Source organism: Pantherophis guttatus, chromosome 3, assembly GCF_059756535.1.
Source record: "Pantherophis guttatus breed Tessera chromosome 3, ASM5975653v1, whole genome shotgun sequence".
NCBI lineage: Eukaryota > Metazoa > Chordata > Lepidosauria > Squamata > Colubridae > Pantherophis > Pantherophis guttatus.
The window spans coordinates 168,437,251-168,498,198 of NC_142065.1; the positions used below are offsets into that span (position 1 = coordinate 168,437,251).

Here is a 60,948-nt window from a genome sequence, read left to right on the forward strand (position 1 = left end):
GCACATTTTTTTTTAAAAAAAAAATAGAGCTTCAATTGCACTGCTGTGACTGCCATACTGACTATTTTGATCAGACCCTGTGAACATTCCTGCTAATAATGGAATCCAGACATCCTTGTACCATTCCTACAAATGACACTGATGTTGTCATTAAGGATTTTTCATTCATCTATTCCTCTCAAGAATAATCAGTGCAGACAAGATCTTTGTTTTGTAAAGTTAAAGTTATAACTTTAGCTACTAACATTCCAAAAATGATATACTAAGTAAATTTCTTAATGCAGATGATATAATGTACATAAAATTTTAAAAGTGAAGAATCTATAAAACGTCCTATATAAATACAATATTTTCCAATAATAGCTACCCTAAAATGCTCATTTTTATAAAGCTTTCTAAAAGAAAGTATGGAAAAGCACTAGAAGAGATCAACTAGAAGTGAATTTGTGTATATAAGTTACCTTATACAGTGGTACCTTGGAACTTACTGCTTTAAAACTCATCAAATTTGGAACTTGATGCACTTTGATATGAAAATGTCCCAATACTCATCATTTGTTTGGTATTCGATACACTGCAACAGGAATAGGGGGACAGCTGCGGAGAAGAGTCAGCCATGCCAGGAAGGTCACTGCAAAAGGAAGCAAGGGACGACTGCAGACAGTGAACAGGAAGCTGGCCATGCTGGGAAAGTCACTGACATAGGAAAAGGGACAGACAGGAAGTTCTTACTGGCTGAAACAAAGAGTCAGGTGATAGCTACATGGTTATTTTTAGTACTCGTTGAACCCTCAAAACCAATTAACAAGTACAGAGGTACAGCTTAACTTTTACAATACTACATAGGTTACTACTGTATAAATACAATCTGAAGAAGTAAAAATACATTGAGAATAGCAGTATCTTATCCTGTACAGTAGATATAGATAGGAAGGTAGAGATAATAGATGATAAATAGATATAGATAGTCAAGCAGGATCTTCTAAATGATTTGGAATTTGAAGGTAAACACTGTCTCCTAAAATCTAATCTATGACAAAGACAATCATGCAAACTATGGAGTTGGTTAGGGTATGTTAGATGGCAGACATACACACACTGGCTTCCCTGTGAACAGAAATCCAAAAGCCTGGAATATGATATTAGATGTGCTACACTAGACTTGAGATTTATTGACACAACTCATATGTCTGTAATATTCTGAGTCCAAATAGTCTTCAAAGGTAGTGCCATATGGAGCATGTAATCTAGATGGCTGGGGAGGATTTCAGAAATAGAAATTTGTTCTTATGTGATTAAGATGTTAACCTTTGTTAGAATTTGCACCATAAAAATAGACAGACTTTCATGAATGTTTCCCATATATGCAAATAAAATATTCAGAACACAGGAAACTTTTTCAGTCTTTACAATAAATACACTTTGCCATTTGAAATCCATTGCATGCCACCATCTGAAATACGTTTTTTCAACCACAACAGTTTTTGGGAATCCTGTTGAAATGGGTTAAGGCACCAAGCTTGCAACCTGGAAACCATGGCTTCTAGTCCCACCTTAGACATGAAAGCCAGCTGGGTGACTGTGGGCCAGTTAGTCTCTCAGCCCAATCCACATAATAGGGTTGTTGTTGTGGGGAAAATAGAAAGAGGAAAGAGTATTTGATATGCTTGCTGTCTTGAGTTATTTATAAAAATAATAAAGGTGAGAAATAAACAAATAAACGTGATCCATTCTAAGTACATTCCAAGAACTTGTGGAATTTCTTGGAATGGTTCAAGCAGAAGGAATGTAACGTGTATAAAACATTCTTTTTTGAAAATGTTAAATGTTTGAGCCTTTTGAAAATCAAATCAGTATGTCTCTTGGAATCAAACCCAAAATCCGCATAGGTTCTTTACCCAAAGCTGCTCTAGTTCCAAAAATTGCATTTTTCCTTAGCTGCAAAGCCAATGTTTTATATTAATGATAAAAATGAACAAAAATACAGCATTTTTGGGGCAGATTCTGTGTTTGGTACTGTACAGAATGGCCATAATATCCATTCAAATTCTCATAAAAACAGATATTCTTCCTAAAATTTCTAGATTAGGTCTAGAGCAGTGAGGGAGAACCTTTTTGGCACTGAGTGCTGAAAAGGTCGTGGGGAAATGTTGCTCACATGCACGCTCGTCAAGGCCGCACTACAGAAAAACCGAACTTCTGGGTTCTAGTGCACATGCGTGCCCAGCGATCAGCTGGCCGGCACGCATGCGCAGGCCGGTTTTTGTCCCTGCTGTGTGTGTGAAGGACAGCTGAATGTTGCACACGCATGCACGCCAGAACCTCGGAAGACAAACAGGCAAGACTGCATGTGTTGGGTGACATGGCTTCGTGTGCCACTTTGGGCATGCATGCCATAGGTTCGCCATCATGGGTCTATAGCAGTGATGGCTAATCGTTTTGCTATCATGTGCCAAAAGCAGGGGGAGCGCGGGAGTGTGTCGCACACACGCGTGCCCACACCCATAATTCTATGAGTACCAGCCCCTGTGCATGCGCACGTGACCCCACCCCATTCGACCCCCACTTTTGGCACACAATGGCACGCTGGGCCCGGTGGGCCTGGTAGGCCCATTTTTTGTTTTCCCAGAGCTTCTGTAGGAACCAGGGGAGGGCGTAAACAGCCTTCCCCACCTCCCCGAAGGCCCTCGGGAGGCCGGAAATGGCCCGTTTGCTGACTTCTGGTGGGACCAGAAGGCCCATTTTTTGCTCTCCCACCACTTTTTGGTCCCACCATAAGTTGGCAAACGGGCCATTTCCAGCCTCCGGAGGCCTCCGGGGGGCTGGGGAAGGCTGTTTTTTCCCTCCTCAGGCTCCTAGAGAGGCTCTGGAGCCTAGGGAGAGCAAAAAAACAGGCCTTCTGGTCCCACCGGAAGTCAGCAAATGGGCCATTTCCAGCCTCCAGAGGGTGTCCAGGGGGGTGGGGAAGGCCTTTTCGCCCTCCCCAGGCTCCTAGAAAGGCTCTGGAGCCTGAGGAGAGTGAAAAACAGGCCTTCCCAACCCCCCAACCCCGGCCCTCCAGAAGCAGGAAACAGCCTGTTTTCCTACTTCCAGTGGGCCCAGAAGGGAGCTGAGCTTGCGTGCCCACCGATATGGCTCCACGTGCCATCTGTGGTACGCGTGCCATAGGTTCGCCATCACGGGTCTAGAGTCTTGAGAGAAAACAGAACATTTTGTTGAAGTAACAGTGGGAAAAATCATATATTCAGTTCAAAGCTTAATGTTATCCTCACTTTTTTTTCCAGCTCTACTTCATAGATTATTATAGGGATGTAATCTTCTTAGTGATCCATAAAATGCACTAGCAGCTTTATAGGCAATCATGTAATTATGGGTGGATTTCAGGGGCAGCCTCAAGACTGGAGTATTCCCAAATAACCAGAGAACAGCAGATAACTAACCATCAACAAATCAAACCTTGACATCAAACCTTGAAGCTAGCATGTTGCTGTTAGGGTTAAGAAGACCGATGCTTATTACAGCAATACTCTGTCTTCTTATTGTTCAAAGAATTTTATAGTCAAGGATAGGCTGCTTGGTCATATACATGGTTACAGATGGTCAATGTGAATATGTATTATGTCAACTATTTGATACTTTCCTAAATGTTTACTTCCAAGGAAAATGTGCTTATGCATACATTAGAAATATTCCAATTTGCAATGGCAGTGTTACTCAGTTGTCTAAAGCAATTGCACCCAGAGTTTAAAACAATCAAGCTACACCTTCTTTACAAGGATTCAGACAAAATGTTGCATGTCTGCTGTGTTTGAATTTTCTTAAGTTTCTTTATTTTTCTAGTTATTTCTCCATTGCTGGAGTAGAAATGAAATCACTACTCTGGCACAATTCATCTTCCTACTGTGGGGTTTAGAATTCAGAAATGCCAAAAAAAAAAAAAAACCCACAAATGATAATAAAAGTGTGTGTCATACCAATTTTTTCTTTGTGACTTAAAAAGTGTCCCTTCTTCTGTATTTATGGCTTATAAAGATTTCCTCTGTAGTATCCTCGTCTCTAAAATTGCTAAAAACAAGCCAAAATAGTAATTCTTATTAACTGCAGTGACACCTGCACTGATACAGTCAAATCTGGCCAACAGCAGGTCCCCCTGCTGTTTTACTCAGCTGGCAGTCTGCTCCATCTGTGGCAGATGCTTCAGGTGAGTAATTCTTCCAGTCAGACAAGCTCTTTATGGACTTTTTAAAATTCTATTGAAGAAACAGCACCCTTCTGTCTAACAAGGGCCATTACACTGGATAAAGAAATGAAACTACCATGCAAGCTAACCAAATGACAAAAAAGAAAAGAAAGATGTTTTAAAAGTTTCCTTCTTTTCCTCAAGATCAACTGTTTGCCTCTAAAATTTAAAGGGCAGGACATTGGACAAAAGCAATGGGACAGGGGAGAGCCATTGTGTGATACTTCTTTGCAGCAAAGTTTTGTAGGTTTTGCCTTTCCTCTTATATATTAAAGTCACCGGGTTATGATCTGAAAAAGATACTTTGGTAATACCTCTACTTTATAAATACATGTAGTAAGTTTGTTAGAAATCCAAAACGATCTATTCTTGAGAAAGATCTGTGCCATTCAGAAAAAAATGTATGTATTCTTTAGAATCACCAACCATTTATATATTTCTGTATATCTATAAGCTCAAGGTTGTTCATAATTTGAAAAAAAAAATTGCAATGGTGTTGATTTAATTATTGTCACAGAGATTCTATTTTTTTGGTCAGCAAACTACACCATTCCAATCGCACCCTCCCCCCCACCAAAAAAAAATTCAAATGACAATTCAATCAATTTTTTCCATTAGAACCTTAAAATATGTTCCTTGTTATCATTTGGCACATATAATACCAATATCATAATTTTAGTTTAATTTCAATTGATTTCAACCCCTACATATCTGCCATGGTGATCATTCATTAACAATTTTGGTTGTAACTGTGGGTTTGCAATATAAAACAACTCAATTTTTCTTCTAGTTGATTCTGCCAAATATACATTTTTTCCCCAAAGTTTCATAAATAATTTTTAATTTATTTTCTTATAGGTTTTTCTTATAGGCAAATTACATCTAGTTATCTTTTTTTAAAAAAATAATGAAATACCTTATTTCTTTTCTGAGGGACAATTGTACTATTTATCAGTAGTGGGTTTCAATTTCGGTCGCTACTGGTTTGTTTCTGGGCGCGCATACACTCACATACACATACACATACACATACACACACATAACACTTCTGCGCATGCACAGAGACATCCGGGTGGGTGGGCGGAGCCTCCTACCACTGCTGCTACCAGTTTGTCTGATCCGGGGCGAACCGGTAGCAACCCACCCCTGCTTTTTATATTCCACATTAGATATCAGTCTCGAAATCCTAAATGACAGTGAAATTGTATTTATTTGTATTTCACATTTCTGAACCACCCGTTTCCCTCAAATCAAAATATAAAGGTACTAGAAGAAATTCAGTATGATACATTACAGGGATCCTCGACTTATGACTATAATTAAGCCCAAAATTTCCATTGCTAAGCAAGTCATTTGGTAAGTGAATTTTGCCCAATTTCTAACCTTTCTTTCTACAGTTGTTAAATGAATCCTTGCAGTTGTTAAGTTACTAACATACTGGTAGTTGTCAAGTGAATCTGGCTTCCCCATTGACTTTGCTTGTCAAAAGGTCACAAAAGGTGATCACACAAAACCCAGGACACTGCAACCATCATAAATATGAGCGATTGCCAAGCAGTTAATTTTGATCATGTAACCATGGGGATGCTGCAATGGTTGTGTGAAAAATGGGCACGTCACTTTTTTGAATGCCTTTGTAACTTCAAACAGTCACTAACTGAATTGTTGTAAGTCGAGGATTACCTATATATGCCACAAACATGCTTTTTGGGGTGCAAACTTATATTTGTACAATCCACAGGAAAAGCTACTGTGTCGTTTTACAGTAATTAGATGCAATTACAATTCTTTGTTAGAGATGGCTAGGAAGCCATTTTTAATAACTGAGGCCACATCTTTTTTAGCACTAGTTTGTTTTATATAGCAGCATCTAAAGGGTGTGTCAGGTTCCAAGTAATGCACCCATCACAAATCGGACTCCGAGGCATTTCGTTTCCTCAGAGAACAAATTTATTTAGATACATCATCTTGGCACAACTGGTGGAAAGCCAGTACTGAAAGTTTCCGCGCTTTCCACCCCAATATAAGTAATAGTTTCTCAATTTTCCAAAACAATCTGTCACATTGTCCAATAAAGATGAGAGCTGGTTGCTTGGCGAATTCTCTCCTCCTCCTCTGGCCAGCCAGCTGTTGGAATGTACTTAACTCATCAGCTAGCTATGTTGCTTTGGCTGAAGACTCTATCATCCTCGGCTCTCCCCTCTTTAGCTCCAAACTGTGTCAAACTGAATTCATGTCAGAGTACCCAAGGATATAAACAATTCCACATCCCAATCAAATTCAGGCTTGACAGGGTGATCATATCACCACACAGATGAAGCAGGTTATTTTATTTTATATCTTGTTTGAGGAAGTTTTTGACATGAAGCTTTTTAGTTGCACTATAGTCCTTATTTTTAAGATTCCCATTGGAAAATGACAAGAAATCAATTTATATTTAACAATTAGGCACTGAATGTCAGCAACATGAGCCAAGAAATTTTGGGACTACTGAAAAGGAGTTCAGAGCCCCATGCAAACTAGTGCATTTTTCTCAACTTGGCAGCTTTAAGATGGGTAGACTTCAACTCCCATATTTCCCCAGCCAGGAAAGTTGCAGAAGGTACAGAATGCACATCCCTCATGCATGCAGAGCAAGATACTATCAGTACAATAATTCACAGTGCAACAATTGATTGCATTGATGGATTTCTGATTTGAAGCCAAGATATACTACAAACATCCGAATAAATCCACACAAAGATGAAGATGCTATTGAACTCGAGTTAGAGTCTAGAATTTGGCTGTAAATTAGAGCAAAGAGCATATCATCTTTTCTGCTGCCAAACTAAGCACATTAATGCTTCATCTCAAATAATTAGAAGTAATTTAGTAAAGAACATGAAATTTGTTATTAAAGAAAAGAGGCAGGAGAGATAGATCATTCACTACATTGTAAAATCACTCTGTGAGAGAGTGATAAAATGATAATATGCTTCCACACCCACATTTTAGATGTGTCTTCTTGTGTATTATAAGGCAGAACCATGTACAAAACAAAATCAAACACAAAGCCAACACAATGCTGGAAACATGAGAATATTGTGCGTCTTATACTCCGAATGTAGCTTTTTTGAAGCTTTTTTTCAGCCCTAACGAGTTAATGAGGCACTAGCAAGCGATCTTCCCAGTTTTGCCTGCTCCAACTCTCCGCTGTGCTTTAACGAGGTGCTAGCCAGTTAAGTGATCTCCATGCTTTGTTCCTACTCTCGGCTGTTCTTTAGAAGCCTTTTTCAGCCCTAACTAGGCACTAGCCGAGTGAAGCGATTCCCCCCCCCCCATGCTTTGCCTGCTTTTCTCATTGCTGCTTCCTCTCAGCTGTGCCTTAGAAGCCATTTTTTATCTCCAAGCAGGGGATAAAAAAAACCAGCAAACTAATGTGCTGAAGCTGACTAGACTAAGGACGCTAGCCAGATGAATACCTGGTAGGCAGATTTTTTTTTTCCTATTTTCCTCCCCCAAAACTAAGCTGTGTCTTATACTCCGGTGCGTCTTATACTCCGAAAAATACAGTATATTAAATTTCAAAGGTAACGTCTGTAGAAAAACAAAAACAAAGTGCCTGCTTGGAATGCACAGAATCAGTTCCATATCAGCAAAAACTCAAAAGGGAAGCCAGATCTTAATTGTAAATATGTTGTTGCTAATTATGTGCAAGAAACAGAAGAAAGTGTATGTTATATACTCTTGCTTTCTAAAAAAAACAAATACTACCCAGATGGCTTGTATGTGGTTAGCATTCTATGGATTGATAGATACTATGTATGTAACCAAGGAAACTGTTAGAAAAAGCTTTCAACTACTGGTTTCACACCTTGAGCTAAGTTGTTTGTCTATTTGTTGAATAATGAACTTGCTATGCTTCTATAACATACTGAACCAAAATCAAAACCAAACCTTATGGCCTAGTGAGTTGTAGTCATTAAAAACTACTAGTCATTGATTTACTAATAACTACCATACAATAATATAATATAATATAATATAATATAATATAATATAATATAATATAATATAATATAATATAATATAATATAATAATATAATATAATATAATATAATATAATATAATATAATATAATATAATATAATATAATATAATATAATATAATATAATATAATATAATATAATATAATATAATATAATATAATATAATACATATTTCATGATAATGTACTATATTGCAATCATAATATAATAATGGTAAAAATAATAGTTTCTCTTCAATTGTGTAAATCTGTCAGGCACGAAAGATCAGGTCCACATGTGAAGCTCTAATGAAACTGATTTACTGCTACTCGTCTATGCGCATGAATATTCTTAACTAATAGTTAGAACCTCCCAGGAGTTACATAAGGGGGTTGGACTTAGTGTGCTGTGGCTATATAGAGATTCTAAGCTGATTGTTTTTTAACTCCACCCCCAGTTCTGCCACTCCTTCCCTTACAAATCTTTTGCTTTTCACTAAAGTTTGTTTCAGTCATGGACTGAAGACAAGATAAGGTGTTCTGCCATATGGAGACATGGCAGAAAAATAGATGTTCCATATCATATCATATTTATGCTGTGATTAAATCTAAGTAGGCACATAGTTTACAAATGTGGAGGACATCAGATTGAAGATAAGGCTTTAAGGCTACTTCAGTATTGTCCATCATCATTTTTTGCAGTAATGCATTTCTTGATTATGTTTCATTTTATGTGGCTATAAAGGCTGCTTCAAGCAGTCAGTTGTATGCAGAACTAAGTATCTCCTCTATGTGGAATTAATTGGGTCCAGTTCAGGGGTGAAATGCTACCGGTTCGGACCAGTAGTAATAAAAGCTATCTGTTCAAGCGAACCAGTAGTAAAAAAATGCTACAAGTTCAGACGAACCGGTATTTCCAACGATCAGCTGTGCTGCGCAATGTATATTCTGCTTTCTAGTGAATCTAAATTGTGCGGCACAACTGTTCCCACCCCCTCGCTGTTCTACTTACCTTGGAAAAGGCTTCTTAAGACTTCTTTTACAGTGCTGTGCGGTAGTGCCTGTGATGCACATGCAGGCAAAGCGCGCGTTTGTCACGCACCATGCATGTGCGTGCAGCGAACCAGTAGCAGACCTCAGAGGATTTCACCACTGGTCCAGTTCGACATCTATTTCAACACCACTCATTGCATGAAATCCAGAATTAAAGCATCTCCAACAAACAGCTCTCCAATTGCTCGTGCCTCCAGTGAGCATGTATCCATCAATTGTGCAAGTGCTCATATTGTTGAGAAATTTCTTGGAATGAGTAATTAAAATTTCAAGCTCCTGAATGGGAACAACTAGTAAAAAGAGGGGATTCTTGTACTCAAAGTGTCTTATATTTTTAGCCTGATCCAGCAACTCTTTAAAAATGTTTTTCTACAGATATTCTGTTGAAAATGTACATATTATTTTGCTTTCTTTAACTTTCTGCAAAGGCTAATATAACAAAAGGCACCTGCCTTCCTGTTTTAACATTAGCATTTCAAATAACTATTAGTTGTTTAGAGAGCTGCTGTACAATGATTACAAAAAGTGTTTCAAGAACCTATATGTAGTACATCTGTCAACCTGTATCAATAATCTAAATATGTCTCTTAAGATCACTTTATACACCCTGACATTTTCCTCCTCTCTTATCTGCCACTTAAAAGCAAAGAAACAAATATTACCTGCTTTGAGCATAAAATATGAAAGGGAATCTCATATTAAACTAATGGAGCTGTTTGACTTCCAGAAAGTTTCCATGTCTCCAACTCTTGTCTAGTCTTTTTTGTTCCCTGTCCTTCTCTTTCCAAAAAGCAATTTGTTCCTTTGACCAGTGTCTGCCTGCCCTTGACTTATGCTGTCAGTTTCTGTCTGATTTCACTCACAGCCAGACTTCCCTAGTCTTCGAAAATTTGGCAGAGATTTCATGGGGCAGCCTCAAAAATAGCAGAAGTCTTGGAACAAGGAGCAAAGGGGCAGTATGGGTGACTGAAGCAGAAGAGAAAAACTGTGTGCTCTCTGAATCTTACATTTATTTTTAGCTGAATTGCTAACCACAGACAATTCTCAGGTCCCTTTGAGGGAATGTAGATGTCTCCTTTTAATATTCGCATTGTGACATATGCTTTGATATGAAACATTTTGTCATTAAGAAGTGGAGAGCTTCATGTTTTAGCAGTAAATTAGAGTTATCTTACTCCATTTTATATTTATACATGTACACATAAAGAAATAATGATTATAAACAGTACAGGAATAATTGAACAATTTAAATGCTTCAGCCGAACTATCTTAGGTGCTTTGACTATGATTTATTATGACTTAATTACTTGACAAGTATGATAAATACACCGCCCTTTAAAATACATGTTACTTAGCTTTAGTAGACAATTGATTCTGTACTTCTATTGTTTTTCCACAATTGCATTAAAAACACTTCCTTGAATATCAGTTACACAATGAATTCAACTGATTCTGTGTGAGTTTCAATTATTCAACTCCATCAGCCAACCAGAATTACCCTAGGGTAAGATGGGCGACCAATAAATATAATAATAAAAAAATTAAAAAACTCCAAAACATCTTAATCCATAATCTAGGGGTATCCTGGATTTAGAACAGCTGTTGGTTTAGCAAGTGGAAGCTGTGCCCAGGAGAGGTTTTGTCCTCTTTCAACCTGTGTATCAATTATGGCCATTATAGAACAGGAAGGTGGTCATGCCATCATCATCTGGACTGCAGTAATTTATGAGCTCATCACCTGGAAATTGTATAACCCTTGAAGAACACTCAGAAACTTCAGCTCTGCACAAAATGCAGCTGCCTGTGTATTGTGGGGCATGTCTCAACACTAACACATCAAACCTGTACTGAGAGTGCTGCTTTTGTTGCCATTTGGTTTCCATGAACAAGTCATGGGACTGGTGATCATCTATACCAGTGATGGCTAATCTTTTTGCCATCATGTGTTAGGAGAAGGTGGGGTGGGGCAGGGTCACGCGCACATGCCCACGTGCATGCGCATGCAAACACCACCATCCCGCTCCTGGCACATGATGGCCTGGTAGGCCCGTTTTTCTTTCTTACCTGGTTCCAGATCCTCTCTATTTATCTGGGAAGGGTGAAAACAGCCTTTCCCTCTCCCTTGGAGGCCCTACGGAGGCTGAAAGGGCCCATTTCCCAACTCCCGGTGGGACAGGAAGTGACATTTTTTGCTGTCCCCCTCCAGAACCTCTCTAGGAGTCTCTAGGAACCTCTGGAGGCTGGGGACAGCAAAAAATGTCACTTCCTGTCCCATCGGGAGTCAGCAAATGGGCCCTTTCAGCCTCCGTAGGGCCTCCAAGGGAGTGGGAAACACTGTTTTCGCCCTTCCCAGATAAATAGAGAGGATCTGGAGCCAGGTAAGAAAGACAAACAGGCCTTCCCCCCACACACCCAGGCCCTCCAGAGGCAGGAAACAGCCTGTTTTCCTACTTCTGGTGGGCCCAGAAAGCCCAAAAATCAGCTGGCCAGTGTGCGCATGCACCCCAGAGCTGAGCTGGCATGCCCACTAATATGGCTCCACGTGCCACCTGTGGCACGTGTGCCATAGGTTCGCCATCACGGATCTATACAATCCTTACTCCAACTAGAATCTGCCCATCCAAGGATGCATGTAGAAAGTACATATTTAAAGTCTACATTCCCATGAGATGCAGCAAAAGGGGACTTGAAAGTGAGCATTAGCTATCTTGTGGAAGTATTTCCTTTGGAAATATAATCAGCATCCTTTCTGTTAATATTCAGAAAGTGTACCAAAATCTGGCTATTTAAGTAACTATCTGGGGACTGAAAAAGTGTTTTTCACTTAACTTATAAGACTTTAAAGAGTTTTGCTGATATTTCATCAGCTCTAGCAGTTTTGTTGTTAGCAATATTATCTAGGGCCTGCTTCTCTTCATTTTTCAGAATGTCTAGTGCAGTGATCAAACCTTCATATATAATCTATAGGTGATAGAAGACAGAATAGGCAATGATCACTCCCTTAATTTCTGTAATTTTCTTAACTAAATCCTTTGACCTTGTCATTTGAGCATTATCCTCATCTTCTTAACTCATCTATAATGAAACAGTGCATATCTGTATTGGTTAATCTTTAGTAGTTTGCCCCTTTTTCTTGAGAAATCTGCTCTGTATGAGTCTTGAATATTTGCTACTGATTTAATTCCTGTTCTTACTCTTATTATATACATCCTCCTAATAAAAGAACATATCTGCATATATAATGTCTATGTGCAATCACATATTCATTGTGATATATCCTATCTATAGTTGGGAATATCAATTATCTTGGGATCTTCTTAGGATCTAGTTCACTTATTTGTTTAAAACATGTCTCTCCTAGTTATCCTCTATAGTGTAGATGGTGCCTTGATTGTGTTAAACTGTTCTCAAATAGACTACATTGAAAGGCACTGCTTTATGGATGAGGCATTTAAAGTCTTTGCCAATACTGTAGATCAAGAGTGGTCATTTTTTGCATGTCTGTAGATTAGGAGTGGACAGGGAAACTATAATATTTTTAAAATTAGCTTGCAAAGGCCAATTTTATTGGAGGACACATTTAGGAAACCAAATTAAGTCCTTCTTTTCAGAAAATGATCATGCTACCAAAACCTGCACTAGATTTTAAAAAGAAGTCTGAGAGGCACAACAAAGGACATGTGGCTTGCATGTTGCATGCATTTTGTAGACTGGATACCTTATATGCTGGTAAACAAAAAAAAAATCTGCTCTCCCTCTGTAGGACTCACCAACTTTTCAATTCTATTATTTTCTACAATGGCTAGAGATTAGAAAAAAGGAAAAGAATCCTATCTTTCATTTAGTCTATGTGAAATGGCCCATGTTTGAAAAATAACAGTTTATTTTGGCTCCACCTTTGCTATCTATTATTATCAACCTACTCTGGAGGCCAGCTGTATCAGAAATAAGCAATTCTATGCCCTCCAGATGTTTTTAATTACAACTCCCACAATTCCTGATTATTGAACATGCTATCTTAGACAGAATTTTAGTCCAAAACATTTGAGGGAGGTACCAGGTTGCTTACCCCTGACTTACCCTTTGATTTTCAACACTATCTATTCACCAAAAGAAACTGTAGATAAGTTTCTTTTAGGCTAACATTGTATGTCGGGAGACACTTCTCTTTTACAAACTTCTTATGAAAACAAAACAATAAAAGAGAAGCCAAGATGGGTGATAGTCCCAAGTGACTTTTTGCTTCCAGCATTAGTCTACTAGGGAGTATTTGCTAAACTATTACAAGAGCAAAAAAAAAAAAAAAAGGAAAAAAATCCTTCAGCTGCATTTCTAAAAAACCACTTGGCTCTGGAGAGCTGTTGGAGTAATCCTATGAGATGACTATTGAGTAAGTAATTTGAAGATTTTGGCCCATGTTATACCAAGAGAGAGGGAGAACACACCAAGACCATTAAGCCATTTTCAAAATATAGTCTTCATTAAACCTTATACAACAATTTCATCCATTCAAAGAAGCCAGAGTTTTGTCTGAGGCATTTGGGCTCAATTCCAAAATATGTTTCACTGCAATATTTCAGCCCAGAAAAAAGTGAAAGACTTAGCTGGCTAAGGGTTTTTTTTTTTTTTTTAACTTCACTGGAAAATCAACAGGGGCTAAAGTCAGGTTCAGAGCTGATTTTATGATAAATGATATTCCAGGTGCAGAATACTCTCAGTCATGACATTTTTTGCAACCTTAATTTTATTAAATTTGTAATGAATTCCAATTTGTATCTTATAACTATTGAAAAATAATATAAGTGAACTCCAATTTTTATTATATTACTACTCAGGAATTCAAAATGAATACAAAGCACTCTTTCTCCCAATTCCCTCCCCACCCACACAAAAAATTCTGTGACAGGGTTGACAGTAAATAAAAAGTCACCTGGTAAATTTCCCTGCCTGAGAATGGATTAGAATCTGAGACTTCTTAGTTAACAGTGAATCTATCAGAAGCTGAAGCACTGATCATAGCCAATAAAACTGCCAGAATATCAGTTCAATATTACTCCTTTGAGGGTGCCCAGCATCATTTTCTCTATATGCATATTACAAACAGAACTAATCAAATCACTGAAACGGGAAGTTTTGGAAGAACTTTGTTGTTTGTAAAAGTATAATGATTTAGGCGGGAAATTCTTAAGAAGATGCTAATGGGGAAAACCTCCCTAACAATGCAAGAAATGATCATTTTTAAGTGGCGTGGTTTCTGATGGTTGTTGGAGATGGAATGGAATCAAAATTAAAAGTTTGATGTCTGCAGTCTCAAACACAGACTACTCTGCACTGCAAAATTTGTTACAAGTGCCTGTTACACTTGTTACACTTGCTTCCAATTCTTCCTCTAAGATTTTTTTTCTAGTAGTTTTAAAAACTAAATCTCTACTAGCCTAAAATTGTTTAAAAGTTGTTGAATTATTTGCCTGAGCCTTGGGATTCCCTTCTAATAATCCCTGTGTCTTTCCTTTGCTACTTCAGATATTTCCACACATGGTTTTCCACACTACTTCCTTTGACATTAACAGAGGCCTTTCTTTTTCTTTTTTCTCCACTGTCATCATTAAACAGTTTGTTTCTTTTTCATTATTCTTCTATAGGTCTATGGAAATTTTATAGCAAGAAAGTATTGATAATTCAACTTCATAGAAACAAAGCAATGTTCCTAGTTGCAACTTAAAAGATATTTTAAAAAATCAAGAGAAGGGAAGTGGAAATTTATAGTATTAAGGGAAAAGGAGTATCTAGGATTGAAGATTAGTCATTGACTTAATAGGCCATATTCTTAGAAACAATTAAAATTGTTTCTAAGAAACAGCAACTTCCAATTAGTAGAGATTATAGCAGTTTGGCAGTCCAGGACAAAATGAGTGCCCCAGGTAGCACCTGACTGCTGGAGGGGAGAGCCCATGACAGGCACTGCAGCCAATCAGAGCTGTGGTTGTTACCAGAATGGAACAACGCATTGAAGAACATCTGCCCTAAAGGGATCAGGTTGGAAACCAGCAGTTTTGAATCAAAGTTGGAAAACACAGACATGCAGAGCCTTTGTGATAGTCTGGGAAGAGAAGGAAGCTGATGCCCAAAAAGCAGTGGATGGTTTATATTGGTGATGGTCCAAGCTGAAACTTTGGATTTGCTCTATATTCCTAAAAATCCTTTCTTAATATAATGTTGACACTCCATGTTTAATATTATTCTGCACCTACAGAGCAATATACAGTTAAAGATAAAGACAGACACCAGTAAATGAATATTATACTCTTTACATTGACACATTTTCTAACTTTGTTCCCGATATAAATGCACATGTTTGCCTGCACACCTGTGACTCCTACTCTTTTGACAGTCTTGGACAAAAGATTATTAAAGAACTATGTCTACTGATGCCTAGGAAACAGTTTCTATAGCAACAGAAACAACTTTAAATAGGTACTTTTTCTCCTCTTCCAGGGGAGAAAAACATTATAAATGGGAATTGGAATAACTTTATTTGTAGTTATTGTTACAGAAGGTTACTCTGGCTGGAATCAAGTCTCTGTCTTCTAATGGCATCATCTTGTTATATAACCTGCAACAAGCAATCTTTTCAAGATTTTTAGCAAATTGTATTTTTAATTGTCTTCTATGAGACAGCTTTTCTGTTCCTCCAAGCTTCTTTTGCTCTTCCAGTCACAACTGTCTACTAATGCTACCTTCCAGTGCAGTTCTCACATTACATCTTATACTCTACTGCCGAGATCTTCAAACTTGGCAGTTTTAAGACTTGTGGACTTCAACTCCCAGAATTCTCCAGCCAGCATAGCTCTGCTCTACTGAAAGTGGTCTTTCAGTAGACCTCTGCTCTACTGAAAGACCTGTACTCTCATGGCTGGCTTTTTCAGAAAAGCCCAGGAGGCTGGATTACAGAGAGAAAAAGCAAGCCAAGTCCCATTCCTATTTCTTTGGATCTAAGCCATAAAGTTTGGGTTGAATTATGTACTGGCAAATCCTACAGTATTATTAAAAAGAATATTCTTAAATAATGTTGGTTGAATCAAGGGTTGCACACAAAGGATTTGCAACAGTGCCATGAAATTCTAAACCAGTTTTTCCAATCTGGCACTTTCCCTTCAAATGTGTTTGGGCTACAATTTTCAGAATTCATCCAGTACATCTGGGAAGTATATGCATGTGTGTGTGTGTGTGTGTGTGTGTGTACACATATACTTATACAGGTAGGTAGGTAGGTAGGTAGGTAGGTAGGTAGGTAGGTAGGTAGGTAGATAGATATATAGATAGATACATAGATAGATAGATAGATAGATAGATAGATAGATAGATAGACAGACATTTCATTTAATTAGATAAACAATATGCATGATATACACTGAAGATGGCATTTAATTTAGTTGTACGAGGTGCAATGACAATAAAGTAAACTAAAAAAACTTAACTAATGCTTTTTCATAACATTTAAAAAATCAAAACCACCCTTTGGGGTTTCCAGTCCAAAATCATTATTCAGTTCTTATTTGAATAATAAAAATTAAAATATTAACAGTATACTGGCTCAATGGAAGTCATCGTCCTTTTATTACTAGTGCTCTGTTTATGGGTTAGACCTGACTATATGGAACCCTTTTCTGGAACTGTTGCATTAATAAACAAGAATAGACATTGCATTACTAAACAAGAATAGACATTGCATTATGTAATGCTTCTGACAGTACCCCCCTCCACACACACAGAAAAGTATACCTACAAATAAGCATGTTGTCAATATCATATAATATCATACAACACCCCCATACAAAGTTGCATAACTCCAACAATACTTACTGTACTTGCTCAATATCTGACACATTAAGTAAAAAACAAAATAAAGGCAAAAATGATATCTTATTATGCAGCATCCTCTGTTCTTTCTAAATCTTGCAGATGTTTGGGTCCCAGTGTTACATCTTAGCGGATGGAGTTAGCAACTGCTATAATTAAGCAATACAGTACCATTAAGTCACTTGAGAGGGAATTAAGATCTAAACTACAGCTCTGTGCCAAGGAAAGAAAGACATTGAACTGAGATCTTTATTCAGCATATGAAAGGTAGGAAAAGTTTTATTTTAAGTTCATAATTTTAGTAACATGGCATTTTAATCTGAAATAAATACGAGCAGAAGCAACATTGCCTTGTTTAATCTGTTTGCTATGCATCTAAATACAGACAACAGTGAAAATGGGCAACAGAGATACGTGTTTTGCAACTACTTCCACTCTGCAATAGCCCATAAGTATCAATAATCTGTCTTCCCAGAGTGACAAAAGAGAGAAAGGAGAAAAGGAATAAAATTATATAGTGTGCCTCAACATTTTTTTAAAAATGGTCATATATATGGCTGAAATGTGGTCAGGTCCTGCCAAAAACCAAACTTAGGTAGAAGGCTTCTCTTCTGTCTATTTTTTACATAGTAAAAAGGCTACTAGTGGCAGAAGGAGACTGCCTTCTGCCACCAGTAGCCTCTCACTGACCAGTACGCTTCCACAGAGAGGGGCTCCTCAGGGTGCCGTCACTCAAACAGTGTCGACTGGCAGCCCCCAGGGGGAGAGCCTTCTCTGTGGGGGCACCTGCCATCTGGAACGAGCTCCCCCCAGAGATACGGAGGATCCCAGATTTGCGCACTTTCAAAACATTTTTATTCCAGCAGCCTGGTCTGGCCTAACTTCCCTTTTAATTGCTGTTTTTAAATTTGTCTTATAAATTGGGGTGTTTAAAATTTGTTTTGGGCCAAAGTATTTAATGTATTTTATCTTTTGGCTGTTCACCGCCCTGAGTCCTTCAGGAGTAGGGCAGTATATAAATTTAATTAAATAAATAAAGAAAAAATAAAACATAGATGCTAAGCATCTCTCTGAGGAACATTATGCTGAGACAACTTTCTGTAGCCATACATACATTTTAAGACCTAGACATTTAGATACACCTAAATATATAGATTGGGATAGATCACCATGGAGAAAATATATCTATGTGGTCACTAAGAGTTGACAAGAACTTGATGCCATGTAATATTTCATATAGATTATTTTGCTATATATTTATTTTTTTTACAAAATTTTATATGCCATCCATTTCCATAAAACTCAAGACAGTTTACAGAAATAGAAAATACAAAAAATAAAAATTGGGACACCCAACACACGCAGTCTAACATGCAAGCTACACATCATTAGGTATATTTGGCAGAACAGCCAGTTTATAAGCAATTTTTGAAAAGCAAAAATGTGGCATAAAACAGTAAAAAAAACCATCCCAAATTTGCTCCACCAAATTTTGTAGCTACAACAATTTTGCCATTTCCAATGTTAAAATATAGTCCTTAAAATATAGTTTATAAATTTCAGTAGTCAGATTCACACAATGCACTAAGTTGTAAACAGGCAAACCACATTATAATATAGTGTGATATATAAACCTGGTCTTCTTTGATTATGTGGGAGAAATAGGTATGGCATTTCAGTTAAATTATTTTCCCATGGAATTTTCCAGATGCTGCTAAAACACAATTCTCAACATCTTTTACCATCCTTGGTCCTGGTAGTTGGTAGCTCTAAGTATCATCTTAATTGTCATCTCAGGACTCATCTGATATACACAGAGAAGGAAATATTTGACACTTCCCATTATGGAGGAACAGTTGGGGAAGTGGACAGATCTTGCTGAGATGGATAAATTAACTTCTTTGATTAGACAAAATATACTACATTTATTGGTGACTGGAAACCTCTAATGGACTTTTTGCATTAAAATGGGAAAAAATGGATTTATAGCTTTGATGTTTAAAAAGGATAAATGATAGTGAGAAGAATATTATGATGTAATTTTAGAAAGAGAGATTAAAATATAATTGTACTTATAGCTGTTGTAAAGGCTATCAGAAGCCAATTCTTTTTTCTTTCTTTTCTATTTTTCTTCAACTTTTTTCATTCGTGCACCTTTTGCTCTTTTTCTCTTTCTTTTTTTCTTCTTTCTCACTCTATATTAGTTTTTATCTTCTTTTTTAAAACTTCCAATAAAGACTATATTTTTTTAAAAAAGGATTTAAGTATCATCTCCAGTCCACCCACCTGACTGATAATTTGAGTTAATGACTAGGTCTCAGCATAACGTTTCTCAAAGGAATGCTTGAAGGTAAAGGGTGAAGTGAAGAATTATATATGCTACTTTGACTTTTTGTTGTTGTTGCTGTTGAAAATGTAGTGTTTAAGTGCAATAATTAAAATAAGTAAGCAATGGAAATGTTTCTAAAATCCAATCTTATAATGAGTTTTCAATGCCATTGTGCAAAAGGGACAAGAATATTCTACTCTCTTCTTAAGATATGCTAAATGAGTTGACACTCACTGCATTAAATGATTTTTGGTGCCCAAAGTGATAGCTAATTGCTACACATTTTGCCAGCATGAGCAGAAACCAAGGGAATCATCATTATACTATATTGCTGCTCTGAGGGAACTAATCGTTACATGTGAATTTGGAAATATGGCAGATGAGATGATTAGAGATCAGTGTATTGAGAAAACACAATGACTCACATAAGACAGCTCATGTCTCTAGAATCACCCGAAAAAGTCAAAGCCAAACTGAGTCAGCTAGAAATAAAAAATTCTGAACTAAGGTACAAAATGTAGTAATTCTAGAGCTGCTGCAGAAACTTCAATATGAGACAAATAGTTGCAAATGAAAATCACATACCCAGCAAACCTAAAGTACATGATTTTCAACAAGAAAATAAGACACTGTATCTCTTCAAAATAGTTCAGATCTATCACTGAACACTAGAAGACTGGGTGCAGAGTTAAACTATAAGCATCAATGTTCACAACATAAAAGTGCATGGAATTACAGAGAAGGATGTATTCACATAAGTACAGAAAAAAATAGTCCTACATATATTGGGTGGTGAACTGTTCATGTATTTAGACAGATTCAAGTAAGAGATTATTAATGTCAGCAACCAGTTTATTTTTCTATAGCACAGTTTTACTAACTGTAGTGATTTCACTATCCAGTACCTATTATATTAACAAATTATATGTATATATATGTATATATGTACCCTATGACTATCATTAAGTGTTGTACCTTATGATTCTTGATAAATGTATCTTTTCTTTTATGTACACTGAGAGCATATGCACCAAGACAAATTCTTCATGTGTCCAATCGTACTTGGCCAATAAAGAATTCTATTCTATTCTATTCTGTTCTGTTCTGTTCTGTTCTGTTCTGTTCTATTCTTGGGGAAAGAATCCTGTATATTTGTCTGCATATGAATAAGGATTTTGGAAATAAACCTCTGTATTAATCGTTGGTTTTCAAGTGGATATCTTCTGTCTATCTGTTTCAGACAAACAGAATATTGTGGCATCTCATGGGCTAGTGGTTTCACTATGGTATACATTCTTCACATATCTGAAATGTTTTAATTTATCCATCAAGATATTTCTGTATTGGTCAGAAATATGTTTCATTGAATGGAACCTAGATCTTTTCTAGTTAAGTAGCATTGTTATACAAGCCAAGTCTCAGGACTTTTTTAGAATAAAATATATATTTATGCATAGGGGATTTACCCACAGTGTTTAAAAACAAGGCAATGTAACCCTTTAGAATGAAATCACATCACATCACTCAGCATTAGGAAGGAAAGAGGCATATAACAGAAGACCTTAAGAATGTATTTTTAAAAAACCATTACTGAAACGACTAGTTTACCTAGTCTACACTACATTTTGTCTACACTAATGATCTTTAAAAATATTGGGTGCTTTGCATTCACAATAGAGAAATGAATTCAGCCCCACTGTGGCTAACAGACATTCAGTTTCATTTATAGAAATCTTTGCTTTATTTTACAAATAAAGGAAACATTTTCTTCTGCTGATTCTGAGGTAATGAGTATTACCAGGATATACCACATGAATATAAGAGATTTCATAGCATTTAATGCACAAGATTATTTCTCTTATTTTAACCAGGTTCCACATCAACTTCCATTTGGATCAAAGGCCTTTCAAAGAATGATGTTTCTAATCCTTAAAATCAGGCTGAAGCTTATTATTATTTGGATAACATCATCAAGATTTTTAAAAGCTTCTGAGTCTACTATCTGGCAGAGAAGGCAAGGACAGACTAACTGTCCATCCAACTTTTCCCCTGATCTGCTTCTTTTAGCCAGCTTCTCCAAAAAACAGATTTCATTTAATTCAAAAGAAGTTAAAGGTTTCAAAATATTGCATGTTTGTAAGAACAGAAAAAATAATCCTCATCAGACATTCTACATCTTGTGTTAGTATAATACAACATTTGCAGCATTGCAAAATATGCTCTAGTCATGGTTATACTCTAAACAAGAATTGTCTTAAACATATATACAATATATGTGTCATTTGGCTGTCACGTTTACCTCAGTGTTACTGTATGTAACACTTCATTCCATTGGATTTCAGGACATTCTTCAATATTAGTAAGAATAAAAGGCAGAATTTAGTGAACTAGTATTAAATGATTAAATGGCTAAATGTAGCAGTAAAAATACTGATGTTCTAGAGTCCACCTTTAGCCATGAAAATTCTCTGGGTGAATTTCTGTCTGCCAACTGTATCCCAATAAACTGTTGTGGGCATAAGATGAAGGAAGACTGCCCTGAGCTTCTCCAGAAGAGGCAAGATATAAATCATTATAATAATTACAAGCAGAACATATAAAATATTTAACATGTCCAAGTAGATTTTAAGAATCAAAGCAAAGTTTTTACAAGACTTTTACAGGAACAACGTAAATCCTGAATCTACACTTACACCTTTGACCTCTATCCTATCATAGTGTTGCTGCCAAGGGCACTTAAAGTAGATGTGGATGTTATCAAATCAGAAATACAACATCAGTTTTTGCAAGGTCAGATCTTCCCTGCTAGCTCAGCTGAATATGGAGTCTAGGCTTTTGTTGGCTTGGGTCATCCCTCAGGTTTTGTCAATATATTTCTTATATGTAAATCTATTTGGTAAATCTGTTCTATGGTTTAATCATGGCTCATCAAACAATCCCAATTCATTTTGTTTACATAACACACTAAACCATAAACATTGGTTTGCAAATCATCCCAAAAGCCTTAAGCCTAACCAAACAATTTATATTAGGGTTTAATACATTATGTGAAAAAAAGTCATTGTAGTTCATAAAACATAATTCATGGCTAAATAAGAATCCAGCCACTTATGGCTTCTAAGCAACTGTACCTAAAGAAACAGTGGTTTAGCATTTGTCCCTACCATTATTATGCTCAGCAATTGTTATTCCATGCCATGTATTCTTTTGAAATGGAAATAATTAAGTTTAGCTTTTAGGATTATACATATCCTTTGAAAGAGGTGTTTCTTAATTTATTAAAAATGCAAAGCAAAGTCACTGCAGATGCACGTAAGAAGTCAGGTGGAAATATGTACCAAAGTAGCTATGAGAGCCTGTAAAAAGATGCAGCAGGTTCAGTGATTCAGACAGAAGTGTCTTGTTTATGTTTCCATACATTCCACAACTTTTAAAGGATTTGCACAACCCTACTTCGTTCTTACAAGCAAAATATAAATTTTAGGGCTCTGCAGAGCTTCTGATGGATTTTTTAGTTTGATGAAGCTTTGATTGAATTGTTGGAAGCAGACACATTCTTTCTCTCTGTGTGAACATTCCTGAGAATGTGAACAATGATTAATAAAGCCAATTTTATTACTATAATGGGATATTTATTTAAAATATTGCCTACTTCTACAGTATAGAAGTCTAGAATCTAACTAACTACATCCTACCATGAATACAGTCAAACAGCATGGGCTTTATCTGGACACTTTGAAACAAAGGCAGAAGGAAATGACCTGAAAAATGTAATGTTTTAGACAAAAAAGCAGATAGAAGGGACATAGATTAAATCCTTAACTCTCTCTGCACCTCACTGCACCCTTGTGGCTTGTATTTCATGAAATGCTGAATAGTCAATGCCACTAAATTCACACCTTCAGCAATTACCTCACTGAGGTAGATTTATACATCAAAATAGAGGCATGCCTTAAAACAATTAAACAGCTCCAAGCATTTCACATCCTTCCAAAGTATTTTGGTTTTGGAATACTTACAGATTATAGAAATATTGCAACTTTGGTTCTTTATGTGAAAAATTCTGTTTCTGTGAGGGTAGGTTGAGTGGCTTGATGTGTTTTCTGATATTGACTTCAGCCAAGTAGTGAATGAAAATTTTCACCTGAATAAACTCTGCTTATCCAAGCTTTTGGGAATTGGCAAGAGTAACATTGTTTTTTTTTTTAAAAAAAAAAATTGATTTATATGCCGCCCTTCTCCAGAGACTCCAGGCGGCTTACAATGCATTAAGCAATAGCCTAGATTCTCTGTTTGAGAATCAATTCATTTTTAGTTCTCAAATTAATTAATCTGCCCACTCATAAACCCCAATTTTGCTAAGTCTCATATCAATATATATATTTCTATGATGCTCCTGTTAACACAACTGGATTTCAATGCAACTCTCTACTTTAAATATGGGTTCAAAGTTGCTCTTACTTTAAAATTCTGTAGGTTTGAGGCACATTTAAGCCTTTGGAAATGAGTGGAAAGCAGGTACTGGCTCAAATTTTTACTACTTTAAAAATATGGATGCGGAGTAAAATTCTCCATAGATTTCCTATCTCCATGACATTGTATCTCACTGTGCCATTCTGCTTTTGGTCCTTCAATCAGTGCAAATTATAGCCAACAAGTCACATCACTGATCTTAATCAGGGAACAGAGTAGAGGTGTGAACAATTTGTCAATTCAGGAATAGAATATTTTGGAGGACTTCAAAAAGTTCCAACTCCCACCAAATCTTTTTTCAGAGCATGCTGTTCTAGGCATAGCTTGGTTAAGGGAACTAAAGTATCACAATCAGAAATAGTTTGCCATGGAAGACTAATTTCATAAATTCCAGAGCATGGTATGTTCCAGAGAGGAGGGTGGTATACTGCATTTTTTGCCAAGTTATTCCATTGTCAAATCAATGCATTTCACGATATTGCTACCACTAAACCATGCCATCCCTCAAGGGATTCTTTCTACTCATGCTGAGAAGAGTCCAAGCTTAGCCAATGTATTCCTCATAGTTTAGTATCTAAGATGAGGGTTTTCCAGAACAGCTATACCTGCCAACCAGCAATATGACTTCAAGATACTCATGATCAGAGACAGCAAAGTCTACTATTTCATGAAGAGCAATCAAGATTTAATCAATGTCCATACTCAATTTTTCTTTCCAGATTGAATCTTGAAACTCAAAAGGCCTGAATTCAACCAGGTTGCCATCAAATTTTGAATCATAAAATCTGATTTGACTCTGGAACCTCCAATTCAAATTGAGTCAGGGTTGCTTTTATAGCCATATACAGTTAATTAGATTTAAGTTCAAGTAACTTGACTGCTGCTTGTAATTTGGAAAAGTATCTGTTCTTGATGGGCTAGTCATCAGCAGGTATTTGGATTGTGCACGCTCCTGATAAGGAAGAACACATGACCTAAGCAACACTGAGATTTTATTTTATTTTAGTTTAGTTTAGTTTAAAATTTTATTTGCTGTCATCCTTGTGGATCAGGTGATTCTGAATGGCATACATCAAGATAAAACAAACATTCAACACTTATAAATATACAAATAGATTCAGATTGCAAAAATTAAAACAAGCTAAAAAGTGAAGGGAATTGGAGGAGATGGGGTACCTTCTCTGTTAGTACCAACCACCTCCAGCCAGCAGCTTCTCTTTCAGAACCCCATACAGTCAGCATAACCAGGTTTTAATGTTTTTTCTGAAGGCTAAAAGAGAAGGCTGATTTTTTTTCTCTACCAGGTCGGGTATCATTGTTTGAAGCAGTTGAAGAGTTATGGAACATAAGAATGGCTATATAAAACTTTTAAATAAATAAATAAATATTTATCTGGCATTGGGCCTTCTGTCTCAGAACATAGTTGTCACATCTGTAGAACTGCTTAATGTGCTTTGTCCATCAGATCAGTAGCAAAGTGTTGCCAACATTGGCATTGCTTATACAAAAAAAATAAAGGCAGAAACGATGGAACTCAACTCAAATATTATTTTCCTACAAAAATGAAAGAGGGAGGGGGATTAGACAGAGCCCAAGGTTTTAACTGCTTCATTCTGCTCTTCCAAGCTTGAAGATGGTGCCTTAATAGTTATTTCTATGACACTCAGCACAGTAGTAACTGAGCACCTACTGATTTTCAAAGCTTTTCTGGGTTTGCTTTCATTTCTAATCTGAGCTATGGCACTATCTGCTCCCTCTCCTGTGCCTGATCAGCCTAAAAATAAAATATACAGGTTGGATGGGTGGGGGGGATATTTCAACTCTTTAGGTTAATTTTATATATGTAGAAGCTTTTTCTACCTATCAACTGAATATTGTTCAACTCTCATTCTCCATAAAATCTTCCATCAAGAAAATTTTTTAGACCATTTTAAAAATGTTTTTCTTAATGTTGTGTTTGACACCTCACATTAAGGCATCAAAACACCATATTCTTACTTGAAGAGCCTTTAAAATGACTGTCTAGGAAAAGAAAAATATGATTTAGTTTTTACATTACAGGCAAAATTGTCAATTTCTTTTACCCTTTTGAGAATCTTTGAATATGCCATTACTGGATCTGGATCTCAAAAAACAAAACAAAAACCCAGTTCTCTGATCCTTTGGCCACATCCTTAGTATTGACTGATGAATCAATTACATTATAAAGAATCTCTAAACAATTTCTAAATGAGAAGAGCAAAGAAAGAGTAATTCTTTAAATGGAAGTTGTATAGAGCATTGACCATAAAAAAAGATAATGAAACTGACAGAATAATATTATAATAAACAAGTATTTGTATTATCTATTTATCAGTTAAGTAACTTATCAATATGGTTATCAGTTCATTGTCTTTTGCAGGAAAAGATGTCCTAATAATGGATTCTTGAAAATTCTTCATTGATTTTATACATTCTTTTGAAGTCGTATGCTTCACTTTCCGTACAATCCATTTCTATTATTTATTTAACACATGCCAGACATTATGATTAAACATTATAAAGATGCCATGATTACATTTCTCACCTGTCTCAAAAATGTAATATAGTGGTTACAGAGCAAACCTAGGGAGATCTTAGATCAAATTCCCTTCAGCCATGAAATCCCTGGGATGATTTTGGACTAATTACTCTTAGCCTGGACTATCTGTTGGGCTGCTGTGAGAATAAAAATAACCTCTTAAAGAAATACAAATACAATCAATCTAGCCCAAGACAATAAATATCCATTAAAATTGGTTTTAAACGGTAGGGTGAGATAGTTGGAATGGAGGCAGGGAGGGGGTAGTACCGTCTGCAAAACAGGATTTCTGCTTTAAGTTTTTAGATTGTGCACCTATCAGTTTTCCAATGGTAGTTTCATGTAGAAACAAACCAAAACTATACGAAATTATTATATGAATATTCTTGAAATATAATTTTGATGGATATTCATTTAATTCTAAAACAAATGCTAATTGTATCAAAATATGAGGGGTTAAAATCTCCCCCACCCATGAAAAAGCATGTACATTACAGTAGTTAGTAGTACAGATTTCTCCACCCATCACTATTTATTAAAGAGAATCTAAATCTGAATACTTGAAGCTAACAACTGCACTAATGCATTTTACATTAGTGGGCTGCATCAAGAAATCCTAACTTTTGGTGCCAAGGGGGTAATTAATATTAGAATATGTTTGCAAAATGATTGTGTTTATGTAGGAGTGAAGACTAAGTACCAGCTTGTATGGATTAAAACAGGCACCTGTTGTGGAGGTGGTGACAAAGGAAATATAGAAAAAATTGTAGATTATGGAAAGATTTTTTATTTCTTTCAAAAGGTAAAGTGTCATGGTACGCTATGAAATTTGGACTTAACTTCAGTGCTTTTCATTAAAATGTATTTTAAAGAATCCACTTAAGGTTTCAGCTGTACTTTTTTTTTCTCAACAAAATCTGCAAAAAATGTCTATCTGCACATTGAAAAGCTTTTAGCAATATAAAGATACTGTTTTACTTTGTAAGTGGAGAAGAGATATAAGCGTTATCAGCATGTTTAGAGCTGGACACATGCACCATAGAAAACTTCTTAAAAATTAATTAAATTTATCAAAATATAAAATACAAATGAAAATGAAAATAGTGGGAAAATGTAAAAGGAAAGTAGATGAGGTTGCAATGTTATTTTATTCTAAAACAACTAAAAAAGTAGGAAGTCAGTGCTTTTCTTTCTTTTTTCCCCTTTGCTATAAAAAACTTATAAGACTTTGTTTCATCAGAAGTGAATCTCATTAAAGAGAGCAATGTCACTATAGCAAGTCCATGTGTACACACACACACACATACTCACACAAGTAAAGATTAAGATAACAGTTTTGGAAAATACAAAATCCAGATGCCCCTTCCTTGCTCTCTATCATTTATCACTGTATCATGTATGTATAAGCATCTGGCATTACTGGATATACAGTAGATCTAAGTACAGATAAATGTGTAAGTGTAGTGATATTACATCTAGGTTAGCTTTGTTTTTTCAAGGCAAACCAGGAAAGCAGGGTGCTTTAAATTATGATTTTGTGAATTACATTGATAGCCTTTGAAATGAGCATTAATTACCTACACTGTCCATATTTGATTTCTGTATTTGGCCCTTTGTTATGCCTTCCCTGCCTTTCATTGTCTCACAGCAGTTAAAATACAGAATGCACGTGTTAGGGCTGCGGATCATTCTTAATACTTTGAAATATTAAGCAGACTGATAGTACAACATAAATAAAACAAAAAGAACTCCATAATCTAATATAGCAGCAATTATTTATCATTATATATAATGCATAAATTGTTTTGTATAGAATACCATACCATTCTCATGTTAGGAAAGAGACACATCCTACCTGAAATTTAGATAGACTTGTTACAGGTTTTCCAACCTCAAATATTCTGAAGCCTGAAAAGTCTAAATTCTGCTGTGGCTTCAAGGAATCCTAACCCTAAAGGCTAAATTCTGACAAAGGTCAAGCTAAAATAACATAAAATAAATTATGAATTAAGATGTTGTATGTCAACTCAGGCATCAAGTTACTGCTTCCATGCTTGCACAGCATATTAAATCCTATTGGAACAATTGAATCCTATTCAATCAGTGTACACCATATCTACTACTTTAAAAGCAAGGAAATTAATGTGACAATAAGCCCTTCTGACATCAAAACATTTATTCTGTTTTTTTTCTTCATCTGTAAGACTTCAACACTGTGGTTGCTAAATTAATTTTATTCTCATTTTAGAAATAGCCCATTCATGATTGAAAGCAGAGCTGCAGTAAAATTGTTCATTGAAATAAAAGCTAGCACTGTGATCCTGCACGAGGCAAATAATGAAAACCAGACAACTATCATTCTTCAGCATGTGAATGGAATGGTGTAAAAGAATTAAGTATACAATAAATCCTATTAAGAGTATACTTATGGTGGCAGGCTCAGTTGATCAGAATACAGAATGCCAGTTGGAACAGATCTTGGGAGTCCAGCCTCTGCCCAAGGAGGAATGCCTACATCATTCCAGACAAACGATTGTCCAAACCCTTCTTAAAAACTCTCTTAATTTTAGGTTGGATCTAGGCTTTCTCCTTAATTGTAGTTTGGATCTTTCTTTGACAAGCTTCTGTTTGTTACTTGTTTTGCCCTCACGTTCTTTGGAGAATAGTTATCCCCCACTTCTTAATGACAGCCTTAAGTATTGGAAGATTGCTATCATGTCATCCCTAGTCTTTCTCATTAGACTAGATATATCCAGTTCCTGCAACCATCCATGAAGTTTCAACCTCCAGCCCTAATCATCTTTGTTGCTATTCTCTTCACTCTTTCCAGTCTTTAATACTTAATCACTGTAGTTTGTGTGCTAATGAAAATGCATCTATCGTATCTCCAGTTGCTTTGGTCCATTTAAAATGGACTATTTCCCCATACAAAAAAATAGCAATAGCACTTAGACTTATATACAGCTTCACAGTGCTTTACAGCCCTCTCTAAACGGTTTACAGAATAAGCACATTGCCCCCAACAATCCTGGTCCTCATTTTACCAACCTCGGAAGGATGAAAGGCTAAGTCAATCTTGAGCCGGTGCAACTCAAACTGCTGGCAGCTGGCAGTCAGCAGAAGTATCCTGCAGTACTGCATTCTAATCACTGCACCATCCCAGCTCAATGCTATTGGTACAAGTGCTTCTATTCATACCCCTTTCCCCCCAAAATAAGACATCTCCTGATAATAAGCCCAATCAGGCTTTTGAGCACATGGCAATAAGGCCAAGCACTTATTTCAGGGTTCAAAAAAATATAAGACAGGGTCTTATTTTGGGGAAAAAACGGTATTAAGAATTTTGTTATGCAAAACACCAGGCTAAGAAATTGTAGAGTGTATCTAGGGAATGAAAAAACCTGACTGGATTAAACATTTGCTATACTGTCTGAGATAGACTGCTGGCTCAAAATGTAATGCACAAAAATGGACACTTCAATATTCTTAAGTGTATTTGGATCTCTGTTCATGAAAATATCATTACATTGTAATTGAAAAAGTAAAAAAAGGCCAAGGGCCATATCAGTTGCATAAATCTTTAGAAACAAATATATTTCCCTCCAATTATTTTTCTTTTCCATTAAATATTAAATGCCTTAATAAGCCTTTTCTTCCAATTTTCACCAAAGTTAATAATAAAAGGATGTTGATTGTCAGAATATCTTTTCTGAACCCAGAACAAAGGAGTAAGTCAAATTATAGACTAAAGAATGTGAATTGTATCTATATCATGAATATGTTGAATTCATAAATTAATTTGTCCTTAAGAATAAAATGTCCATAGCCGAATAATCAAGAAAATGCTGAAAATTGTTTAAAAGAATTTACCAGGAAGTTAGCACAGCAAATTATTAACACAGCAAAGTATTTTGAAGGATCCCTCAGTATTGGTTACTAAAAATATTAATTTCATTCAGAGCAATTTAGATGCTACTTATATTAGCATTTTGTATGATTAATAAAACATGTTTTAAATTGGGATTTGTTAATTTCTTGGTACCAAAACCTGAATTTGTTTGAAATGAACATTATTTATTAATATAGTAATGTACTAATTTCTGGATTAATTCCAAGTAGTTTTGTAATAATGATCAAGTTATTTAAATCTTCAAGAGTATTTGTTTTCTCCAAGAACATACATATGTACATATATACACGGCATTAATTGTTATAATGCCCTGAATCCTAAGCATAGATTTTCCTTTCTTATTCTTAACAAATAAGAACATTTCTTTTTGGTTAGGAAAACAATTAGTCTCTTTCATTTTTTTCTTCTGCAATTTCCTTTTTCTGATTGCATCTAACTAGAATGACTTAATTTAGGTAAGATTTTGATGCTGAATTTCCATTTATGGGGGATAGCCACTTGCATCACATACTTTATATTACACTTTAAAATTAAATTAAAACAGAAAATAAAATGGAACTATCTCTTAAGTTATTTTAACCTAACAGAATAAGGTAATGTTTGTCACCAATTAAACACTTTTATGAAAACAAGACTGTTATAAAACAATTAAATCTTGAAAATGCATTATTCCCTAGGAGAGAAAACCCAGAGGAAATTCTGCTTATTAAAACTGCAATTTTAAAACAAAAGATTGTCTAGAAAGACAAATTATTTCCTAATATCAGTTAAGCATATTCTAAACAAGTCATATCTATAACAGATTGAATTCAACATTTTTCTCAACTCATTTATCTAATTCAGTCACCTTGATTATAGCTTCACAGATTATGATTCTGAAACAATTGTAATAAAACTATTAAAATAAAGATATAATTTAGTTATCCTATACAAAAATAAAAATAAAATAGAAATCCATTATAAATTTAAATAGTAAATTTAAAAGAGCAATTAGGATATTAAATCACAAATAATTTATTCTTCTGTTAAGAGTTGATGCAATACAATTTTAAATAGCAATGAAGTACACAGTGGTGGAAAATTGGCACTGAATCTATAAGCATGTTATTCATATCAATGATCTCCACATTTTCAGTTCAAAACCTGATTTTAATTAACTGACATAAAAATATTCTCTATTTAGGATTATGGAGGAATGTATTTTTATGCCTTAATTCAGGGACTTCCTGCTATTTTCCTATCAAAATATACCAATACACGACTGATTTTATTAGCAAATTTTCAAATATCTGTCTGAATGCATGTATGCTTCTGCAACACAAAATTCAATAATGCGCCTCAAATATAATAGGAGGGTCTTCCCTGCTGAATCTGTTTTTGCTCTCAATAGCAAATTTCTTTAATGTGGGATTGGTCAGAGTTTAAAGTTTATAAGGAAACTGACATTAAAAAAAACACATTAAAATTTACTTTTGGTCTCTTAATAACCAATACAAACATGGACATATACACAATTGTATTCTCTCTTAAAGATATTCACTCTTGAATGAGAAAGTTTAGACAAGTTTTACAAAAGCTGCTATACTATCTTTGTTACATAGTAATTATTGTACTACAAGTTAAATACACTTGTGAAATAAAATACATGTCAACCTATCTATAATTTTTTTATAAATACTTTGTAAATTTAAGTCAGGCTAAATGAACACTTTTTCAAAGTCATTGCTACTGCAATCAAAAAAAGATCACAGCTCTTATTTGAAACTATTACAAGGCCATTAAAAATTTGTATTGTTTTGGGTTATTGGAAGAAAAGGTAAAATGAACCGCCACTGGTACAACCATTTTACAGGTTTCCACCAAGTATTTTAAAATTACTTTATATAGACATGTTATATGTTCCATGATAATTCCATCATTTCAGTAGTTGGGATGCAGTCTTCATATCAGGATCTGTCAAATACATGGTTGGCTTCTCATCCAACACTGAGGCCAGCATACACACCCACAAATTTCTCATATCGCAGTTTGTATTTCTTCTCTACTTGGGTTTCTGACCTTGCCAGTTTGTAGTGTACTATCTTGCATATTCCACATGAAAAAAACATAATATATAAAATATTGCTGCTGTAAAAATTTTTCCCTTACTCTTACAAAAGAATCTCTGGAAAAATACTAAATTCCCTTAACCTTCATAAACATACAGTGATGCTCACATACTTCAGTCTGTAACTCTTTGATATATAGTTCTAAACTCATTGCAAATTGTTTGTGAGTGTATTTTCTGTCCAATATTGCCATCTAGAGTACAGATGTATTTTTTTCCATAAGGACAATTACATTTGTTTATAATTAGCTGAGAAAAGCTAACCTAGATAGGCAATATACTCCAATACAACCATTTATTAACAAGGCAAGGTTGTCATTTTCTTTCTAAAATTAGAAGCAATTGAAGATTTTCTTCAAAAGATGTTGACAATGCCGAAGAGGCGATGAGGCTGCTAACAGGTACTGCTTATTAAAATTAGGTTTTCACTGCTGGTAATTTCCATACTGCCCCTATAAATAAATTGAAAAAGGAGGATAATTAAGTAAAGGGCAAAAAACTAAAAGTAAAACACATACATTCTTAGCACTGATTTCTTTAAAATAGGGTTATTTCTTATTTCAAATGTGAAGACAGACGGTGGAATTATACTTTCAGCAGTATATTGGTATTTGATTTCAGTGGCGACTATTCAAAAATAATTCTATAATTCCATTGTTTAGTTTTTTGGATCCCGGAAATGTTTCTTAAAACATATCTTGCCTTGAATATAAAAAAATGAATATTAAAAATTACAAAAAAAAAAAGAGTTTCCAAAACAGTTTTTTAGAAATCATTGTAAATACAAAATACATTTGTTCTTTGTGTTTGTTTTTTAATTTTAGTATGGAAGTATAACTTTGTTCAAGGATAGATTTTTATCTCTGCCAAATCACATATTTACAAATGTTATGGTAATTTAAAAATAGAAGAAGTTTGGAACTGTCCTCAGTTAAAATAAATAGCATAAACAATATTAGATTATGCCACCATTATATACAGCCCATTATTACCAACACAGTATTCTCTTGGTACAGGAATATTTTTTAGCATCAATCTATATATTACTAATATTCTTACTGTATGTTTGTAACCTTAAATTGGGCAAAACTGGAAGGTACAGAGCAGTATCTATTGAACCAAGGTAATCCAAATGGACAAATTTACAGAAAACTGGGACCATGTTCCTCCTATAAGAATGAAATTTCAAAAAGTTGTGGACACTTCAACATTCCTGTGCTTTCTAACTACACTTCTCAGAAAACTATAGGTTGCATGATGGGAGAAGCTTTCTTTCTTGCCTTCTGCAATAAGCTGGCAACAAGGCCAACATGATTGGTTGCTTTGGAACTCGGATGCTGGCTTGCGAGGTAGACTGGCTGCGGGTGAGTTGATGGCTGAGCCCTTTTTCTCTCTGGAAGGAGGGGGCCTTTGGGGACTTGTCAGGATGGGGAGCAAGATTGCAGTTTTCCCTGCAGTCCAGACTCTTTGTTCCTCCTCCTCTCAGCAAAGTGGCAGGCAGTTCCACGGGTCAGTCAAGGAGGAGTGATTTCTGATGCTCCCTACCAAATTTCCGTAAGTAACATTAATAGGCAGGAAGCTGGAAATCGCTCCCACTCCCACTGGCTTTTTGCCGATTCATGGTAATTTTGTTTCTCTGTTTAGATAAGGAATTATCTCTGAAGGGATAACCCACTGGACTGGGGTACTATTATCTAGAAATGATATGCAGAAAAATAAAACAGCTGAAATCCACCTCTTGTATCTTTTTGCTTTCTGGTCTGAAAAGACTGAAAGACAAAAGGTAAATTTTTGGACACAACATTGGTATTTATTATTTTGTTTTTGTATTACTTTGGTCCTTTAGGAGCCAAGAAGAATGATAAAAAGTATATATGTGTCAGAAATACTTAATATAAACTATTAGATAAAATATTTTTAAAGAAACAGTACCAAACAGGAAAGTACAATTAAAATGTTTTTTTTTAAATATTATGGTGAGTTATAAATATAATTTGATTGTGCTAGTTGGTTGCTCCCTGTCACCCATGCATTTCTCTATGCTGGTTTGTTTAAAGCTTACTTTAGTCCTGCATAAGGGCAGTGTAGTGGCTCAGTGGTTAAGATTCTGGACTTGTTGGCTGGAAAGGTTTGAGACCCAAGATCCACATGATGGAGTGAGCTCCCGTCCTCACCCAGGCACCTGCCAACTTAGCAGTTTGAAGCATGCAAATGCGAGTAGATAGATAAATACCACTTCAGTGGGAAATGATGATCACATGACCGCAGAAATGTCTTCGGACAGTGCTAACTCAATGGCCTTGAAATGGAGATGAACACCATCCCCTATAGTCAGCAACGACTAGCAAAGTAAAATCTGCAGGGATCCTTTACTCCTGCATGCAGCTTTTGCCCACAGCTAACAGTGAGATAAACCAAAAGTAAATTATGAATCATATAAGCCAGGGCTGTCAAATTCGTGGCCTGTGGGATGCGTCATGTGCTAGTCACGGCCACGCCCATTTTAGCAAAGGGGGGAAAAAGTCCCGATAAGTCATGTGATGCCACAGTTTGACACCCCTGATATAAACAGTGATGGAAGCAGATGGCACTATCAACAATCTTTTCTATTACTAATCTTTGCTTTAGGCCCATTACAATTCATCAACCAATGCAGATGAATAGGAATGTCTATTAGCTCGGAAGACTGATTCTAGTGTTCAGTTAGTTACCTGAAAAGTAAAGAGAACTTGCACAATGGTATATGTTTAATGCTTAATTTTACCTTTTATTTAAAATGGTTTCAGATGAAATGCTTAAATATTCATATAGGGTAGCATTTGAATTTGAATTTGAATTTGAACAGTAAAACTTGAAACACATTCAAAAATATGTACTGTATTTTTCAGACTATAAAATGCTCTGGACTATAAGATGCACCTAGCTTTTGGGGAGGAAAACAAGAAAAAAAGATCTGCCTCTGCCTCCCTATCTGGTATTCATCTGGCCTGTTTGCTGCGGCCCATTCACTGTAGCCGCCCATTCACCGTGGCCTGTTTGCCACTGACGCCGCCACCTGTTCGCCGCCACCCATTCTAGAACAGCTGATCGGCGCCGCACAAAACTCCCTTCCCCCGCCGCAATATTCACTGTAAAAGATCTACTTTTGGGGGGAAGTGTGTCTTATACTCCGAAAAATACGGGAACTCTAAAAACTGTACCTGGTCATATCCATAAGGCCTTTGTTGTGGAGGCTGGGGAGGGCCAGGCTGCGTAGGTCTATATCCTCCATATTGTTGACCTTGTCCTTGAGGATAATTGGAATACTGAGGTCCTGGAGCACTTTGGGAAGGACCTACAATATTTTGTACAGAAATTCTAGCAATTCAGACATTAAAAACACAACTTTTTATATTTTTATTTTTCTAGGTAAGGACCTTCAATCAAAATTTTAATACATTTATATTTTCCCACTTGAGGTCCAAAGTACTTATCTCTCTTGATTTACAAATATGATCAATAGGCTTGGCTTAATGAGGCCAAATTACACACAAATAAGTTTACAGCAAAATTATCAATATCTTTAAACTATCAGAACAACTGTTTTCTTTTAAGAACCTTATTTTTGCTTTTTTGAAAGAATAGGGATTTAAATGTGTGGAATCATGTAAAAACATTATTTTCAAAACTGTAGTGAAACGTTTTTGCTAAAATTGATGGAAAGAAATTAAATATTTTGATGTCTCCCCTAAGACTCTGTGGGATCCAACTTAATTAAAAGGCCTATGAATTATCTAAAAACCATTAAGAAAACTGTCTTGTCTAATCAATATTATTTATGTAGATGGAACCTTACCTCAATTTAATCCAAGGGGGATGTATTTATATAACACTGTTGTCACAGAATATTCTACTTGTACTATACTTGCAAAAATATTATATATTACTCACATATTCAATATTTTAAGTCAAATATAGCTATATTGATCTTCCACAGCAGAAAGGAAAACAATAAAGCTAGGGAAGAATGGGAATGAAATTGCCAAGGCTACTAGCACTTGCCCAGAATACTTGCATACTGGCAAGTACAAAAATCTGGAGACAGAATGATAAGTGGAAAACTTGGGCACAAATAACTAAGAGTTTGATTTATACAAATTTCTTCTGCTTGATTATTCCATACTTAATTTCTCCATATTGCATACACCTCTCCTATATCGATAATCCTGGATTTACAACCATTTCTTTAATGACCAAAGTTACAATGGCACTGAAATAAGTTGAGTTATAACAGCTTTTCACATTTACAACTGTTGCAGTATCCCTGTGGTCGTGCGATCAAAGTTCGGGCGCTTGGCAACTAGCATATATTTATGATGGCTGCAGTGTCCTGGGGTCATGTGATCACCTTTTGGCAAAAAAATCAATGGGGAAACCAGATACACTTAACAACCATATTAAGAACTTAATGAATTCAGTAATTCACTAAAGAACTGTGGCAAGCAAGATCGTAAAATGGTGAAAAGGCACTTAATTTTCTTGCTAAGCAAAGGAAATTTTGGGCTCAATTGTGATTGTAAGTCAAGGACTACCTGTATTCCAGGAAAACATTTCAAGGTTTTAAAAGTACCAAGAAAAAGCACAATCATTAAGATTTGCATGTTGTAAAATATTGGAATTCATTTTAGGAGGCAGTAGTGATAGCAATGTGCCAGAATTGGTTGATGAAAGACTAACTTGGGTTCCCATGTTTTTCCCCTTCAACAATAACAAAGAAATCGGAAATACTGAAATTATTTTGAAATTATTCAGAATTCTCTCTTATAGGTGCATTCCAGAACAATGATAGTTTAATCTATGGTTAGTGAATGTGCCATGAATTTCCCTTTGATACAATCTTGACATGGTAATTATTTAGCTAATAGTCTCAAGGACAGATTTAACAGATTTCCTGAAGCCTTAAAATAAATATTTTCCATGTAGCCACTATGGAAAAAAAGAGGGAAGGGAGACATACCTTTTATTTAAAACTGAAACAACCATACTGTTTGATGAGGGCAATCCCAGGTGTTGTCTTAACCCCAATGCATACCCAATTCATTCAGTGAGAAGTGGAGGGAGCCCCAAGTAAGAAATGTGAAATGCTGCTGAGGGCAGAAGCCAGGGGAGAAACTGAGAGAGCTGATTCTTTTTTAGAGGAATTCCTCTAATTCCTCTTTAGAACTCTATTTTGCATACACGCAGAAATGTTTTACTATTTTACAAATATATAGGTTATTAGTAAATTGACATTTAAAGGACCAAAACAAAACTATGGCATCTAACTAAAACAATGAATACCAACCACTGCTACTACTGCATGTGTTTGTGTATGTCTTTCATTAATACAGGGAACTAAGAGTATAAACAAAGGTTGACCAAAGCTGTGCTTGATACTCAAGATTCCCTACACAAGTGTATCCTCTTGCTTACCATAACCTTGCTGTTGTCCAGGATAACCCTGCTGACCTGGATATTGTTGCTGTTGATAGCCTGGTTGTTGAGGTGGGGCTTGGTATGCATCTTGCTGTTGGCCATACTGAGCGTTACCTGAAATAGGAAATAAGCAAAAACAGTTAAATGCTGTTTCTTCTGCATGCATGGTTTTTTTAAAGATGCACAGCAAACACCACAAAAAACAAAATGAAAATGCAGATTTATATCAAAAACTAAGAAAACAAAGAAAACAAACCAAAACAGAAGATATTCAGCCAAGCTGCAGTTAAAGCCAAATTTGCAAGGCTAAACTGCAGTATTTTCACATCTCTGCCAAACGAGTATTACTTTTACTGGAACGTGATGTCATGACTTGATAAGGCCATGACTATGCTAAACAAACAAAAAAAAAGACAAAATTAAAGACAGCTACAGAGCACAAACTAGCTACACAAATCAGCAAGCTGTTTCCTAGTGGCACTATATTTGTATGTGTACATACACACAAAATATAAACTGGACCAATGAGTTTATGTTTAAATAAAAATATTATTGAAAAAACAACTAATAGTGTTATAATAATTTTACTGCTGTTAGAATGACAAACTTAAAATTGTAAGTTTAGATGTTTGCAAGAAACTAGTTCCCTGCAATTCTTAACAGCCAGCAACTAAAACACTACAAGAGCTTTGCATGGGCAGGAAACAAGTTAATGTTGTGCAAGACATGTTTGCTCTTTTGTGGAAGGGGAGAGGAAAAGGAATGTATGTGCGCATGTGTGTGTGAAGGTATATAGATACCTCCTTCGTAGTAATGTTGTGAGGAATCCTCATAAGGCCTATCGTAGCCTTGTTCAGGATACGACGGTTGCTGATAACCGTAATCACTATGACCTACATCAATTCGACAAGAGACAGGAAGAAACGTTAATGGCCTCTGAGTGAAAACCCTATGAATATTTCATTTTACTGAAAAATCAGTGTCAGCTGGAAATACATTAAAAAAAAACCTTCAAATTAAATTAGAAGGATTCACCAATAGGACAGGATTTCCTTTCTTACTGAATGAACATGTGACAGGAGGTAAAAAAATCAGCTAATGAAGTAGTTTTAGTAACATCACAGCAAGGAATGGTCTTACAGCTTCTGGTAAAGGTAAAAAAATTGTTTTTTTATGAGATCATTTATGCTTTACACATGTAAAGAATTATTTAATTACAATGAACAAAGAATTCAATTACCATACTTTGCTGAACACCTGTTCTATTCATCTTCAATTCAAAAATGTATGCTATTAAAAGCAATGTGAACTATAATATATAATGTTCAATAAACTTTTCAATAACCTTTATATGATTTTACATGACATATTTATTAAATACCAATAAATTATCTAAAATCTAATTAAAAAGGAAAAAAGAAAAATGAGGCTATCCTATACATACAAATATAACCAAGTAAATGCTACAATCTACCAATAGGATCTGCTTGACATTTTCATTCACATCAGATACTTCTGCCTGTAAGAATCTAGTTCATATGCACTATTGAAAACAATAATGGCTTTTTAAAAAAATGCTTATCTTTAAAGCCTATTCTAAAGTATTTTGTTTTTTATTTTTTGTGGTAGACAAATTTAATTCAGCTTCTCAAAGAAAGGGCTATTTATAAACAACATTTTATACTCATACATTATGTGTTGTACCTATTTCAAATACAACAGAGTTCGCAAGTGCAAAAAGTATGCCCCAGAGAGTACCTAGGGCTTGCCAACATTCCTTTTATAGTCCCCAAACTCTCTCAGACTGAGTGGCACTGTAAACTTGGGACTTAATGTACATTTCAAGGGCTTTGAGAGTAAAAATAGCTGCCTTAACTGATGCAGATCCTTAAAGTAGCCATTTTATCTCTTAAAATCCCCAACCCTGCCTTCAACAGCCCAGTGCCTTCTTACGTTTGGAATTAGACCTTGACAAAGTTTGTTACGATCTCTGAAGTGACACAAGTTGTGTAACCTTGCCTCAACTTACCTAGCTGCAAATAAACCTTAGGATACTTTTTACAATTATTTAAGCAACATCTTAAGATGATTAAATTTATGTTGTTACATTTTACTTTGTACATAAAACAGTCAGACAGAATCCACTATGTGTTTTAAAAATGATTAACAAGAATTTAAAGATATTTTCTATGCAACTTATCTTACCGTAATCTTACATAGCACAAAATAGATTTTAGGTTGGTCCAGCAAAAGGTGTTCGAAACCGATTTCATGATATACAAATTAAGTAAACTATAAGCATGGGGATCACCAGTGGTAAATAGGTTGTTTAAAACTTAGCAAAAATAATTCGGGAATATTTATTTTTCTCAGAAAGTAAAATTAATTTGAAACAAATATTTGCAATAAATAGTCTACTATCCACCATGAATTTTAATACATAAAAAGTGTCACTCTATCTCTTACAACTGCAACCCATATCTATTCAGTTTGTAATTAATCATACTATTTAAATATATAAATTAAAAATTTGAATTCTTAAGCAAAAAGTCTCATCATTCATATATTTTCAGGATATACAAAGAATCAGTTTTCTAACTGTGTTGTAATGCTTTTCAGGTAATATATTTCAAAAACTCTGTGTAATTTCCAGAATCTTATAGGGGGAAAACTATTATATATTTTTCACAAAAATGTGGTTTACTGGGTTAAAGTATTTGGATTGGGAAATCTAGATAATGAACGACACTCAGCTACATACATTTATTATGTAATTTAGGGCCAATCATTCTGTCTCAGTCGTATCTATAGGTTTACAAAACAGGAGGCAGTGCTTTGTATGCTACTTCAAGCCTCAGAATGAAAAGTGGGGTTAAACATCTTATAAATAAATAAATAAATTTGGTGTAAACAATTGTGCCACTTTTTTTAAAAATATGCAGAAAAAATATACTTTTGAAAGACCATTTCTGCTTTGAGGATTTTAGGATGAAATCTATTTTAGCAGACAAGTTTCTGTTAAATCTTACTTTAAACAACTTTCTATAAGTGAAGTACTATTATAAACAGATATATTACATAACCACTATCTGTGTGGGGAAAAAACTTGAACAGCAAAATGAGGGACTTATTATAAAAATTGTATTGTGGTACTTGAGTTAAACTACAAATGTTTTGAGAAAGCAATAAATTAATATTATTCTTTGGATTTTCAAACTATGGAACTTGAAAACGTTGATAAATAAAATTATTCTAGTGATTAACAACTAAAACTTTGCTCAACCAGTGATTTTATGTATGTATCACTAATAATGGGCAGGTATATAAAATGGGAAAGTTAACATTATGAGAGATTACCATCAGGGTAATATTGCTGGTTCATGCCTTCTGGAGGACCCTGTCCACCATGACTGTATTGGTCCCCATAATAGTCTTCCTGGCCTGAGTACTGCTGTGGTGGGCCTGAAAAACCACAACCAGTCAATATGTAAATAATTTATTTTTTTCTGTTAACACGCTCACTAATTTCTCAGTGTAATTTGAGCAACCCTCTCACCTACAGATTTCCCCCACCCATAGCATTGTGTTTCAGAAAGTTTACTTAATGCTTTGTGTTTAATACATGTACGTATTGTAGAGAGCACCTTGACTGTATAATATACTAAATGTGAATTTACATTTCACAAAGCATATAGACAATATATATTTAAGCTGACCTCCGAGGCAGAAATACAGATTTCAACATTTATTGGCAAGGCTGTCATTAGTTTAGTCTCAATTTATTTGGAGGGAAATGTAATATGACACATTTGACAACGGCTAGATGTCATGATGCTTATAGCAAGCAAAATTTGCCTCAAACACTGAGACAAAGGAGGCTTCTATGCCTGCAACATCTAAGAGAAACTGGATGGATAGTGTAAAAAAAGTGTTCAACTTTTAAACCTTACCTTGCTGTGGAGGTCTATATGGAGGAATCTGCCTCTGTCCCATCATATGGTTTCCTTGATTAACTTGGCTTATCATTCCCATTGGTGGCTGTTGTCCCTGATAATGTTGTGCCCCTCCCTGGGGTATATTATACTGTTGAGATGGCGGTTGCTGGTGCATCATTGGACCTACAATGAGAAGAAATACAGTAATGTTTAAGGATTTTTTTCCCCAATTCTGTAATATTAATTTCTCTAAATAGCACCCAGATTTATATTTTAATCGGTCCTGAAAATATGCCATAGGCATGAAAAATGCATATAATCTACCAATCTATAATCACAAGTATCTTTTCTTTTATTAATAAACGAGTCATTTGTATGTATCCCAAGCTACCCTCATACAGACGTAAATACATACACACAGGTGTGTTTTTATAACCTCTTATTTAATAAATGCATTTTGTAGGCACATTCAAGATGTATGAAAAATGTTTAGTCTGTATAGATCAAGTAAAAATCCTGAAATTTTTGTTCTTATTTTATGACAAAGAGAAATATTATGGCATATAACAGGGGTATCAAACTGGTAGCCCGCAGGCCGGATGTGTAACGTGCAGGCTATGCCCAGCCCAACTCCGTAAAGGCAAAAAAATGTCACAATATGTCATGTGATGCGATCAAGTTTGACACTTGTGGCATAGAATATTCATAAGAATCACTGGATTTTTATCTCAATGCTTCAGTGCTTTGTATATGCTTAGTAACTAATACTCCAGTTGTTCACTCTGCTTTTCACAACTTTTTACTTACCTAAACTGATCACTGTTTTAGTGTCCTTTGGACCAAATATAAGTATTATCCTATGAAGCATAATTGTTTGGGAAGAAACCTTTTGAAAATCCATTGTGTCCAACATAACATTCAATTTATGTTGTATAATAGCTGTGTCACTCTATGCCTTAATTCAAGGCATTCATAATTTTTATAATTAAATTAAAATTTATAAATTAATTTATAAATTAATTAAATTAAATTAAATAATCATATTTCATAAAAATTCAGAGTGCAAAAAAATGGACATCAGACCTCAATCAAGTTCTCTCATTTCCTTACTTTTTTTTTTTTTTTAAATTTAATTTATATGCCGCCCTTTTCCGGAGACTCAGGGCGGCTTACAGTGCGTTAAGCCAATAGCCTTCATACTTTTGTATATTTTATACAAAGTCAGCTTATTGCCCCCACAAACTGGGTCCTCAATTTACCTACCTTAGAAAGGATGGAAGGCTGAGTCAACCTTGAGCCTGGCAAGATTCGAACTTACTTTAATTGCAGACAGCTGGTGTTAAATTACAGTGCTTTTTAGTCTGCAGAGCTATCCAGGCTCCTATACTTGCCATATTTACAATTGTGTGCAGAATTATTCGGGGGGCGGGGGCGCCCCGATAAAAGTGAGAAAAAAGAAACTTTTAAAACTTTGTTCTATAACATGTACAAGGGATTGTTCTATAACATGTACAAGGGACTGTTGTCAAAAATTCAATTGTACGTAGTGTATATCTATTAATAACATTTATATCTCAGAAGTTTACAATCATCCCAGTGAAAACCACCAATATCAAAATAAAGCCCCAAGGAGCCAGCAAAGAGATCATAAAAGGAATGATTGCTCAGATACGAAGTAACCAGAGAGAAAGCCCTCTTTGTCATAACCACCAGTAAAGCTTCTGATAAGAACAGATGTAGACTTTTTCTGAGCATTCAGGAACTCTTGCAAAGGATATGCTAGCCTTTTAGGGCACTAATAAGTAAAACGTAGTGATAAAGAATCACCTTTTTTTCCCCTCGACTGTAAAGGCTAACTTATTAACAGTGATGAGTGAAATCAATGCAAATAAACACCCTTTTTAGAAATAATTTTAATAATTTAAGAATTTTAAAGCATTGCCTCTTGTGATAAATCTACTTTTAGCGGAAGGCCAACAATCTGTTTCTTTACCTTGATTTGGCGGCATATTTATATTTGGTCTGGGACCATAGCTGGCCATAGGTTGTCCTTGGCTTATTGTCATCTGACTCTGTCCAGGTATACTTTGTGAAGATGGCACTGAATGATTATAGGCTCCCATTGACCCATGATTATTTGAAGGTATACTCATGGAGTTGTTTGTCATGCTAAGTTGGCTTGGTCCAGGTCCCTGTATTGGCATATGATTAGGTCCTTTGAAAGAAAAAGAAAAAATGAAAAGTATCTTTAAAATAAATAATAAAAACTAAAAAATATTTCATACTTCAAAAATGTCATAATCGTAATAAATTTTCAATCCAACACCTGTTACCTACAATAGTAATACAGTAATATAACAGCAATGGTTCTCCTTACATAATAGGTCCATTCTAAAAAGTAGTAAATTTATACAAATGGATAGTATATCTATTTTGAGGTTTTAAAACTGCTTAGAACACGCCAGAAAAAGTGTACTACACTGCAACTGCAATAATACAGATAATTTATGACTACAGGTCATAAATATACATCTAATAATTTTTATATTGAATGTTTTCATTTTCACTGTCTTTGCATTATATTATTAGCTGGGGACACTGTGAACATCTCAATTGCCCTAATCAGGTTAGGAAACAAAAAAATAGTCTTTAGTTAATAGTTTGATATTTTAATTTTGACTCATATCCTATTGTCTTCCAAGGTTTGGAACTTGTGGTCTGCCAGCACCATATAGCATGACAACTGGCAAAGAATTATGACAAAATACCTGAAGAATATTTGACTGCTTACTCTGAAACTTTAATATCCAATACTATGTTCTCATATATTCACTGCACTAGACTACTTTAACAATTTTGAAAGCGTTTCAAGCTCAAAACGACCCCATTTTGAGATCAAACTCAAAAGAGAGCTATTTATGTCAAAAACATCTCGCTTAACAATAAAAGTTTGTTTCTGGAAGAAATAGAATTGGATTATGCTAGCGAGGCTGTTATTTTGAAGTGCAAATTAGTGATAGAGATGGTCTTCACCTAACCTTTTGTTCAGCGACCATTGGAAGTTACAATGGCACTGAACAATGACAGTGTTATTACTTTGAAGACACTGTTCTTTGCAGTGCCGCCACGGTCATATGATCAAATTTTTGGTGAGTGAAAGCCTGCTTGCATTTATTTTCACAGCATGTGCCTCAATTCCACTGAATAGCCTATCTCCCCGCCCCTGCCAACATCTCTGTCTGTTTGGCTGCTCTCAACTCCATCGCTGTCTCCAGCTGCTGAGAAGATGCATACAGCCAAAGTAGCTCCTGGCCGTTTGTGAGGTCGTCTGCCAGGCACACGTCAGCAGCAGCCGAAGAAAGATGACGTAGAAGGTCAGCTGGGTTATCAGCAAAGTGCAGGGCAGTCAAAAGGATAGAATGGGAGGAGACAGGCAGGTGGGGGATTGAAGGTGAGGTGGAAGATCCTCAGTTAACGATAGTATGCTTGTAGCCTAGCAAATGCAACCAGGACTACCAAAACTATTTTCACTAAGTGATGCAGTCATGTCATGTTTCACCTAATGAACATTTAGCTTAGTGATGAAAATTCTGGTCTCAACTAGCAATAGCACTTAAGACTTATATACCGCTTCGCAGTGCTTTACAGCTCCCTCTAAGCAGTTTACAGAGTCAGCATATTGCCCCAACAATTTGGGTACTCATTTTACCCACCTCAGAAGGATGGAAGGCTGAGTCAACCTTGAGCCTGGTGAGACTCGATCAGCCAAACTGCTGGCAGCTGGTGATCAGCAGAAGTAACTATACTCTAACCACCGCAGCTCTGTAATTAAGATTGTTAAATGAGGTCTACCTTTATTTCTATACTAAATTTGTAAGAGCTAACTTGAATGAAATCAAAGTGTGGATCAGAGATTATGGCAAATCAGAATTAATTTAAATTAGTGAACAAGTCAGAAAAATCAGAAAAAAATAAATACAATAATCAGTAATTTGCTAGTTTGTTTTTGGATTGCATCCCTTTACAAAGTGATAATATTGCAAGTAAGAATAACAGAAAGCAGTGCAAAAGTATTTTAAAGTTTCAGAGGTATGATTTCAGCTACATATTTTATACTATGCATGTCATCTTATAATTGGTAAAACTTATAATTGGTAAATTATAATATATATAACTATATAAATGACTATACAGAATAACTTAAATTAGCTGTTTTGTTGACATGACAAGCATACAGCCTTTCTTGCTTCTACATATGTTTCTTGGCCTCACAGAGATTAAAATTACATGAATTTATTTTTCTTTGCATGTGTTTTAAACTGGATGTACATAGACTATGTTGAGACTAAAATATTCATTTTGGGCTTGAAAAGAATGATAACCGATAGAAATCTGGGGCTCATTAGCTGGAAATGAACATGAATTAGTCTTTCCATATTACAAGAAATGTTAAGTCAATTTACTCAGAAGACTCACTATGATTGAGAATTTATTATTCTAAAACTATGCTTAGATTTACAGCCTAGCTATTTAATTTGCTGTTGGAATTTTAAAGGAATTCTGATGACAGCTTAAGGAAATAAAACAGAGTTAAGAGCATGGTGATATGAAATAACTTGAATAAATATGATAAAAGAAACTTAGAAGAAACTTTAAAAAAGAACCAAATCCAATACCAGAGCATTTTAATAAACATCCTGAGAAACTGTCTTTCAACAAGATTCTACCTTGTCTGAAAAATCTATGCTTAAAAAGCAATTTATAGGTATAGTAAAATATAGACCGCTATGAAAAAACACCAATAGCTTATACCTCTTTATTCTCTTAAAAACACTGTTTTAAGGTCTGAAATAATTCTTCTAAAATATTTTTCACATGAACTCCCCAAAGAATAGCTTGTCATTTCCATCTGTTTTGTCATGCAGAAGATTAGTAGAAAAATAACTCAGAAAGATAATCAAAATTTTACTAAGTTCATTTCCTCTTTATCAAACTAATTTAACAATAATTATTTTAAATAATTTATTCCAATGAGAATGCATTCATCCATAAGTCAGTATCTTTCTTTGGCAAGCCTTCTAATGACTCTATACTGTATGGTTTCAGGCACACTAAATTTAGCTGGTTCTATTCAAAGGAATGCCCAGGGGCAGTCTGATAAACATAGAATACAGGTCACGTAACTCTGTAACTAACAAACTCTAAGAGAACTTGTACTCAAGAGCATTCAAAGTAGTTTTGTCATCAACAATCTTCAATCCCTTGAGCACACATGTTGTTTCAGTTGCTGAGCAACCTGGTGTTAATATCTCTAGAAGAAAAACTTACCAGGCATCTGGCCGTTCATCTGGTTCTGCATGTGTGGAGCAGGAGGGCCCCCACCTACCATACCATCTGAACTCATACTGTGAGTACGTGGAGGTGGGGGAGGGCCACTCTGATTCATTCCTCCAGGACCCATTGGCATATTCTGTGTGGGCGGCTGAAAAGTAATTTAGTAAAAAAGGTTATAATCCAGCAAATATACAGCGTATCTTCACATACTTATCTACAACTATATCATGGTCCTTGTTTTTTTAACTTACTTCTATTCTGTTTTACATGGCTTTGAAGAACAGTGCTATGTTTCTGAATGACTGTGCCCTCACAATTCACTCAATGATTATTTAACTGGTAGCTTCAATCATTGTGTCTCCTTTTTATTAAATATGCTTCAAGGGACGAAAGACTGATCTTTTTATTTATTTATCAAATTTATAGAGCCACCTGATTCCATAAATGACTCTGGTTGCATACAATAATGAGGAACGAACGACACCATCTGGACAGAATAATAAGCATACTACTTAGCATACACATTCACCTACCCTAAGCCCAAGACCTAAAGAAAACACCATGATCTTAAAGACTGAACAAGGGCAAGTTAGGGGCTATACAAATCTTGGGAGGGTGGGGGTGGGAGCTGTTCCAGAAGGCAGGTGCTGTGACAAAGAAGACTCACTTCCTGGTTCCTGTCAGATGTTACTCCTGCATGCCAACTCTGTCTATTTGTGCAGGACAGGCAAAAACTACCAGAGACAGATGGTCTGTTGGATAGCCCGGCACTATGCCATTAAGCAACACATATAAAAGAATACAGGTAGTCCTCAATTTACGACCACAATTGAGCCCAAAATTTATGTTGCTAAGTAAGAAATTTGTTAGGTGACTTTTGCCCCATTTTATGACTTTTCTTGCCAAATTTGTTAACTGAATCACTGCAGTTGTTAAATTAGTAACACGGTTGTTAAGTGAATTGACTTTGATTGTCAGAAGTTTGCAAAAGTGGGACACTGCAATGTCATAAATGTTAGTTATCAAACATCCGGATATAAATCATGTGACCATGGGGACAGTCATAAGTTGTAACTTCAAAGTGTTGACCACACTGCAACGGTCATCAGTTGTAACTTCAAAGTGTTACTAAAATAGACTGGTGTAAGTCGAGGACTACCTGTACTTATCCCTGGCAACAGCTTTCTTTAGTATAACATTAAAGAAGTAACAAGAGAAAATTTGAGTAAGTCCAAAATCTTATAGTATCAAACAAAACCATCAGATATGGTAAAGTGTATTCTAGGAGAGTTTAATATAAAGAGATAAATTTTAGGGATTAAAGATTTTGTTAAGAGTTTCATCAAACTTCCAAAGCCCAATCCAACTTTCTATAAATATCTCTCCCATTTGAGAGGAAAGACTCTTATATTCAAGAAGCATAAATGAAGTTGTTAAATAAAAGAGGATGATTTCTGAGGTTATATATTTGTAAATGATAAAATATGTCACCTTCATATTACCCTACAGGTTCTCAATAGCCAATATAATATTACTTTTTTAGTATTAAAATTGAGAAGTTACCGTATTAGTTAACTGTTACAATTAAAAGTACACCACTAGAGATAGAATACTGATATCATTCCAATTTACTGCTACTTCACAGTAAACAATTAGAACAATTACAGAAAATACAAAACAAGTACAAGAAGCCTAAACCTTTTCTTCTTCTTCCTTTTATACTCATATAATACTGTTCAATCAGAATTCATCTTGATTTATTTAATATGAAAGTACTGCAAAAGATTCAAGGTTTCTTCACCAAAAATCAAATGTTTTTGAGTTGAAATAACTGCCTGCTTTACAAAAAGAATTAACTCAGAATTGAGGCTTCATAAGTATAAGGCTTTAAATTTTATCTTACAGGAAAAAAGGTTTGCCAAAGAAAGGTTGAAAGCTATTATACTATATAATATTCAAGTGCAAACATAGTATTTTTAACATTAAAAATGGTAATTGCTTCTTACCGTTAGAGAGGACAGTAAAGCGCTGTGAAGTGGTATATAAATTTAAGTGCTATTGCTATTCGACCCAGTATCTAAGTTTCACAACTTTTTCCTGTAAAATCAAATTTAATACCTTATGAAGCCTCAATTTTGAGTTAATTCTTTTTGTAAAACATTTGATTTTTGATGAAGAAACCTTGAATCTTTTGCAGATTCATATCATTATTACTATTATTACAGTTCTTTGATGGTCGAGTCTATCTTCTGTTGACCAAAATGTATGATTGCTGGTATCACTCCTGGTTGCTGAAGATGAAATTGACAAGAAAGGAGTATACAATAGCAATATCCTGGCATAAAACTGGGGGAAGTATTCTGTACCATACAGACTTTAACAGCAACACTTCCTGAGGTCAAGATGTATCATCTGCATATTGATGATATCTGACCTCACCAGATACAAACTCTGAAACTCAAATGGGGCAGGAAAATCTAACAGGCCCTTTTTTTCCATTAAGTGGGGTAACACCAGCCAGTCAAAAAGCAATCTGAGAATCATCAGACTATGGCAATGAATTTTGAAGAACCAATGACAATGTACTTCAAAACCACAGCACTTTGCAACTGCCCCAAAACAAAAATGGGAAAACCCTGTAATACTGATGAATTCATTCTACTCAGTTCTAAAGCAGCCTTAAATGGTAAAACAGGTATTTAAACTGCAAATCCCTGATTGTTGTTTGAAATGACCTCACAGAAAGGACTTTATATTCCACAGGGATCACTGCCCAGAAATGTAGATAGTAGAAATCTATCCAGTTGTAATATTATTAAAATATATATATCTTCCCTATAAATTAGGTTCAAACACTACATTACAATACAAGTTATATAATTCCTTTAATAAGCAGAGCGACACTTTCTATAATTCTGCTTTTCTAATATAAGATTAACAATTTCTCTACACTGACCTTTTTTATATACCTTTGGAAATAATACATTTTATTAAAATAATGTTCACAGACTTCAACATAAATTATTTCTCATAGAAAGTAATAATGAAATCATCCCAAACATTCAACATTTGAATTTAGGAACATTTGCTAATGAACTAAGTATTTTAATATATGACCATTAAATATTTAAATAAAAACAAAAGATCTGATTAAATTCATATAACAATTGGATAAGATCTTCTTGAATGTTCAAGAGGTACCTGGAATTAAAACATTCCAAATGAAAAAAATTATAAGGATCTAATACAAAGATGGATATAATACTCAAATATATATCTAAATATGCATGAGGTTTAATAATATAATTCTACTTATGAATAATATAATTCTACTTATGAGGTTTAATAATATAATTCTACTTATGAATTCTACTTATAATATACAATACTCAAGAATTACTAAACCATAACCATTTGGATTATAGCACTTTTCTGTGCAATATATCTTTGTTTCTCAGAGAATGCAATTGGTTTTTTGCATGGTACTTACTGGTGGCAATATAGATTGCATGTTTTGATTGGAGTCTGCTATTGTGGCTAAGTAGACCAGATTTGTATGCAACAGCTGTTGATACCTAATTTTAAACAAAAAAAAAAAAGTTAAAAAAATTCCTGTAAGATTATTTTTCACTAACATATAGGTTATAGTACTTGTATATTTCTGTAATTTTCAACTGTATAATTGGAGAAAAGTACAGCAATGATAAAATATTTCAATAATTACTATCAACAAGGTAAATTGAGGATAACAGACTATTTTTGTTATTACTGGTAAAGCTTATTTCAAAGTATGATCTTTTATATTTAAATGACTCACTACCAGCCTTGAGGTAAATTATTCTATATAAATATTTTCCATATTTTTGTTCAGAGGACTGAGAAGCATGGTTGACAAACATACCTAAACCATAAGATAACTGTTTGAGGGAATAAACTGAATATACAGTATGCGCATATATCACAGTGGCTTGATTCATACATAAAGTCATGGCTTGGAAACCATACTGTTTGAATTTTCCCATCCAAGTCAGAAATAAAGGACATTTTGGCTTAGTATAATGTTGATTTTGAATAGTGAGATCCTATCAAGGTAGCTTTTTCCCAGTGAACTCCTTCCCAAAGAGATCATCCTAACTTTAATCCCAGAAATCCCAACATATGGACATTAGTGAGACTTCTGAGAGTTGGAAAACACTTGGAAGTGGGCTACATTATGAAAAACAAGACTTTGAAAAGGAATGTGATGAAGCCTTTTCATACTTACCCCGAGGCCTGTTCTGCTTTCCTCTAAGCTTATAGAGGAATACTTCTATTCTGATTTGTCTACTGAACCATTCTTCTTCATACTTCCATGTTACAAAACTAATTCAGTGACAAGTTGCCATAAATATATTATTGCCAACAGCTTGATACAATGACTGTGTACAGGTAGTCCTTGACTTAACCACCATTAATTTAGCGACTGTTTGAAGCTACAATGGCACTGAAAAAGTGACTTATGACCATTTTTACACTTACATCCCAATGGTCACATGGTCAAAATTCAAACACTGACAATGGGCATGTATTTATGACAGTTGTGATCAATGTGATCGTGATTTGTAATTTTCCCAGCCAGCTTCCAACAAGCAAAGTCAATGAGAGAAACCCAGAATCATTTAATGACTGAATTATTCACATGCAGCTTCAGTGATTCACTGACAACTGTGACAAAAAAGGTAGTAAAATGCAGCAAAGCTCACTTAACTGTCTTACTTAGCAGTAGAAAGTTTGGGCTTAATTTTGGTTGTAAGTTGAGGACTACCTATAATTAGAAACGGATTCATATTTTTCCAAATACCTATTATGCACTATAAGTAGTACTTGCTTAACAACCATTTGAAGTTATGATGGCTTCATAAGAAGTGTAAAGCATTTTTGACCATTACAAAATATAGCATACAGACCTCCATGGTCAAACTCAGTGCATGCCTGGACCTCAGCTGCCCAAAGCCAAGCAAGGACAGAGATTAAAGTTCCTTTCTCCCTGCATCCATTGAGCTCTCCATAGAAGCAGGCAGAGAGGGATTTTGAGCTTTGTGCCTGCTTGAATTTTATCAGCTAAGGTCCAGGCATACATGGAACTTAGGTCCTTTTCTTCCCACCTCTGTGGGGAGCATTGTGGAGGCAGAGGGAGAGAGATTTGAAGCTCTGTGCATGCTTGGATTTCAGCAATCAAGGTCTTGGCATGAACAGAGCTTAGTGTCCTTCTCTTGCCCTTGTGAAGCTCTCCGCAGAGGTGGGGAGAGGAGGACCCCAAGCTCCATGCTGCTTGTACCTCTGCAGCAGAAATCCAAGCATGAAGAAAGCCCCCAAATCACTCCCTCCCTCCCTATAACTTTGCAGGCATGGAGAGACTCTCTTTGCTTAACAACCTGTGATATCACATAACGACTGCAACAGGGAGTGTTGGAATCATAGTCAATGAGCAAAATGTCACAGGGATGTCTTGCTTAATGACAGCTTCATTGAACAACCAAGATTCCAGTCCAAACTGTGGTCATTAAGCAAGAACTACCTATAGCTTGGTCAACCCTTTTTATACAGCAGGAAAAAACTCTCTACCAAGCTTTCTAAAACTTGGAGATTGCCGTGATATATAGTAAATCAGAATTTTTTTTTATTAAAAAAGATATTCAAGGAAAATAATGGCACACTACTTCTGCGTGGTTAACATGAAAAGTGTGTGGACATATTCATATAGTCACTAGGAGTCCAGGCTGATATACTGAAGTTAACATTAACTTACTGAGAGCATTCCAAAGTTTTGCCTTTATTCTGGTAGTCCATTATACACTGAATCAGGTGATTATTTTCATCCAACATCTGAAATAACAGAACAGATTTTTAGAATGAGATAAACTAGTATTGACTGAGCTCTAACTGGTCGGTTTTACCTTAAATACAGATGTCAAGGCAAAGCTGCAAAAAAGCTGAACTTTGTCAACGTGTGTTGCTTAACAACTGTATTTAAACACCATTTTTGAAAGTTTGGCAAAAGACTGATTACTTCCCTACAGTTACTTGTGACAAGATTATAGCTAAACTGAAGTTATAACTTGTTGTTTTCCCCATTCTTATAAGATCATACATTTCAGCTTTGCAGTATTACTTTTTACCAAAAAACTCAAGTGATCAGAATGGTAAGAGAAAAATAACAGGGATGAACTCTTGCTCTGTTTCTTTGTTGTTCCGCCACACCTCTGCATACCTGCATGAACTTCTGTGACACAAAAATATAAAATCAGACCCTCAGTTGCATAAGAGTGCACCCAGAGTCGATGGGGGTAGGGTGGTGTACAAATGTAATCAACAATAATTGTAACACCATAGATTTAACAATTGTTGATAATAAAGCCAAAAGAGTTTGGACAGTAGACACTGCAAAGCAGAAAAGAAGAAACTAGAGAAAGTCACACAATACAAAAAATTGCAAATAGAAGTAGGACAACTGTGGCAAAAGAAAGCATTGGCATTGACAAAATCACCATCAGTCAATTGCAAGAAGTAGTTTTATTTGGAACAGTTTACAAACCTTTAATACATCAAACAACAAATACAGTGTTTGCCTATTACAGGTCCTTGGCAAGAACCGGAAAGGTCTCACTAAAAATGTCAAATTCAGACTAAATATCTGGCTGACTATGTAACTATTTATTTGTCTTGTTTATGTAATGTATATTGGAGGTGGTGACCCTTTGAGAGCTGTATGCAATGAAATTTCATTTTAATGTATGCTGATTAGTGTACATTTAAAGTGACAATAAAGTTATTCTAACTCTAACAATAAAACTACATCAAAAAAGATTCCCTTAGTTGTGTTATCCCTCCCGTTGTTATAGAGCTATAGTTTTACTTCTAGTTAAAAGATACAAAAATCAAACAATAGCCTTTCTAGATTTTTTTAACAATAAAAATTACTCCATCATACCGCAATCTCTCACATATCTAGCAATCATTTTGTATGAAAAACAACGAAGTCTCTTTCAAAGTAGATATTTAGCTTTGGGAAGAAAAATTAAGAATATCAGAATAGGATGAGTCACTTATACAAAATTAGAACTCAAAAAACTTCACTTAAATATGTACACGTTTGACAATAATCATTTTATACTACCTTCCTTGGCTACTCTTAAATAAATGACTTTTCTTGGTCAATCACATTTCATGGCTAGGTTTCAAGAAGAAAAATCCAAAGTTCTTCTAAGGCAGGGGTGTCAAGCTCGCGTCGTCATGGCGTCGTCACATGATGTATCGGGACTTTTTTCCCCTTTGCTAAACCCGGCAGGGGCAGGGGCAGCACGTGACGCAACCGGCCCGCAGGCCGTGAGTTTGATAGTTCTAAGGGGTATCAGTTGTTACAGACAAAACAGATTGATTTTAATAGATCTACTAAATTATATTACTTTAGTTATTTAAATCAGGGGTCTCCAACCTTGGCAACTTTAAGACTTGTGGACTTCAACTCCCAGAATTCCTCAGCAAAGCTGGCTGAGGAATTCTGGGAATTGAAGTCCACAAGTCTTAAAGTTGCCAAGGTTGGAGACCCCTCATGTAAAGCATCTTTTTATTTTCATTGTAAGTAGCTACAAGACTTCACTAGTAAATTAAAATTGCTTTCTTCAGCAAAAAGCAAAGCTATTTTTTTAATGGAAATCAAATCAATTAGTTATCAATATTTTTTGAACACTCAATATTTCACATTGATTTTAATTAAAAGTTAACCAACTTATAGTATAGTATACCAAAATTATAGTATATTATGGTAGGGAAGGAAGTATATGGTATCCTTCTGAATCAGTTTACAAGATGGGGTGGGCAGCATGGTGTCGTACTGGTTCACCTCTTTTCTTTAGGGGTTGGTTTCATTCTGGTGACTGGGAAGGTGAAGTTTGCCCTCCTACCTTATGATGTGGGGTGCCACAGGGTTTGGTATTTTCTCCCTCCTGTTCAGCATCTACACAAGGCTACTGGGTGAGCCCATCTGTCATCATGTGTTGATGACAGCATGCTGATGATACCCAATTATATATTTCTACTCCTGATAAATTAAGTGATATTGTGAATGTTTTATCCTGGTGTTTGGAGTCTGTGAAAAGTCTAGATGAGGAACAACAGTTTCAGTTGAATCATGACAAAACTGAGTGGCTCCAGATTTTGAACTTGACTGGTTTCCAGGACTATGCCATCTTTGGTGCTGGATGGGATTGCACTGTCCCACATAGGCGCAGCACACAATCTCCACAATCAACACAAAATCCACAAGCAATCAACAGGTGGCAGTCATGGCTAGGTGAGCTTTGGATCTGGTAGAGAAAGCATGTGGTGTATACAATCAGCTAGGGATCTTTTCGTGGGTTCCAGAAAACAGGCCTCTGCCATGGCACCCACCTGATGAACATTCTTCCCAAGATTAGTTTAGCTCCATCCCTTTGATATTCCAGAAGTCCCTCAAGACCTGGTTGTGTTAGCAAGCAGAGAGCTCCCAGGGAACTGGAGGCATTCTTCAATGGGTTCATTGATGAGCAGGCCATTCTTATCCTCTCTTTGCCTAGAGTTTGTAAATTTGTTTTTATATTTAGCTTTTAGTGTGGATTTTTACATTTTATTTTTATATTTGTTTTCTTGATTGATGTGTGACACCCAGAATCACTTTTTATGAGACAGGTGTCTATATGAATGTGATTAATGAATAAAGAAAGGAAGTAGTCTGATCAGAGATAAATGACTGGTCCAAGACTTCATATTTTTTAGCTTTTTTTTTTAGCTGCTATAGTTTGTGAACAATATCAGTGATCTCAGCCTTCCTTTATATTGTAACTTGCACCAACAAGAATTTCACATTTTTCTTTAAGGCTACATACAATATGAGCAGCTGTAATAACCAGATCCCCAGAGCAGTTTTTCTAGTCCTACAACTACAGAAAAATTTTTCAACAGTAGTTTTAAATCACAGAACTAGGTAAACGCTATTAACATTTTTCACAGGATTTAGCACAAATAATATACTCACCTTTTAACTACATCTTTTTGTCCGATAGACAATATTCAAAGAGAAACAAAAATACACACATTGTTGTCTGTTCTCTATCTTCCATCCTTTTTATATATATAGTGTATTGATCTTATGTTATGGTGACTAAGCTGCTTAACTTGCAACAAAAATACTTAAATACATCTTCAGATGAAAGTAGTGTAGTTCTTTAACCCTAAAGGTTTAAAACTAATCTTATCTTACCTATTTAATAAAAGTTTAATTAGGTGTCAGCAGGTGTAACACTGATCTTGGTTGGCCTTAAAATCCTGTTTTTCAAGCACTAGCTCACTCTCAGGTTCTTTGGAATCCAAAGATATATGAATTAGTATGATGCTGGCTCTTATTCTCATTACTTGTTTCACTAATAATTGGCAAGTTAACAATAATATGCTGTCATATATTGTCAGGAATGCCCCCATCAACAGCCCAAAACATTACCTGAGTTTCTTTTCTACTACATTTTAATTTACTTCTACTTTTTGTTTTAGGTATGTAGCTATGTTTACAAAGTATGCTAGTTATGGCTTGCACAACCTTGGTTTATCCAGTAACCAACTAGCTAATTCCCAACAATCCAAAATTCATGCTTTATGGATCACAACCACTGAATTCTGAAAATAAAATAAACTACAAACACGCAATGTGGTTTAGCATTCTGTGAAACCACAGCCTGTCTCACTAAAATCTTTTTCTACACTTCAAATCAGCCTTCCACCAACATGGTATCCAAGGTTGTATGCAAACTTCCAAAATCCATTCAGCCATTAAAAACAACTGAATTGCAATACAATCAGAAGACATGAAGAATATTGACTTCATGCCTGGTTTCTTCAACTAAGGTGCGGAGTTATATGGACTATTCCTAAAACCAGCAAAACAAGCTATATTATTACTGCAACATTAACAAGAGCTCCAGTCCCAAAGGGGTGCTTTTTCAAGAGGCAACTGGACTTTCTGGTTTTCCTTTGAAGACAGTTCACTTCTCATCCAAGCAGCTTCTTGGATGAGAAAGTAAACGTCTTCAAAAAAAAAAAAAAAACAAACCAGAAAGTCCAGTTGCCTCTTGAAAAAGCACCTTTGGGACAACCATGATCTGGATATCTGAGAATCTCCATAGACAAGAGCTCCAGTCATCTCACTATCTTCCAGAGGTCCCTTACAGGAGTCACAGTCACTCTCTTGATTTGGAGTTGGCCTAGGGGTCACTTGAATTTACAACTGAATTCCCTATTTCTATAGAAATTCCCTACTTCTATTTGGTTTACTCGCAGGCCATATTTTCCCTCGGTTTATTAAACCATGGTTTAACCAGTCTCCTTTAGAGTTTGAACTGCAAAGCTTGCTACACACAAGCCGGGATCGCACAACAGGTTAGACCACAACGGAGACGACTTTTCGTGTCATCCAAATACAGGCCCAAATTCTTATGTTTTCAGCACCCTTCGTCCCAAAGTCGTGACCCAAAGCCTCGAAACTCCCAGGAAGGCGACAGTGAGGGGTGAGAGAGAGAAAGAAGAAGAAGCTCGGCTTTAAATAAAGACTTGCACCCGACATCATTGCCAGGTCACGAGCGCCGGCCTCGGCCCATCTCCAGCTCAGCCCACGCGCAGGGAAGGACGGGGCAGAATCCCGACTCTCTCACTCCCCACCCCGCTTCTACACGGGGCGAAGCACCCGATTTTCCCCGGGCTAGGCCCGACAGCTCACCTTCTGGATGGCAGCCGGCGTTATCTCGCCTTTGCCCCGCTGCCGGGGGGCCGCAAACGCCACCGACATCTTGGGTCCCCGCCTGAAGACGCCTCAGCGCGCACGGTGGCTCCCTCCTCGACGCCTCTCGCGCAGCGGCGGCCAAGAAAATCTCCTCCACTTGAAGGAGGAAGCAGTTACCCGTTGGGCCGAGCCATTTCCTGCCTTAAAAAGCGGGGGTGGGGTGGGGGTGGGAGGGCCTGCTATGTTCACCAAATAGAACCGGCCAACGTGCTGTTTCATTCAACGCTTTGATAAATAGTTGTGGGGGTTTTTTTTTGCAAAGATTATTCTTTTTCATGAGGCAAGGCATTTCTAACAACGTTAGACATGAACGCGGTGCCCCCTACGATAATAGTACATTCCTACTACCCAACTTTCTCTGAGCGCTAGAGCTACGACAAATGCTACAGCTTGGCAGAAAAGGAGGGGGGGGAGAGATGTTCATCGTAGACTCATGTTTGTTCCCCGCTCTTCTCAGCGTTGGTTCAGTCCATTCTGTGCTGGGAGAGTGAGTCACTGTTACCCTTTTAGATCACGAGGGGCAGAGTGAAAAAATAAAGTTTTTATTTAAAAAATAAACTGTTTTTAAATGTTGTGGGTATAATGCTGTTTTAATATGGCTGTACACCGGCCTGAATCCTTCGGGAGAAGGGCGGTATAAAAATGTAATTAATCAATTAATAATAATAATAATAATAATAATAATAATAATAATAATAATAATAATAATAATAATAGTTTCGTACTTAAGTACTAATGCAATTTCTTAAATTTGAAATCTTGGCTAAATTATATTTTTGCTGCATACTTTGGCAGTTCGAGATTTAATCTTGTCTTTAAAAAGTTGGGAGAAATCCTTGACTGATTGATTTACCAAAAAAAAGAAAAAGCGCCTGTAAATGCATCCTAACTAGTTAAGGTAGTTGGTAAAATCCTAGTTTTATAATAACTTGCCAAAAGAATAAATAAAGCTTTTCTCTTGTTCTGTTATCAGTCAGTTAGGACCAAAAATAGTTAACCTTGCATTTGAACAGCAAGAATTATCAAATTGGTCTGGTATATTAGTATCAGAATATAAAATAAAAATAAAGGGGAAACAGAAGGCTTGGAAGAAATATCCATCTGTTCAGTTCCAAGATGGGAGACAGACACTGGAAACATGGAGGCTGATTAGAAAGATGGTTTATTGGTGCAGCTGACCAACTGGTTTGAAGAGTACATGGATTTTTATAAGTTTCAGAGATGCTGCTAGGAGGGGTTGTACTGTAGGAAGTTAGCACCCACCCCTTTCCTGGAAGAGTGAAATATTTTAGGAAAGATGAAAAAGGCAGAATATTTTATTTCCCTGGATGAGAAATATGAGAAGCATATTTTACAGACAAAGCAGCTCCCACCTTCCTGCCCCCCACCCTTTGTCAATGGGCCATTAAGGCCTGGGCCAGTCTATTCTACATAATAAAGATCTGCCTCCTTCAGGCAGAGCCATAGTAGAAATTGCCAAAGATAGGATTAGCCCTCTACACAATAGCAGCAGAAACTCACCACATGTGACCTGGGAAGCACATGTGACCATCAGCCAGCAAGGCCCCCACCCCCTGGGAGTCTGACAACCAATCAGGATACTCTTTCGGGGCCCCAAGAAATGCAGAGCCAGAGAGAGCATAAAAACCCGAGGATTGACTGTATCTGCCCCTTTTCTGTTCAGGAACTCAATCTATGTGATCCTGTCCACCATTAAACCATCTTTCCAAGCAGTCTCCATGTTTCCAGTGTCTGTTTTCTCCACTTGGAGCAGAACCCAGAAGGATGTTTCTTCCAACAGTACAATGTCTAAAATGCCCTTGGGAGATTGTGCAATGTAGTGAGCTCTGTGTCTTCTGCTAAATGGTAGTAGGTTAATCCTATTATATCCTGAAGGGTCATATCCTGTTCTTAATCCCATCACCCTGAAGCTGAAGGCTTTTGTTTTGTAGATAGGCTGGCCCAAACTTTCTTAATGGGCACAAAATATCTGCTGGGGGAGGGGGAAGGCTATTAAGAAAGACTGAGCATGTTTCTCCATTTCTCCCTCTGGGGAAATATAATATTCTGCCTTTTTAATATTTTTAAAAATATTTCATTCTTCTAGAAGGGGTGTGGGGAATGAGAGAAGTGAAGGATAAATGGGGAAATGCATTCTTCGAAATCTTCAGCACAATAGGATAAAATAATATTACAGCCTCAACTTTTTACTTTTACATGCTTAATATTGTTAGAAGAAATATCCTTCTGGGTTCAGTTCCAAGTGGGGAAAAAGACACTGGAAACATGGAGACTGCTTGGAAAGATGGTTTAATGGTGGACAGAATCACATGGTTTGAGTTCCTGAACAGAAAAAGGGTGGAGATGCTGCGAGTCCCTGGGTTTTATGCCCTCTCTGGCTTTGAACTTCCTGGGGCCCAGAAAGAGTATCCTGATTGGTTGTCAGACTCCCACGGGGTGGGGGTCTTAGCTAGCCTTGCTGGCTGATGTAATCTTCCCAGGTGCCATGTGGTGAGTTTCTGTTGCTAGATGGGTCCTATTGTGTTAATTTCTGTTGCTAGATGGGTCCTATTGTGTTGCAGATGATGGTCCATTAACAAAGATGGGACGGAATTGAGTTTCTGACTCCAGCCCATTGATATGGGGGGGGGGGGCAAGAAGGTGGGAGCTACTTCGTCTTTAAAACGTGCTTCTCCATTTCTCATACAGGGAAATATAATATTCTGCCTTTTTAGTATATCCTAAAATATTTCATTTTTCTAGGAGGGGGGTGGGTGCTAACTTCCTACAGTAGATAGGCTGGCCCAAACTTTCTTAATGGGCACAAAATATCTGCTGG

The 60,948-nt window shown here is 35.8% G+C and overlaps 1 protein-coding gene across 4 annotated transcripts; it reads right to left on the reverse strand.

Moving 5' to 3' along the window:
- Positions 1–31,431: 31,431 nt before the first annotated feature.
- On the reverse strand, positions 31,432–58,603 carry SS18 (SS18 subunit of BAF chromatin remodeling complex). 4 transcript variants are annotated; one of them, XM_034429636.3, is made up of 11 exons: positions 58,047–58,441; positions 53,052–53,128; positions 50,754–50,838; positions 47,258–47,411; positions 43,923–44,144; positions 41,945–42,112; positions 41,352–41,456; positions 38,795–38,887; positions 37,992–38,108; positions 35,741–35,874; positions 31,432–32,992 (listed from the first exon to the last, which is right to left on the reverse strand). In XM_034429636.3, the coding sequence occupies exons 1-11, from the start codon at positions 58,113–58,115 to the stop codon at positions 32,966–32,968; spliced, it is 1,251 nt and encodes a 416-aa protein (XP_034285527.1). In that variant the 5' UTR covers positions 58,116–58,441; the 3' UTR covers positions 31,432–32,965. The 4 variants fall into 4 exon arrangements, with proteins under 4 accessions (XP_034285527.1, XP_034285528.1, XP_087746630.1 ...); XM_034429637.3 differs by lacking the exon at positions 38,795–38,887 and having other exon boundaries at positions 58,047–58,603; XM_087890504.1 differs by lacking the exon at positions 41,352–41,456 and having other exon boundaries at positions 58,047–58,253.
- Positions 58,604–60,948: the final 2,345 nt, after the last annotated feature.

Bases quoted from the DNA above. Each gene is read 5' to 3' on its own strand.
- SS18 (XM_034429636.3), bottom strand. From the start codon at position 58,115: ATGTCGGTGGCGTTTGCGGCCCCCCGGCAGCGGGGCAAAGGCGAGATA. The intron at 50,839-53,051 runs GTAAGTTAATGT...GTTTAAAATTAG, and splicing joins AAAACTTTGGAATGCTCTCA to GTATCAACAGCTGTTGCATA. The intron at 42,113-43,922 runs GTAAAGAAACAG...TTCTCATTGTAG, and splicing joins AAATATGCCGCCAAATCAAG to GTCCAATGATGCACCAGCAA.